The 60,948-nt window shown below is 36.0% G+C and overlaps 12 protein-coding genes, 1 long non-coding RNA gene and 1 other non-coding gene across 21 annotated transcripts in view; 5 read left to right on the top strand and 9 right to left on the bottom strand.

The window, feature by feature from the left end:
• Positions 1-227: 227 nt before the first annotated feature.
• LOC147276054 (phosphoglycolate phosphatase) lies at positions 228-5,474 on the bottom strand. Of its 2 annotated transcripts, none has more exons than XM_086255393.1 (8): positions 5,201-5,474; positions 4,486-4,800; positions 4,006-4,228; positions 3,329-3,472; positions 3,115-3,239; positions 2,245-2,449; positions 1,520-1,773; positions 228-577 (listed from the first exon to the last, which is right to left on the bottom strand). In XM_086255393.1, exons 1-8 carry the CDS (start codon positions 5,314-5,316, stop codon positions 409-411), a joined length of 1,551 nt encoding a protein of 516 aa, XP_086111519.1. In that variant the 5' UTR covers positions 5,317-5,474; the 3' UTR covers positions 228-408. The 2 variants fall into 2 exon arrangements, with proteins under 2 accessions (XP_086111519.1, XP_086111518.1); XM_086255392.1 differs by having other exon boundaries at positions 4,486-4,803; positions 5,201-5,410.
• Positions 5,475-6,581: 1,107 nt separating this feature from the next.
• Positions 6,582-6,666, top strand: TRNAM-CAU (transfer RNA methionine (anticodon CAU)). The gene is given in 2 exon segments: positions 6,582-6,619; positions 6,631-6,666. It is a non-coding gene; the product is annotated as a tRNA-Met (tRNA).
• A 162-nt stretch (positions 6,667-6,828) lies between these two features.
• On the top strand, positions 6,829-10,608 carry NSN1 (GTP-binding family protein). The gene is made up of 9 exons (XM_086254807.1): positions 6,829-6,968; positions 7,089-7,330; positions 7,655-7,757; positions 7,880-8,053; positions 8,525-8,742; positions 8,880-9,144; positions 9,365-9,544; positions 9,694-9,905; positions 10,026-10,608. The coding sequence occupies exons 1-9, from the start codon at positions 6,950-6,952 to the stop codon at positions 10,416-10,418; spliced, it is 1,806 nt and encodes a 601-aa protein (XP_086110933.1). The 5' UTR covers positions 6,829-6,949; the 3' UTR covers positions 10,419-10,608.
• Positions 10,609-10,745: 137 nt separating this feature from the next.
• LOC147276051 (uncharacterized protein At4g13200, chloroplastic) lies at positions 10,746-12,963 on the bottom strand. Its single transcript, XM_086254808.1, has 3 exons — positions 12,613-12,963; positions 11,912-12,066; positions 10,746-11,208 (listed from the first exon to the last, which is right to left on the bottom strand). The coding sequence occupies exons 1-3, from the start codon at positions 12,842-12,844 to the stop codon at positions 10,948-10,950; spliced, it is 648 nt and encodes a 215-aa protein (XP_086110934.1). The 5' UTR covers positions 12,845-12,963; the 3' UTR covers positions 10,746-10,947.
• Positions 12,964-17,985: 5,022 nt separating this feature from the next.
• LOC147276050 (beta-glucosidase 18-like) lies at positions 17,986-18,908 on the top strand. The gene is made up of 5 exons (XM_086253884.1): positions 17,986-18,202; positions 18,299-18,365; positions 18,488-18,546; positions 18,654-18,729; positions 18,865-18,908. The coding sequence occupies exons 1-5, from the start codon at positions 18,050-18,052 to the stop codon at positions 18,906-18,908; spliced, it is 399 nt and encodes a 132-aa protein (XP_086110010.1). The 5' UTR covers positions 17,986-18,049.
• Positions 18,909-20,461: 1,553 nt separating this feature from the next.
• Positions 20,462-23,871, bottom strand: LOC147276049 (uncharacterized). The gene is made up of 3 exons (XR_015124022.1): positions 23,710-23,871; positions 23,510-23,573; positions 20,462-20,594 (listed from the first exon to the last, which is right to left on the bottom strand). It is a non-coding gene; the product is annotated as an uncharacterized LOC147276049 (long non-coding RNA).
• Positions 23,872-26,014: 2,143 nt separating this feature from the next.
• LOC147276048 (vesicle-associated membrane protein 722) lies at positions 26,015-28,794 on the top strand. Its single transcript, XM_086253475.1, has 5 exons — positions 26,015-26,373; positions 27,490-27,631; positions 27,725-27,845; positions 28,041-28,103; positions 28,393-28,794. Exons 1-5 carry the CDS (start codon positions 26,184-26,186, stop codon positions 28,534-28,536), a joined length of 660 nt encoding a protein of 219 aa, XP_086109601.1. The 5' UTR covers positions 26,015-26,183; the 3' UTR covers positions 28,537-28,794.
• Positions 28,795-28,959: 165 nt separating this feature from the next.
• On the bottom strand, positions 28,960-31,061 carry PANC (pantoate-beta-alanine ligase). Of its 2 annotated transcripts, none has more exons than XM_086254265.1 (4): positions 30,425-31,061; positions 29,752-29,865; positions 29,423-29,612; positions 28,960-29,249 (listed from the first exon to the last, which is right to left on the bottom strand). In XM_086254265.1, the coding sequence occupies exons 1-4, from the start codon at positions 31,007-31,009 to the stop codon at positions 28,984-28,986; spliced, it is 1,155 nt and encodes a 384-aa protein (XP_086110391.1). In that variant the 5' UTR covers positions 31,010-31,061; the 3' UTR covers positions 28,960-28,983. The 2 variants fall into 2 exon arrangements, with proteins under 2 accessions (XP_086110391.1, XP_086110392.1); XM_086254266.1 differs by having other exon boundaries at positions 29,481-29,612.
• An 839-nt stretch (positions 31,062-31,900) lies between these two features.
• ATSDI1 (Tetratricopeptide repeat (TPR)-like superfamily protein) lies at positions 31,901-35,797 on the bottom strand. The gene is made up of 3 exons (XM_086254302.1): positions 35,481-35,797; positions 32,956-33,324; positions 31,901-32,527 (listed from the first exon to the last, which is right to left on the bottom strand). The coding sequence occupies exons 1-3, from the start codon at positions 35,616-35,618 to the stop codon at positions 32,126-32,128; spliced, it is 909 nt and encodes a 302-aa protein (XP_086110428.1). The 5' UTR covers positions 35,619-35,797; the 3' UTR covers positions 31,901-32,125.
• A 2,273-nt stretch (positions 35,798-38,070) lies between these two features.
• Positions 38,071-42,246, bottom strand: LOC147276045 (Alba DNA/RNA-binding protein). Of its 2 annotated transcripts, none has more exons than XM_086254248.1 (8): positions 41,986-42,246; positions 40,443-40,523; positions 40,265-40,353; positions 40,020-40,094; positions 39,781-39,884; positions 39,543-39,686; positions 39,339-39,405; positions 38,071-38,888 (listed from the first exon to the last, which is right to left on the bottom strand). In XM_086254248.1, the coding sequence occupies exons 1-8, from the start codon at positions 42,106-42,108 to the stop codon at positions 38,396-38,398; spliced, it is 1,176 nt and encodes a 391-aa protein (XP_086110374.1). In that variant the 5' UTR covers positions 42,109-42,246; the 3' UTR covers positions 38,071-38,395. The 2 variants fall into 2 exon arrangements, with proteins under 2 accessions (XP_086110374.1, XP_086110372.1); XM_086254246.1 differs by having other exon boundaries at positions 38,071-38,916; positions 39,343-39,405.
• Positions 42,247-48,986: 6,740 nt separating this feature from the next.
• Positions 48,987-50,489, top strand: LOC147276044 (putative F-box protein At1g65770). The gene is made up of 2 exons (XM_086254077.1): positions 48,987-49,997; positions 50,148-50,489. Exons 1-2 carry the CDS (start codon positions 48,987-48,989, stop codon positions 50,487-50,489), a joined length of 1,353 nt encoding a protein of 450 aa, XP_086110203.1.
• A 271-nt stretch (positions 50,490-50,760) lies between these two features.
• On the bottom strand, positions 50,761-53,777 carry LOC147276043 (Galactose oxidase/kelch repeat superfamily protein). 3 transcript variants are annotated; one of them, XM_086254663.1, is made up of 2 exons: positions 52,406-53,777; positions 50,761-51,225 (listed from the first exon to the last, which is right to left on the bottom strand). In XM_086254663.1, the coding sequence occupies exon 1, from the start codon at positions 53,598-53,600 to the stop codon at positions 52,425-52,427; it is 1,176 nt and encodes a 391-aa protein (XP_086110789.1). In that variant the 5' UTR covers positions 53,601-53,777; the 3' UTR covers positions 50,761-51,225; positions 52,406-52,424. The 3 variants fall into 3 exon arrangements, with proteins under 3 accessions (XP_086110789.1, XP_086110787.1, XP_086110788.1); XM_086254661.1 differs by having other exon boundaries at positions 50,761-51,385; positions 52,406-53,776; XM_086254662.1 differs by having other exon boundaries at positions 50,763-51,152; positions 52,406-53,775.
• A 1,537-nt stretch (positions 53,778-55,314) lies between these two features.
• Positions 55,315-57,428, bottom strand: LOC147276042 (uncharacterized). Of its 2 annotated transcripts, none has more exons than XM_086254664.1 (5): positions 57,152-57,428; positions 56,970-57,057; positions 56,375-56,871; positions 55,697-55,955; positions 55,315-55,597 (listed from the first exon to the last, which is right to left on the bottom strand). In XM_086254664.1, exons 1-5 carry the CDS (start codon positions 57,155-57,157, stop codon positions 55,578-55,580), a joined length of 870 nt encoding a protein of 289 aa, XP_086110790.1. In that variant the 5' UTR covers positions 57,158-57,428; the 3' UTR covers positions 55,315-55,577. The 2 variants fall into 2 exon arrangements, with proteins under 2 accessions (XP_086110790.1, XP_086110791.1); XM_086254665.1 differs by having other exon boundaries at positions 56,970-57,054.
• Positions 57,429-59,214: 1,786 nt separating this feature from the next.
• LOC147276041 (cellulose synthase, putative (DUF1644)) overlaps positions 59,215-60,948 on the bottom strand; it is a 3,767-nt gene continuing 2,033 nt past the window's right edge. Inside the window, exons 3-4 of one of the 2 annotated variants that reach the window (XM_086255326.1) lie at positions 59,745-60,944; positions 59,215-59,642 (exon numbers count right to left, since the gene is read on the bottom strand). In XM_086255326.1, coding sequence (XP_086111452.1) covers positions 59,762-60,934 — 1,173 coding nt within the window. In that variant the 5' untranslated portion in view covers positions 60,935-60,944 and the 3' untranslated portion in view covers positions 59,215-59,642; positions 59,745-59,761. Of the gene's footprint in view, positions 60,945-60,948 lie in introns of both variants that reach the window. The other variant, XM_086255325.1, reaches the window with a different exon arrangement.

Below are 60,948 nucleotides of genomic sequence, written 5' to 3'. Positions count from 1 at the left end.
CCAACCAAAAAAGAAAAAACGAAGAAAACATAACCACACAAGGACACAACAAAGAATATGGGGGGGAGAAGGTAAAGAACAAAACCTTCTATTAAATGGACATAAGGGAATTTCACATTGTTATTCCAGATTGGCCAAATGAAATTTCCCATGTTCCAATACATACTTAAAGCATGCATGAAATCATTTTAAAATCTCCCATATAATTTGCACAATGGAAAACAATATGTTGTCAGCATTGATGCTAACATTAAATTTATTGTGAACCTCATATTGTTAACCAATGGGTAGGGGTGCCTCAAGTGGCCCAAACAAAACTGAATATTTCAATCTGAGATATTCTAATTTACATTCTTCTAATCAACTCTGCATATAAAAAAATGATGAAAGTCTTCATACACCCGTCTATCACTTCCATCGCAAAGACTGCCTAATTCCAGTATAAATGAGTCCTAGTGACCTCCCAATCAGGTCAACAAGAAAAAATGAGAGAGCTTTGCTGACTTTGTCAACTACTGCTCTAATCAATGGCATACTAATGTCAGATAGCTCAAGGAGTAGGCTGAAATAATACCTCCTGCAATTAAAAAATTAGTGATGGATGAGAAGGCAACTCATATTATGTGAGTGCATAACAAACCACGAAAGATCAAATACTTTTTGGATAAGATGGAAAAACAGAATGGCACTACGGACAAGCAGCTTTGGCTCATGCTCCAGCTTCAGAGGAAGAAAAGTTTCATGGATGAAATGAATTAATGTGTAAAAAGAAACATATATGACAAGTGATTTGAAATTTATTTGTTTATCTATTTATCATGTCTCTTCTAGTCTAAAAGTCCACCCCTGTCAGTTTAATACGAGATGCTTTTGATTTTCTATATAGATAGGGGAATATATAAGCTGGGATCACCTGTGGTTTCCAAGGTCACTGAAAAAACACAGTTTGAGTTCAACACCAATAGGGAAACACAAAATGAATGTGCTGCCTCAAGTGGTCAAAACCATATATTCCAATAATTCATGATCATCAATCCTATAATACCAAGTTTATTAAGTCACTGGCCTTCCCCAAGCACCTGGTAGAACCAACTCAAGTGCACTATTATGGTTCTACTTTATACATGATCAACCCTTTTCAAATAGCACCTCTTCACCTAAAGAATTTCCTAATGCTCGTTTCTAATAAGTTTTTCTGTCCATTCCATCCATTTTCTATGCCATAAGATGGTTAAGTATTTGGTTGTTCCCTAATATACTGATGAGGGGAGTACAGATCAACCACCTATTTCTAGCCTCATGGAAGCAAGCCAGCTCAAAAGTTCTCTCTCATGGGGAAAGAATACAGATCAATATTATCTAATTGCCATCACTCTTAACAGGTGAAAAATGACAGATAGGTGCAATAATTTCTTCCGTATTAAATTATTCCAAGAGTAATTAGCCAACAGGGTAATGGCCAAAGTTATTTGGAATCCACGAAAGGATGAGAAAAATGAGGCAAAGGGAAAGGGCGTACCACCCTGTAAGGGCCCTTAATTCCTTTGTTCGCTTTACAGGCATAGAGAAGCAGCTTATGGCAACCTGATGTAACGTTGACGACACAGTTTCAGATTTTTTCTGAGTAAGCCTCTTCCACCAACTATAATTTTCAGTCCAGCTATTGTCTAATTTCTCGATTAGTTGGCTCTGAAATGTCCATAAGTCAAATCGATCCTCATACATTGATGCAACTGCCTCCACATTTTGATACAACCATTGGTACAAAGCCACCTGATAAGAACGGCATGTCTTGGTGAAAATTGGGAACTTTTTTCTTTTCCAAAAGTTCAAACATCAAACTAAACTATAATACAATGTGTAAACCAACTCACTCCCTACCTACAAACCACATCTACACCATATAGGCTATTCAAGGAAGTCAAGTACACCAGCCAATAATTTCCTCATTTGTGACCAAATGATATTTAGAATAAAGTTCCAGAAAAGCAGATGTTAAGAATGAAAATGTGATGCCTTGGTACAAGCTCAATAGCGTAGCATACAAGAAACTAAAAAAGACAAACGAGAATCCAACTTGGTTTGATGATATAGCAATCAGTCGATCTCTTAATTAAACATTAGGGGGTGGGGTTGAGAGTGAGTGAGAGCAGATCAAAATGGGGAAAAAAACCAAATATGCCTGCTATGCTTAAGAGTCTATGATCACACTGGTAACCCTACAGAAGAAATTGTCAATCGTACCTCATTTCGTAATCGTTGAAGTGCCCGTGTTGACAAAGTGCACAGTGCAAAAGACAGGCTATCCATTTCATCTGAGAAATCACTGTCAACAGAAATAAGCTCCAAATATATGCTTACTATCCCATCTGCTAAAGTTATCACCAAATCTTCCAGTATGGAAACTCCATGTGTCATAAAGAGGCTACTGTCATAACAGCAACCCTCTCTGACAAGACAAATAAAGGTACAACAATAAGTGTCCCAATCAAGGTAAAACACAGAGTAATTACAAATTGCAATGTATCAAAAAGCTGTGATGTTAATCTAGAATCTAACATAAAATGCACTTAATAAGATTAATTTATTCTCGATATGCAACAGAAATATGAAAAATCATTAACTATTCATCACCAGTAAGTACCATCATGGTAATTATAGCACATGATGACATTAAATAAAGTATGATAGTAAACTACACATCATAGACAATTTCAAGTTTAACAATACCTCCATTCCATTAATAAAGTGACAACATAATCAACCTTATGTCATAACTAATTACTTTTTCTTCACCAATGAGTCTTATCCTTTTTCTTGAATTGCTTTAGTAGAAGTTCTTGAAGCCATATTATGACTCATGTATTTAAATCCCAAAACTTTTGTATTCAAATATGCCAAAACTAGTAAATTGTTGGTGCTTGCTTCCATTGACTGAAGCTAAGAAAATCATATCTTGCAAAGCTGTAGAATCTAGATTTGCGGAAGAATTCTGAAATGCCAAGATAAGAATTCAAACATTGTCATATTTGCAAACATGGCAGAAGCCTGATGATTAGTTGACCAGTTGTGAACAACAAAGCCAAGATAATAGACAATCATAACTGAACTTACCTGAGAGAACCAAAACTGAGAAAGCACATTAATTCTGCATAAAGATCCGCCTTGCCTGAGTTCTTGATGTTCTGTAAAACAGTGTTGTCTCCATTTAACTTTTCATCCATCAGCAAAACAAGTGCCTGACCAGAATGGATTGCAGAATAAGAGAATTTTATCTAAATGTGCTTGCAGCAAAAATATAGAGGGAAACATAATTAATCCAAAATACCTTGTTAGGCTTGCTGTTTAAAACATGAAGTTCCGTTTCTAGCCAGTTCATGCATACAGGCTGACAGGACTTTCGTATAACAGCAGAAAAATCCGTCAAGCAATCATCCAAGTTAGAAGTTTCAGAATTTGTGATATTATTGACCTATAAAACAAATATTAGAGAAATATTATCAGCACATTAAAATATAACTCAAGAAACTCAAAACTATCTAATCCTAATATGTTTGTTATCAGCATCCACTATGGACATATATGAAAATAGCTCCTTTATAGAAGGTTTTCCTTGAAGAAACAAAAAATATCAGATAATTATGTTTACTATTTGCAACCAATATGGACATGTATGAAAATAGCTCCTTTATAGACGCATCTGTTTGACTTAGTTAGATCACATGCAAAGAAAATATATATATATATATATAAAGGAAATTAGCATAACTTTGTATCAATCAATTATTATGAATAAAAGAGGAAAAGCAAAGAATTCTTATTTATCTTGCAAGTACATGAAAAAATGAAAAAGAAGAAAACTTTTTTCCCAATAGCACTTTCAAAACTGAAACAGGGCTTGTTCAATTAAGTGAAATGCAATATTTTTCTTAGAAAAGAAAGAGGATAAAAAAAAATTATAGCAAAGTAACCAAAGCAAAGCATGACAGAGGAGGTAGTACTTACCTCTTCCTCAATTCGTTGAAATGATGCCCAAAGCAATCTTAATCTTGGACCGTCAGCAACAGCATTCAAACTTAAAGGTCGCTTTGTACTATTTCCTTCATGTTCAAGGACCCTGTTTCCCAAATTACCTCCACGTTCAAAAGCTTCAAGAGAATCTAAAAGTTTCCTTTTCACTGCATCCAAGGCATAACCTGAATTTGCTGAGTCATCCTTCTTTGTTTCACTGCAATTACAGAAAATACACATCAACTAACTAAAAAAAAAAGCATCTTTAAATAAGAAAATTTATCATCCATTTGGAAAAAACACAGCTCAATGCCAATAGCTTTCGGGCTTGATGGCACTAATCCCCATTGAGAATAAGGCTGGAGGGTGAAATCCAGGGGTAAATCTCCAATGGGCACTCATGTCATTTACCCAGAAATAATTTAAGAAGGACACAGAATTCAACCTTCAAACTTTTGACATGCTTACCCTTACCTACCAGAAGCGGTTGAGGTTTCAGGAACCACATTGTCATTGGAGATATCCTTTCGAAAAGTTGGACTAGAGTTGTGACCAGGAATTACTCCAGCCATATATGTGAGAAATACACTGGCCATCAGAAGCACTTGATCAACAACAGGTACCCAATCAGAGGCTGTTGCGCCATCAGAGCCTACTAAAGACCCCAAGCAAGTACATTTCAAGGAATCCTCCCCAATAAAAGGACTAACTTTAAAATTTGAGAAGCCAGGAGCAGTGAGCTTCTGCATTGGAAATAGAACAGCCTTGCAGCTTACATAGGTATGCTTCCTACTATTAGGAAAAATAATAGAAGGGTGAGATTCATAATATGAAACATAACCCATGAAGTGCTAACCCACAATTGATGCTGATAAAATTTGTATACTTTTTTTCTAGATGATATTAGTTGCAGGGTTAAATCTACCTTAGTTACTCAACAATCAAATACATGGGAAGGTGCATTGTAAGAATCCCATTTCCACCTAACTGTGGAGTCGAATCACTAGTAAGACATAACTTTCCCACTATAAACGTTTATAAAGAAATATGAGATTATCTTGATAATCAAGATAAGTGTCAGCCCATAAACCATTAATTTTACTTGGTGCATTAACCTTCTCATCAAAAAACATAATGCAAATTGCTATAAGCATAACTAAAAAGAAGCAAGTAAGCACAAGTAGTAAACCTTTGGACTATCTTGAAACGTGAGTTCCGGGGTGATAAGCCTTTTTCTCTTACGAAACTTCTCTGCATTTGCAGCTTCATACATAATGGTGAAGCCAAATATTCTGCCATTAGCATAAAATTCTGGCTCCTCAGTCAGCACATTATATGCATCAACTTGCAGCTACCACATCAAAATGAACAAAAGAATCACTTTGCAAACTCCAAAGAATGAACTAATTAAGAATGCAGTAACTAACAAACCAACTACCATTTGTTCACAAAACAAACAGATGTATAAACATAAACTCCAGGACAGGGTCAACTGTAATTTAGTGAGAATCAACATGAGTGCATAAAGTATATGAATGAGAATCAACATGAGAGCATAGAGTATATGAATCCACCTGGAGAAATTAAATGGAGCAATGTGATAATTAGGGTTAGGATTTGGGGATTTGGGAGTTTTTTTTTTGGCCAAGGGGGATTTGAGAGTTGAAGACGGTGAATATGAGAAAGGAATAAGAGGTTGGATATTTTATTAACGGCTCAAATTTTGAGGGAACCAACCGAAACAAATGTACAGTCCATCACTGATTGGTCGATGCCTGGTTGCCTTACACTTCCCTTTCTTTCTCTTCCTTTTGGTTTTTTTTTTTTTGTTTGGTTATTTTTTCCGCCAAGCTTAGCTCCTTTTGTATTTTATTATCCGACTCTGCTCTGACTGCACATAAAAATGCGTGGGATCTAACTCCGCTATCATCCTTCACCCAAACGCTTTTAAGTGATGTTTGGTTAGGGGAATAGTATGGTGTGTACGACGGATTGGGATTGGGAATGGGAAGTGGATCAAATGAGAATTTAAATTGTGAGAATAAAAAAGAGTTATTTTCTATACTGTCTGAGATTTATTATATTTTTATATATATTATTGAGATTTTAAAAATTACACATACATCTTCTCTTAAGATTTTAAAACGGTTGCATATAACCGTCTGAAAAAAAAAAAATTATGCCACAATAGAAAAAGATGTCCAAATAAGAATGTTAGAAGAGTGCAAATAGGTGGTGCGAACTTGTCAAAAGGAAGAGAAAAAAATGAGTAGAGGAGTCAATATTTTATAAATAGTAAAAGTATTATAAACATGCAATGTATGTGTAGTGTAAAATGTGTAATGAAAGTTATGCTAACATCATAACAAAGAGTGTGTAAGAGAGAAGGTGGGTGGATACAAATTACCATATTAATATCTTTCATGAATCTATAATTAATAATATTTTAAATAAAAGAGTTATATGGAAAACAATTTTTGTTTTTATTATTTTGCTTAATTATGATTTGTTTTGGATGATTGTGATTTGCTAAGGTCAAATAGAGTAAAATTTCAACTGAAATCAACAACGGGGTGGTGGCGCAGTTGGCTAGCGCGTAGGTCTCATAGCTTCTGAGTGATCCTGAGGTCGAGAGTTCGAGCCTCTCTCACCCCATATTTTTTGCTCTTTAATCTAACTCTAAGCAGATTGGGCTGGGCCTCTCTCTCCACATCGGTTTTCAACTCTCGACATTTCTTTTTGGGCCACCAGACCCATTCAAAGCTTTTGGGTTGGGCCAAAACTTCCCAAATTCTCCAACCACTCTGCAGCGACCCAACTAGATAAACCCTAAACTGCAGCAGAGGTCGTCTTCTTTCTCTTTTCCGCAAAACCCTTTTCCCCTCTCTCAGTTCCTCTCAATATCTGGTAGTCAATATCAGAATAGTCAGAAGCGAAAATGGTGAAGAGGAGCAAAAGTAAGCGAAACCCTCCTTCCCCAAATTCACTGCAATTTTTCTTATTTAGTTAGTTTTTTTTATTTTTTTTATTTCTGCTTTTGTTTTTGGAATTAATTGGGAACAATTAATGGTTGGCAGAGAGCAAGAGTAAGAGAGTAACATTGAAGAAGAAGTACAAGGTCATAAAGAAGGTGAAGGATCACCACAAGAAGAAGGCCAAGGAGGCCAAAAAGCTCGGCTTCCAGCGCAAGAAGGTTGAGAAGGACCCAGGTATCCCTAATGACTGGCCCTTCAAGGAGCAGGAGCTCAAGGCTCTCGAAGCTCGTCGTGCTCGCGCCATCGAAGAATTGGAGCAAAAGAAAGCTGCCCGCAAAGAAAGGGTATTGCTTCAGTTCTTTTATTAAGCATTATTCTTAGTTTCTTTCTGCAAGTGTTTTAATAAAAAATAAAAATTGGGTTATGGTTAGTTTTATGTATTGGTGGGTGACAATTATAACAGAACCATGACATGGTTTTCATAGTCACTTGAACAGTTGTATACGATTTACAAGTTTGTGCATGTTCAAGTTCTTACTTATGGTGTTGTTGGTCATATTTGTTTAGCCCATTTCCCACTTTCACCATTTATATGCAACTGCTTACCTGCTTTTAGTACACCATTTTAGTTTTTGTATTGGTAATAAAACATTTTTATGCTTATTCAGGCGCAGAAGAGGAAGTTGGGTTTGACAGAGGATGATGATTCCTTGGATGAAGTAGCAGAGGAAAAGAGTACTGATGATTTCTCTGGATTTGGGAAGAATCGGGGTACGTTTTTACTTGATGTTTTTTGGAAGATGTGTTATTGGTGGCTGTTAGTTCAGCTTGAACTTAGCACTACCTTTTCTATATTTTCATTAGATTTTTATTATGATTTTCCCTCCATACAGATACCTCGGATAGGGCTTTCTACAAGGAGTTGGTTAAAGTTATTGAAGCATCAGATGTCATTTTGGAGGTTCTTGATGCTCGAGATCCCCTGGGTACCCGATGTATTGATATGGAAAAGATGGTGATGAAATCGGGTCCTAATAAGCATCTGGTGTTACTTCTAAACAAAATTGGTAATGTGTTATGGGCTCTCTCTCTCCCTCTCTCTCACTATATATTTTGTCTTCTTGTGCAAGTGTGTGTTTATGTCTCTGTGCAAGCTCGTGATTTCATATAAAACTATATGTGCACTTGGGGATATATTTGCATGACTTAAGCTGTAGAAATTATGAGAAAGATAGCATTTGGTAATTCTTTTAGCAAAATTATTCTACAAAGTCGACTGGATGCCTAACACAAGTGTATAGAAAGTGAAAGTAGGAGAAAGTAGGAGAAAGCAGGAGTTTTTTAAGTGTCGTGTGCTTTCAACATATAACCCACCTTCCTTTATCACGTAACTAATTGTTCTTTGAATTATAAAAGTTAATTTTGAGTTTGCTCTTTATGATGTCTCCACTATCTATTTACATTTATTTTGTTCTTTCAAATATTTTCTTGTATCTACATTTTTGCCTTTATTAATTATAATGGTTCTTGAATCTCAGATCTTGTCCCTCGAGAAGCTGTTGAGAAGTGGCTCACTTATCTTAGGGAAGAGTTACCAGCTGTTGCCTTCAAGTGCAGCACCCAAGAGCAGAGGTCAAACTTAGGGTGGAAATCCTCCTCGAAGAAATCAAAACCAAGCACCCTTCTTCAAACAAGTGACTGTCTTGGAGCTGAAACTCTTCTTAAATTGCTGAAGAACTATTCAAGAAGCCATGAGGTACTTATTGCATTTGCTTCGTAAGGATTGCGATACATCTCTATCTACAATGAAGGTTTTCATTACTTTATTTGATTACAAGTTTGAAAATCCATCACACTATTCCTGGTATAAATGTGAGCCTGTGTCTTTGGCAGATCAAGAAGTCAATTACAGTGGGTGTGATTGGCCTACCTAATGTTGGTAAGAGTAGTCTCATTAATAGTTTGAAGAGATGCCGTGTTGTCAATGTTGGGGCTACTCCAGGATTAACAAAATCGCTGCAAGAAGTTCAGTTGGATAACAATGTGAAATTGTTGGACTGCCCTGGTGTTGTAATGCTTAGATCTAAAGAGAATGATGCCTCTGTAGCTCTTCGAAATTGCAAAAGAATTGAGAAGTTAGAGGATCCAATTGGTCCAGGTATTTACCCATTCTCCCATTCTGCATTTTAGCTCGTTAATCTGCTAGAGTGCCTTCTGGTGCATATTGCAACCCTGTAGGTTTCTTTTGGTGGTGCAGGCATGGATTGAACTGTTATAGAAAGCTTAATTGATGCTGTTATATCTGAAACTTATTTCGCCATGCAATGCTTTTGGAATTTAGTTAACAAAATTTACTCACTTTGCCCTTTGTTGAACAGTAAAGGAAATTTTGAAGCTTTGCCCAGCCAGACTGTTGGTAACTCTTTACAAGCTCCCAAGCTTTGATTCAGTTGACGACTTCCTGCAGAAGGTGGCTACTGTTAGGGGTAAGCTAAAAAAGGGTGGTGTCGTTGATATCGGAGCTGCAGCAAGAATTGTTCTGCATGACTGGAATGAGGGTACGTATTTTTATGTCTTCTTTCATATAGATATCAAGGACATGAAACACTGGGAAAAATAATCTGTAAAGAAAGGAAATGCTGAAAGAGTTAGAAGTTGATGCTAAATAATCAAAAAAAGTTGATGCTAAATATTCAGTGTGTTTCAGGTAAAATTCCATACTACACTATGCCCCCAGTTAGAAATCAAGAAGAACCATCAGAGGCAAAAATTGTTTCAGAGCTGGGCAAGGAGCTTAACGTTGATGAAGTATACAATGGAGAATCTTCATTCATAGGAAGCCTCAAGTCTGTTGATGATTTCCATCCTGTTGAAGTTCCTCCCAGTTGCCCACTCAATTTTGATGAAGACATTGAAGAGGTTTGTGATATATATTTTTAAGTCTTTATAGGACGCCAAGTGATTTCAACTTTGATTTAAAGCCATGTGGAGGATTATTAATTTTGAATGTAATCTGGTTTTACTTTTGTCATGCATCAGGCTGATGCGGTAGAAGGACCATCAGGTGAAGGTGATGCAAGTCCTAAAGATATGGCTGTTGAAGATGATGACCAGTCCATGGCATGTGAAGAAGATGATGTAGGCAAGACCAAGGAAAAGAAAGCCCCTACTACTAGCAAGCAAAATGAGAAATTGTATGCAGCTGAAGGTATGCTCAATACAAAGTTGAAGAAAGCAGAGAAGAAGAAAAGGAAAAAGGCCAAATCAACCTCAGTGGACGCTATGGACGATGACTATGACTTTAAAGTGGATTACAGCAAGAAGCGATCTGCCATGGATGTTAGTGATAGGAATGGGGGAAAGGATGACGAGGTTCAAATCATTGGAAAGGTGCCTATGTCTGGTATTGGATTTGATGAACCGGAGGAATAGCTGTGACCATAAAATGGAACTGTATTTTCAGAGGGGCTTCAAGATGCATACCAAGTTCAGTCTTGAGGTCGCCTGCTTTTTGTTCCTTTTAAAAATTATGTATGACTGTATGATTACAACTGGTGTTCAGAGTTCTTCGTACGGACAAGAATTACATCTGCCTATTAATCAAAGCTTAATTCAATTTCAATTGTTTTTTGTGCCGTCTCATGAGTCATGATTAATCAAAACATTTGATAGGGGTACAACAATGTCCAAGTTAATCCAAACTCGCATAGTACCATAAGGTTAATAGGTCATTCTTAGTTAACTAAAGGGACCATAAAGACAACAATAATGAGCAGGGGAAATCTATATATGTTATGTTTCATAAGTCATATAACACAAGTTTCTAGAAGGGCTACAAATAATCTGACATAAGTGAATTTGACTTCCCATATGCCTCAAAAGGCTACAATAACTTATCATCAAATTGATAAGGAGATGGATGGAACGTGTAAGATATACTACTAACAAACGGAGATGGATGTTAATCATCATTTGGCACCCCTAAAACTGTGTCTTGGTTGGTAGGATCTTGTTCATCCTTAGTTGTTGAGAGAGCTGGCTCAGACAATGAGGGTTTACTCACAGGAGTGACAGTATTTGTGGTGGTTGAAGTTACCGGAGCAACGCCATTGGTGACTGGTGTTGTATTTTTCTTAGTAGATTTGGAAATGAGTCCTTGTGCCTCCATGGCCTCACGTGCTGCTTTCTCTTTCGCCCTTTTGGCTCTTTGCAGTACATCTTCCTGCATAGATAAATAAAGCATATGCATCTTTAGCACTAACAGGTGAAAGGAACAGTCCATCATGGCAACTAACATCCATTATGATCGATGCAGTCGTTTAAGTCAATCCCCCCAAATAATTAGCACTATACAGTCCACACCAAATCTAGAACAACCAATAAGAGAATTATGTAGCTGATTCTAATTCACTGAAATCTGGTGAATTTTCTGAATGATCTGCTATAATTAAAGTGATTTAGAAATTGTGTAGCTGATTCTATACTATTCACTGTAATCTGATGAATTTGCTGAATGATCGCTATAATTAAAGTGATTTAGAAATTGTGTAGTGCATAGACAACAAAAGGATCTAAACTTGATTTCACTTTTAGCTTCAACCTCTCAAATTTGAAACATGGTCAAAGAATTTATTTTCAGTTAAAGAAGTAGGACAACAAATTTGTAAAGCAGAACTGGAACTAAAAGAAGTGGACTTGGCTCAGATGGGTGCTAAAAGCAATTGACTGTATGGAAAAGAATAATACCAGTATGCAAGTTCTTCTCATTAGTATAAACACAGTACACATGCTTGACAAAGTTATAAAGTTTGAAAAACAAGCTTAAAGGAAATCTTCCACAATGGTTGACCAAGGTTGAAGCCAGCAGTTTAGAAGAAGAAAGAATTCATGAATAAATTCCAACAACACCAACTTGAACTGCTTACCTGAAACTCCTCTACTTGCTTTTGTTGCTCAGCTTGAAGCCTACCAATTGTACTCAAAAACTCGCCTACAGAGGACTCAATACGCTCATTCAGGGCTTCTGCTAGAGCTTTCCCCAAGAAAAAGGCATCCAAAACACTCCTGCTATCACCATCACCTGCAATATTCAGTTCCTCAATTGTTTGCAATTTCCAATCCAAAACTATCCATTTCTCCATAAACAATGACATTATGGAACAGGTAAATAAACTTTTTCTTTTTTTCAATCCAACTTAACTTGCAGATAAAGAGAGTGTATTTACAAACCAACCTCACTACAAAAGTTCCAGTTATATGAATGAAAGGTAACAACTTTAGATCATAGATATCAATACTTTTCTCTCAAATAAAATCTTCTTCAGGATAAAGAAGAAAATGAAGTCAATTGAATGCGCAGCTCAAAACAACCAATCCCTTAACAGCAAATTATCAATCATCAACGAATCCCAGTCATAAATTCCATGAAATCTTAACACATACTGAACCAAATTAACACATCACAGAATTAACAAACCAGCCCAAATTAACACATCATTTTTCTTCATTTAAAGAAGAACCCACTTCATATAATACAACAAGGCACCGCTATAAGATTCTTTTCCAACACAACCACAAAATTTACATACAAAAAGCTAAGAGTTTGAGGACATAGAGGTGACAATACCCGAGCCAGGTCCGCCAGGTCCGGTGCTACTATTGCAGTGCACTCTGCTTCTCCGAGACCCCTTTGTTCCATACAATCCAATCCCTTTGAGCTTGAGATCTGAAGAGCATAGCGTGTGAACACTAACAGAGCTGGTCGCATAGCAATTGCAGTTGGCTTTGGGCTTAGATAGCAGAGAAGAAGAAGAAGAAAAAGTCTGTGGGGAAGCTGAAGCTAAAACCCCACTAATCATTTTGACTTTGATCCTTGATTCTGACAACTTTCTCTTTGTTTTTCTGCTTTTTCTTGTTGTCAATCCAACGGAATAAAAATCTTTGGGGTTCGCAGCCGTCGTAGTACGTTTGGGCTTGGGTCCACCCAATTTACTCTCCAGTGGGTCGAATCTGAGTTCATATCAATGAGGTGGGACTAAGTTGCACAAAACAAGGCCCAACATTGGGGTCCACCATGGCCCACATAAACAAGTGCCGTTGAAGGGAGGTGAAATTTTATGGTGATCTAGTTGTATACTTGTATGCACCTTGTCCCACACTTGACTGAACATCAGCAAAATGCTATCAAAACTCTTGCTTCTTCGGCTTCATGATGATTTGACAATACTACAAATCTAGTTGTGTTTTTTTTACTGAAAATTGTATGCATCAATTATCAAGTGTACTCATTGGATATATAGTATATGTTTCACGAGATAAGAGAGATAAAAACAAATGCATACACTCGTTGATAGAATTTTTTTTTTTAATATTTTATAATAAATTAGTAAATTAAAAAAAGATAGATGAAGTAGACGCATACCATCTAGTTACAATATCATAAGAAGTTATATTGAAACTAACTGCAAATGCATACATTTTTATTTTAAATCTTCACTAAACATAAAAACATTCAAATTTGCTTCATATGTAAGGATTCCAAATTTCATTTTAAGACCTTGTATTTAAGATGAGAGAGTGAACCATAAATATTAACCTAAATAAACTATGTCCGATAAGTTGAGGTTGTTTCCTCCATAATTAACCAAAGTTTCACTAAAGTTAAACTTTTTTAAGTTAGCAAAAAAAAAAAAAAAGATAAAAGTGTTGGACTAAACAACATTATCCACCAAACATGTCATTACCATTAACTTCAAGGGATTGGATTAAGGCATTAAGCAATCCAAACAACATTCATGAATTGTTGGAAAAATGTGAAATGCTAATCGATAATATAAATAGAAACAAAAATGGTGGTATACTACGTACGGAAGTTCTAACTCATTGACAATGATATAAATTATTTAATGTCACTATTTGTGATAAGTAGCTGGATTGCTCACGCACCATCAGATTTTAGCCATTGTTAATAGTGCACGATAAATTAATGTTATTTTGTTTTTGTTTTTGTTTTTTGGCCACAAATTAATGTTATTTTGTTAAGTACGAGCACTACAACAAAAAACCCTTTCCATGACGTTTGAAAAACGCCATGGAAGGTTTTTCATGGCGGTTTCCAAACGCCACGAACCACGTCGTAGATACCGGTGCCATGGAAAGGGTGGCCCTACTACGGCACCGGAAAAACGCTATCTAAAATAGTTTCCATGACGTTGAACAATTGTCATCCTTCCACACCTTTTATGGCGTTTGATTCGTGTCATGTAAATGCTTTCTATGGCGTTAATTAATTGTCATTGAAAATGATTAACTTTTGATGATTTTCAGTACATGTCATCTAAAAAATTTACATGGCATGGCTTCAACGCCATTGAAAGGGTACAATTTATATGGCGTTTCAACAGTGTCATGCAAAACCTTTCCATGGCGTTATCTCAATGTCATTGAAAATGGCTAACTTTAGATGACTTTCAGTACATGTCATCTAAAGAATTTACATGGCATGGCTTCAACGCCATTGAAAGGGTACAATTTATATGGCGTTTGAGAAATGTCATGCAAAACCTTTCCATGGCGTTATCTCAATGTCATTGAAAATGGCTAACTTTAGATGACTTTCAGTAGCTGTCATCTAATTGTGTTTACATAGCATGATTCAAACGCCATTGAAAGGGTTGGGCCTACAACGACATCTGAAATATGCCATGTTAAAGCGTTTCAATGACGTTTGTTAAATGTCATGAAAGCCTTTCTATGGCATTGTTTACATTGCCATTGAAAAAGTTTAACATTAGATGACCTATATCATCTAATTCTGCCATATTTGAAATGCCATTGCTTTTGGTGACTTTAAAGGGATGCCATGAAGTGGCCAAAAAAAAAAAAAGGGATGCCATAGAATATTGGGTGTATTTGAAAAAAATAATTAATAATAATACTAATCAATTTTTATCAAATGCATGTATTATAGCAATCTAAAGCTAAACCAATAATGAAATGTCAACAAAATAAGAATTTCCAGTAAAGGCAACCAATCTAAAGCTACACCAATCTAAAGCAATCTAATACCAAATTAGAATTTACATTAAAGGCAACCAAATTGTTCAAGGTTTTCTACCATTACAACAAAATTAAGGATAATTATATAGTAATGAAATTCTAATACATATAATGAAATGTCATTTAATAATATTGACATTGTTTCTAGCTAGTACATACACCACTAGAAACTTAAAATACTGTCTCAAAATGCACATATATATAAATCCTCAAAAGCCAACCTATTAGTGGTAATTTGAGTGAGGATGATTATGTCCAAAAAGTAGCATTGCTTGTGATGGTCATTCCTAATTCCACTCTTTGCTTCTTGATCTGCAGTGACAATGATAACAACAAGTGTGAGCAAATAGGCTTTTGGATGAAAAAAAATCATGCAAACAAGTCACTGGCCATATGTATGTATGAAAAGCTAAATATATCCCCAGTTGATATAAACTCTGATCAAACTCAAGGCAATGCTTTAATTAATCAAAGCTAGCAAATTATACAAGGATGTTGCAGAGGACAGAAATGATGAGGTTGAAATCTGCCAGCAAAATAGATAAATTTGGGACTTCCCAAGCCTACTTTCTTTTCTCAATTCTCAATCACATATAAATTTGGGACTTTGCTTCTTTGTACATATCTGCCTTGTGATGAGAAACACATCCACCTTGTCCAAACATACATTGCATGGAATATGAATAAATCAAGGAATTGAATTATTCCCCAATACCAAAATTCCCAGTTCAAAGCTAGAGGTAGGAAAAGTAAAGGAACAAAATTTATATGCTGGGTGCAAAAGAATGTATAAAATAGAATCATAACTAATAGCTGAAATATGTACATGCAATCACGATGCACATGTGGATAACCGACAATTTGAAATAAAAACATAATAATTTTTTAATGAAAAATACTGTATTTTTTTTCCTTTTTATGAAACAATATTGGGAAGGGAGAAGATAAACAACATAGAATAGCTAGTTTCTTCTTATTTTAATTTTTCGTGCTGAAGGACTAACTACTTGTTTAGCTCTTATTTTTTTGAATAAACTTTTTACCTCTTATTAAAGAACAAGAGTACTTTCACAGCAGAATTGAGAAGGTAGTTGAGCAATTATTGAATTATAGTACAGGTGCATGAACCTATATATCCACTTAGTTTTTGGTACATTAACCTTTATATCGACTTTGCAATCAAGAAGAAATTAAGGTGCACTATCAAATATCAATCAATTAGACACCCTGAATTCGTGGGATAGAATATTAATTATATGTGTTGGATGACATATTAGAACTTCCCCTAGGCTTTGTCCATATGAGAGAAGCATGAAATATGAATGAGAGAATATGATGTAAACTAATTATCCATGAGAGAACATGATGATGACTCTTAAGTTTACTGAGCAATTTGATTTATATACTAATTATAAACTAGGGCAAGATCACTTGCATTCCACGCTCTCTAAGTGCAGAAAAATTATAAAGTAAACGATTCAAAAGTTAGTTTACACACCAAATTATATTAAATAAACTCACTTAATATTTTCAAATATTAAAAAGGTCCACTTAATGATAAATAAATTCACCTTAAAAAAAAGACACTCAAATTGACCAAAAAAATGGCACCAAGTGCACATGAGGCGTTGTACAGTGACAAATTAGTCCTTTTGCCCTTAAGGCTCACAAACTTGGGACTTAAGGCTCACAAATTAATCCCCTACTTTCTTTTCTCAATTCTCAATCACATATAAATTTGGGACTTAAGGCTCAGCCCTTTTGCAGCTAATACACTAGTGATGGGCAAACTTGGAGATGAACACCAAAGTAGTCCAAGTCCTACTAAACATTACAATTTTTTTCCTTGAAAACAGTAATGACTAGGGTGTGTGTGTATGTGTGTGTGTGTGTATACCCGTTTGTGGGGAATGTGCATAATTATGATTTGAGCAAAATCAGACCAGAGTACCAGACCCATCTCAAATAATAAAACTTGTATTGGTCAGAAATTAATAGTTTATTTCAATCCTTAACTCATTAGAAAACATACACACCAAAAAAAGCCATAAATTGATTCAAACACCACAATTTTGATTTCTAATTTGAGTTCTGTTTCGCTTTCGTAACTCAGATGTTCAAAAAAGGACAATCAGAATGTATTTCTAACAAATATTTCCAGTTACTCCTAGGCTTTATCTGACTTGTAAAGGAAATCCTAAGCTTAATTGAGTTTTTTAACAGGTACCCTCTATATTTTGATGCATAGGGAATCACCAAACTGAAGGTATTCATGTAATAAATGTCTATTAATTTGTTATTTTTTCCAAGCAAGAAGAATTGTCAAGAAATTTAGGAAATGCAATAACCTACATTAATAGACAGATTTTTTTTTTTCTCCAATATATGTCCACATGAATATATATGCTTCCCTAGCACCTTGTACAAAATGAAATATTTGGTCATGATCAAGATGCATGTTTTCCCTGATCATAAAGTCCCAGGATGATATTAAACTCTTATGGCCATTATATTTCTCCTATCCAGACAAGATATCATTTAATTAATGTTTTGTCATAACAAGCTAGGGATATATATATTTTCTAGTTGGGTTTATTTTCATAGAGCATATGAGACATTCTAAAGGACTGAAAATTAAATAACCTCACCTAAAAAATAAGGGTTTTATTTAATAATATAAAGAAAGCAGCCTGCAGTTGCCTCACAGTCACAAAAAGCACAAATTTTTGTCCTCTCCTTTTGTTTTTTGTTTTCTTCCTTTTTACTATTTAATTTGACAAAGGAATTTTCCTTTTTACTAAACTATGTAATGTAGATAATTGATTAATTTTTATCTGTTTTTTAGGTTTCACCCACGAGTCCAAGACTAAGCTACTACCTACCTGTTGTCCCAAAATGCAGTAGACCACTTGACATGCATAATTCCAGCTATACCCAAAACTAGTCAATATTATATATACACCAACTTAATATCATAAACCGCAAAACTTGAAACCAATTACAATATGAAATTCCAGCCCTGTTTCTTGTCCTGCTCTGTTATCTTCCTAATTTCCACTGCTTATTTAGCTCAAAGTCTCAAGCAAGATGAAGAAGAAATTCAAAGGTCTCAGTTCCCAGATGGCTTCTTCTTTGGAGCAAGCACTTCATCTTATCAGGCACTTCTTCTTCTTCTTCCTCTTCTTCTTCTTCTTAAATTCTTTCTTTGCTGAAACTATATCAACTTAACTTTCATACAAATTCAATTTTGTAAGGTTGAAGGGGCTTATCTTGAAGATGGGAAGAGCCTAAGCAACTGGGATGTTTATAGTCACATTCCAGGTAATTCAATAACCAAATTCTAATTAATCTTAATTACTACCATTCTGCTCAGTTGGACTGCTAATTGCAAAGTACAGGTCTTAATTAACTAAATTAATGTCTACATTTATAAAATACTTCAGGAAAAATAGTGGATAATGAGACTGGAGACTTTGCAGACGACCATTACCATCGCTACTTGGTATTCATTTGATACTTATGATCTTTAATTACAATTAAAATCAGAAGACTAAATGTATACTAGATATGCTAATTACATTTAGTTTTTTGGGACTTGTGTATATATAGGAAGACATTGAGCTGATGCATTCCCTAGGGATAAATGCATACAGGTTCTCCATTTCATGGGCTAGAATTCTACCTGGTAAGTAAGTGTGTTGTTTTATATTACCTTATTAATTAATTGGTTTCTGGGTTAATCTCTTTTCTTTTTTTGTTGCTTGGTTATGTTAATCTGGGCTATTTACAACTTTAATATGATGATTTGTTGAACCAACAGATGGGATGCTCGGAAAAGTCAATCCAAGTGGGATTGGAAGCTGAATTTTATAGAAAGTTGATGACCACACCCTCAAACCTTTTCCACTTGTTAATTAGTGTCCTTAGCAACTACTTCTAAATCTACAATCACATCATTCATGTTGTACCTTAACAGCAAGAAAATTAAACATTGACAATATAAGGACATACGAGCATATCAGGATTCCTTGCATACTCTTTAGCATTTTTAATGAAGATTGTTAACCCTTCTTGGTACTCCCGACTAATGCTACAAAGAAAGAAAAAAATACATATATTACTATCCACTCTAAATAAGTCCCTAACTATCTATGGGAAAAGTTAGATATTTTAAGAAACCTGGGAAAAGTTGTCCAGCTCTTATCCATCCTTAATAAGCTTTTTTAATCTAAGAACATATGATTTACACAAATTAAAGTTTCATACCTTAACTACATCCAGTGCAGAACATATTCAAAAGCAATCCATCTCACATCTATTTACCACAACTATGATCTAATAAAATAAGTTTCATACCTTCCTGATTGTTTTCATGTTTCACCTTTGACAGCAATGTAACCTCCCTTCGAAATTTTTCCTTGCGTTAAGACTAAACAGCTGATGTTCTGGTTGGCAGTATAATTTTTACAGCAACAAGCTTGGATTTGTACCTACAAACATAATGGAAAGCTTCAGCAGTCTTAAATCCATAACATAAAATTCCTCAATTACAACACTTGGATTTATGAATATTATGTATACACACACTAATAAGAAATAAAATTATGATCCACACTCAGATTTGTACCAGATACATTAGAAGGCGAAGAACAAGAAAACTGAAAGAATTAGAAACCAAAAACGAATTGAGATTTTATTTCTTATTATTTAGCTTTCCAAAATTACGGACATCATTATGTATGTCAATAATACCAACTTCTTAAAGGCGTTCTGCAGATAATGCTCTATCAAGTTTAGAGTGCTAGACAGTTCTCATATAATGATGTATAGCTTGAGCTGTTTGTCCAGTTTCTCCAAATATACTTTACTTGCTATCATTATAATGCCAAAAGCTCCATAAATGGTTACATTATCAGTACCTTAGGAAGTTAAAAGAGAAGAATTATTACTCCAAGGCAAGATTATCCCAAAACAGCATAATATTAAATACTTGCTGGCCAATTTGCAGAAGCTAACACAGGGCATTGAATACCAATTTAGGAACAGATGTACGTGTATAGTGACTGGGAGGTGTTCATTTCCTTGTGTCAAAATTTCATGTCACCTTGATAAATAGAATAAATATATTTCTTAAAACAAAAGGTTAATTTTCGTAAGGGTATTCTTCTAATCACCGAAACTAAGGGACGGAGGAACCAAAATAGTATATCATAACAGACAAGTATAAACAGTTCAAGTCCTTTACAAAAGGAGAAAATACCTACTAGAGCTAGAGTGACCGTTCCTTAATTTCGAGTTAGCAGCAAACAACGGGAACGGTCACTCTAGCTCTAGTAGGTACTAAGGTTTCCCGAGATATGATGAGAAATATATATGCATATAGTTAGACAAATGCAAGTATCAGGGAATAAGTTTCATACCTTCACGATGTTTTCATGTTTCACCTTTGACAGCAATGTAACCTCCTGAAATTTTTCCTTGCGTTCAGGATAAACAGCTGATGTTCTGGTTGGCTATATAATTTTAACAGCAACAGGCTTGGATTTGTACCTAGAAACATAATGGAAAGCTTCAGCAATCTTAAATCCATAACATAAAATTCCTCAATTGTAGCACTCATATGTAGTATTTGCTTATCAATTTTTTCTTTCTTTACTTGAATTATAATCCTTGACTGTTTCTAATTTAATGGTCTTTTACATTTGGTTGTTTCAGCTTTGTTTATCTAAAATACAATCTAATCTTGTACTCGATTTTTTCAAAAATAAACCAAGTAATTTGTAGAACTGCATTGATTTGGTGGCCATGTCTCTATGAGTATAGGATAATTGCAATCATGTATCATCAATGACAAGCATGTAAATACTTTTCTCCAAATAATATGAAAAGGCCATTCTGAGACTAGGCGTCCCTCAAACCAGTCTTCTAAATAGGTTCTGTCATTCTGAGACTCTAGCGTTCTTAATTTATTGCTATTCAAAGTAAATCTCATTTTTCTTTACGCCATACCCCTGGAGAGATCAGGAGATGTTAGATAACCTGCCCTTTTTCATATTGAAAACTAAGTAATTCAAACATTTCTAGTTTGAGGACTAGAGATATAGCAAGCAAAATGGAACTGAAGTACTGAACATTTCTGGTTATAAGTTACCATTTTTGTTATATGGTTCATGGCATCAGTAGCCATCAAATGGCTACTGATGCCATATGACTGATTACATTTTTTTTTTTTTTCAGGTTGGTACAGGTGTAACAAATGCATTGATTAATGCACGAAAAGCTTTCGATAAATCTTTTGCTGGTGAAGCAGAGGATGTTCCCATATTATCAACTAGTGTAGCCTATGGAGTTTATATGGCAGTTTCTAGCAATCTGAGGTACAGGGGCCTTCCAAATTTAAGTATTCTATTTATTCTTTATTCTTTAGTAAAAGGCCAACAGATTCTCTTGTAAATATTGTATTTCCTGAGAGAATAGAATGCTACAAGTCTTAATGCCTCATGTTGGCATCTAATCTTCACATATTCTACAGAAAAATAAGGTGGGGGAAGAGAAAAAATAAAATACCAAACTTACGTAAGACTAGCTGCTAAATGATGTTTTTCAGAAAAATAAGGAAGCCTTGCCTATTGGACAATCACAATTAAAACTGCACCTATATTATTGAAATAATTTATCTCTCCTATGCTAACAAATGAATGAACTCCAAAATACAGAATGTTCATGTCTCACTTTGGAGCATTCACAATTGCAATTAAAACTGAACCTATATAAATGAAAGTTGTCTATGCTAACAAATGAATATCCAGAATGTACATTATGTCCCATTTCTCTCAATAACAATTATCATCAATGCTATTGCTTTTAGATGTCTTCTCGTAGAATATATATATAGACTGTAATCCCAACCATTATAACATATTGATAAAAGACCACCTCCACTCACACATGAATTTGTACAACAACTTTGCATATATATGTAACAAAATAGCAGAACAAATTGTCTCAGATTCTTTAGTCCAAAGAATATACAATTTGACAAACAATAGACTGCTAATCTACTTGCTCGGCATTGAAAGACAAACACAAAGCAAAGAACATTGTTGTTGTCAAATAAGTTAGAGTTGTAAGAGAAATGTATAATTGCAGACACATTAACTCAAATAATGCACAGCTTAGGTTCACCAATAATGAGAACTAGAGCTTCAAGATGAAATTGAACGTAAATGGGGCACTAAAATTGAGATTTGGCACCCAATCCCTCTTATAATAATTCTTTAAGCACATTTTTGAAGAGCCTCCATATTGTATTACTTCTATGCATTCCTTTATGTTTTCTTTAGATGATCAAAACTTTTTTAAATGTTCAAACTTTTTTTGTCAATCATTTATTTTTGTAAACTGTGCCAGTTTTTCCAGCCCAAAGGGAACAACAGTATTTTCCCAACTGATTTTACGTGTTTATTGATAGGCTCTGAGCCAAGGCTCTCAAGCAGGATTTGGTGCTGGAATACAGGGACAATATGCACCTACAATTGCAGGAGGACAACCACGACCAACTGGCATGGCTCCACAACCACTACCACTTGGAGGGGCGCATGATATGCATGGATATGCTATTGATGATGAAGAAATGTTGAAGCTCCGAGCGGAGAGAGGTGGAAGGGTAGGAGGGTGGAGTGTAGAGATTAGCAGGAAGAGGGCACTTGAAGAAGCCTTCAGTAGCATTTGGATTTGTTAGGACCTTAGTTTTCTTAATGTCTGTAATGTAATGCATGGTCTTTCATGTAAGAGCATCAGCAGATATTTATTTATTTTTTAAAATTATAAAAATAATATTTTTGAATATGAGTTTTGGTATAAGTTACCAATGAGAATCCAGATATTTATGCATCAATACAAATTATTTATTAATTCTACAATGATCTCATTTTAGAGTTCTAAAAACTAATTATGGGTTTTGGATGCTGATGCATGTTACACTCTAATTCTGGTCATTCAATGATATCAACTCAGCTTTCAAATTTAGGTCATTCAATTTGGTCAGTCAATTTAAGGGTTGAAAAAATGAAACACAGTCCAACGCAACAAGAACAGGGGTAGGACCGTTATAAACTCGTAAAAAATATTCACCGACCAATAAACTTGTGAAGACATAAAATCCTAAAGGCGCGTACTTTCATCCACTGCTTCAAACTCCATTATCTCCAACTCCCACATCCAAAGGTATGCCATAATCCTCTACTACACCCGCACTCTCTCTCTCTTATATACCTAACAGTTCTTGAACTGAAATTACACTTCTTCAGCACCGAGGCTTACAAATTCCACCAACCCCCATTAAAACCCATAAATCATCAAAACCTTCAAAAAGGTTTATCACAACAAAAACCCAGATTCCCAAAACCAATACAACTCAAAGACCAGAGCAAAACAAAGCCAAAAACTCAACCAAACAAACCAACCTTGACTTAAACGACGTCGTCGTAGATGGTCCCGCACTGCTTCTGGACGCAATATCAGGAAATGCTTCGATGCCGACATTGTTTTACAATCAGAAATCAGAAAACATTTAGAAATTAGAAATCAAATGCGTTCAGGAAAAAAAAATCCCAAATTTCAGGGATTCCAACACCATTCACCATTCACAGGTTTCAAAGCTTACCGTGAGAGTTTCAGAGAAACAGTGAAGATGAAATTGTCTGAGAAACAACTTGGCTCCTCTTCATTCTCTACAGGGTTCCAACCATTTCTTCAACATATGTGACAACGAGTGGGGCAGAGATATATTCCAGAGATAGAACACAGGAATAAGAGGCAAGCTCGCAGAGAGGATAGAGATTTAGTGTGTGGAGAAAGTGGAGATTCAGACAGAAACAATAACCCAGACACCGAGAGTGGAGGTTAGTGTGTGGCTGAGTCTGGTGGTAGGTGAGGCTCGTTTTTCCGCGAAAATTTTCTATCCCGCCCGTTGGAGGCAAATATTTTGGGCTGAAATTTTTTTTAATTCGCCAGATTTTTCATAGCGTTGAAAAAGTGTCCTAGAATTCAAGTTTATGACATTTCTATGTTGTCATGGTTTAGTCGAAGTATCCATGACGTTGGAAAAACGCCATCCCATTTTTAAATTTTTATGGCACAATATTCATGTCATTGTTTCATTATTTAATGACATTTTTATTTGATTGTCATAGTTAACGATCTATATACTGTATTCCATGGCGTTTTATTTTAAAACGCCATAATAGTGTCTTTTCATGACATTGATTTTTAAAACGCCATTAATAAAATGTCATGAAAAGTCAAATTTGTTGTAGTGGAGAGAATGGACAGATTATACTCAGGAAATGTGGGTTGGCTAAGTTCTTGAGGATCATGTTGTGTAAGTGCAGGTGTGCAACCTCTGGCACCAGTTAACTTTTTGGCTTATTTACACCATTGTCTCATGTAAGATACACTTTTTTTTACTTTGTTCCCTGAAACTTAAATTCTCTCAATTTGCCACCTGAACTTCACACAATTATTGCAAAAGACCCTATGCCGTCAACTCTGTCAATTTTTCCGTTAAAATAGCTGATGTGGCAACTATATGGCATGAGTGAGACCCTTTTTTAGTTATATAAAATTCATGTGGACAAAAAAATAATAAAAAATAATTTTAAACTAAAAAGTAATAAGATCCATGTCAATTTTTTATAATTTTTTTTGTCCACATGGATCTTACATAACTAGAAAAGGGTATCACTCATGCCATATAGGTGTCACGTCAACTTTTTTAATAGAAAAATTGACAGAGTTAATGGCATAGGGTCTTTTGCAATAACTGTGTGAAGTTAAGGTGGCAAACTGAGAGAATTTAAGTTTCAGGGGGCAAAGTGAAAAAAAGTGTATCTTACAAGGGGCAATGGTGTGAATAAGCCTAACTTTTTTAATAACATATAAAAATATGTGTACTACTTGTGAAACAATTAAACAAACAAAACAAGAGCTCATGTAACCAGCCACATTCGGTATTTTCAATTCATATTAGGCATGACTCGCATGATATTTGTCCTTGTTTTGTTAATTTAGGAAAGAGGATAGTAAGAATCAAATTTTAATCATAATGTAGAATAAGTACTTTCCAACTATTATAGTTTTAAACATTGAATGGAGCATGTTTTACTTCCATGTTTCTTTTTTTGTATAAAAAATAAAAGAATAAGTTGTTTTATTTTTTCGTTTGTACTAAGGTTAAGTTGAAATTAATGAATAAATGGTGGGTATTCATGTGCCTCGCTAGAGAAATTAGTTCATAGGTCAGATGGCTCCATTGATATGCACCATAGTTGGTGGAATATCCTAGGGTCTCAACCTCCCTTCATTCTTAAAAATAAAAGTACTTAATTGGGCAATAATCATCATCTATGATGCATCAAGGGGAACCGCAAGTTTGAATGCTCTATCCATTGCATAGGGTGGTTCATATTATTCACTCAAAGAAGTTGGTAGTTGCTAGCAAAGTGATGGTGACATACTTTAGCTCATAAAAATTATGTGCGATATTAAAAAATGATCAATTGTAGAATTAAAGCCTAACTAATAGAGTATCGAAGTTTTGTTCACGTTGTTAAAATCATCTGTTCTAAATTCCCGGGTTAGTAGAGCTTGATCCAAAAATGGATGGATAATAAAAAAATAAGAAAACAAACAATTGAACTCAAAATTTTGCTTCACAAAGTTTATTTTCAACGCTGAGCAAAAAAGAAAAAAGTTGGGGAGGTCGTTTGAATGAGTTTCTTCTTTCTAGAGGGCCTTTCTGCGCGTCTCCTTGACTTTTGTTGAAGAGTGTACGTGTATTCAAATGTTTCAAAAATTCAAAATTAGACTGCAGCCGGAACTGCGTGGCATTTTCGTTATTTCTATTGAATTCAGAGGGTAGTTAAACAACCTCACAAACATAGACCATCCTCGCTACCTAGCTTCTCATCTAAGCAAAAACAAAAACAAAAACAAGACCCCCCCATCTCTCTCTCTCTAACAATAAAACCACCGTACCTTTGATTTTCTCTCTGCAACAAAACCCTCAAACCCTCCGCCCTCTCTCTCTCTACAGTCTCTCTCTCTCTCTCTCAGGGTTAGGGTTGGGGTATCGAATCGATGGGGCAGCAATCGTTGATCTACAGCTTCGTGGCGCGTGGGACGGTGATTCTCGCAGAGTTCACGGAATTCACTGGAAACTTCACCAGCATAGCTTCGCAGTGCCTCCAGAAGCTTCCGGCCACCAACAACAAGTTCACTTACAACTGCGACGGCCACACCTTCAACTACCTCGTCGATAATGGCTTCAGTAACTCTCTCTCTCTCCGATCTCTTCTGAATACTATTTCGTTGATTTTTTTTTTAGATTTTTGCTCCGATCCACGGCTCGATCGGGTTTTTGATCTCCCTCTTTTGCTTGATTTGAATGGTTTTAGTGGTTTCTATGTTTAGTCGTGCTATTTTGGGAGGATCATTCATTTTTAGTTTTCGATTGGTATAGATTTTCAAGCTCTTAATTGCTTATGCGTTTTTGCGGCTTTTGTGATCACCTAGTAGGCCGTTTGGTAGATGAGAAAATGTTTGGAATAAAGAAAGAAAATGAAAGAAAATAAAACTCCGACTTTTGTGCATTTCTTTAATAAACTGAGATAAGTGATTGAGTCAAGGTCTGCTCAAAGAAAAGTTTTTTTTTTAAAAAGTAAAATAAACTCCATATCCTGTTATTTTTAGCTTAAATGCGTGTTGAATTGATTCCTGACATGAGAAGAAAATGAAATGAACTATTGAATTTTGTTAAGCATGTTAATTTTAAATTTTAATGACGGTTGAGTGGGGCTCTTATTTTCTTTGGTTGCAGTTAGTAAAAATTATTTACCCAAGTACATGTTCTCCCTCGATTTCCTGCAAATTTTTCTGCAGCCAAATGAGCATAGTTTCACAATTTATCGGTAGACTTGGGTCCTTATCTCTTTCTTTTCTTTTTGACCCCTTTTGATTTAGTGTTATGTGATTACCATCTGAAGGATTACTACTAGTTGATTGCTCGCTACCAAGTTAAGCTTACAAAAACAGAATTAGTCATTTAGTGAAGTTGATCAGAAATTGTCACTTTAAGAAGCCTGTGGAAATGGGATGCGACAATACTTAATCTTTGTCAGAAATGGTTCTCTCAAATGATTGCCTGCACTTGAACCTTAAGTTTATGAAGCTAAGGAAAAGAACTACATAAAATTACTGGTCAAAGACAGTTTTTGGGTTTGATAATTAATTACAATGATATATGTTAACTTAAAAAATTAGATCGCAAGAAATGCATAATTAGATAATAGGATTCCGTTTTAATTATTTCTGTTTTGCCCATCTCTTTGAACTCTGCTACAATTATGTCTGTGGTTGAACTAACTTCACCCTTTGAATGCTACAGCATACTGTGTAGTTGCTGTTGAGGCCATTGGTCGACAAATTCCTATTGCCTTCCTTGAGCGAGTCAAGGAGGATTTTACCAATAGATATGGTGGAGGAAAAGCTGCAACAGCAGTTGCAAATAGTCTGAACAAGGAATTCGGGTAACTGTTTTTATCTTTTCATTCATTAAGTAGAAGGTTTCATTCCTTTGCTATGAAGTATTCTAATGCCAGAATTTTGTGGCAATAATATAGGTCCAAACTGAAGGAGCATATGCAATATTGTGTGGATCATCCTGAAGAGATCAGCAAACTTGCTAAAGTGAAAGCTCAAGTCTCAGAAGTCAAAGGAGTTATGATGGAAAATATTGAAAAGGTAAGGCCTTGTTATGACCGCTTGTGATTGTCTATTGGGTCTACAAAACATAGCCATCTTTAGTTAGCTTGCTCTCTATTTCTTGTAGTCAATTATTTTTGGTTGGGGTTGATATTTCTTTCCATAGATAATAACAATTTAGAAATTAGGATGAATATGGTGCTACGTCATCTAATTGCTGATGTTCCTTTGCAGGTTCTCGATCGTGGGGAAAAGATAGAACTTCTTGTGGACAAAACAGAGAACCTTCGCTCGCAGGTCAGGAATTGATTTCATTTTGTTACCACTGCAATGCTACAAAAAAGAATTGCGTATCTTGAAAACTAACTTAGAATTGACTTGTACATATCTTGAAAACTAAAATGCATATATATTGAACTATGGGCTAGTGCAATATTTCAGATGTCAGTAGCCAATTTAATTACTTATACAGAAACTGAACCTTATGGGGTGGGCTGAAGCTTTTCTTTCCATTGGTTTAATTATCTTTATCTTTGTGTGAATCATGCAATCTGTTTTTAGTTTGCTGATTGATGTGGTGTTGCAGGCACAAGATTTCAGGCAGCAGGGAACCCAGATGAGGAGGAAGATGTGGTTTCAGAACATGAAGATCAAGCTGATAGTTTTGGGAATCTTAATCGCCTTGATTCTCATCATTGTTCTATCTGTTTGCAATGGCTTCAAATGCTGATGGATCCTCATGACTCGTCAGGAATTGGGTGGAATTCCTCCTGCTGTTTTCTTCAACGGTCTACACACACTTATTTTTGGTCACAAATTCCACTTTCTGCTATTATTTGTATTGTAAGACGGTGTTTGTATAGTTTTTATTCGTGAATTCTTTCTATAATAGTCTTTTGGATGTGTGAATGGTTTTTGATTCCTTTTGTTCTCTGGAACTTACATTGTAGCACGTTTATGGTTGGAAGCAATGGGATTTATCAGACCACTGTGATTGATCTTAAATTTTCTATTGAGTTCTCCAAAATCCCAGAAATAGGTGTAGGGGAACGACTAGATCACAAGCAACTTATTTCTCAACTGCAAACTCTTAAAAATCTCATCCCAAAAAACAAAACAAACAAAAAAACCTGAAAATGATAAAAAATGAATAAATAAATCGGTGGAGTCCTGCTCTTTACTGAAATCTTATAGCATTGATTTGGAAAATTGAAAATATGAGGGAAATGTCCCTTGAAAGTAATGCATCAAGATGGTTTTTGCCAAAGAGAAAAAAATTAAAAAAAGTCAAACTTCTAGGCATTCTAAGAGGTAAGAACGCATGATTCATATGTTGATCTCCATGTTGTCTATCAGTCTGACCTTTCCAAACCACGCAGCAACACAGAACACAACAGGACTTCTGATATCTTCTACTGCCTCTAAACTTTCTTGGTCCACAATCTGCCAGCAAAATGCACAAGCAATTAGAACATTGTCAACTAACCTTTGTTTTTTCTTTTTTATCGATTCCACCTATGAGAAGTTATACTTTCTAATTCTAATTTGCTGTCCAGACTACTGTATAGAATACCATATATCAAGTACTTTGAAAAGTCAAAATAAGTATCAATTACTTTGTTGTTCCCTCTTAGAATCCAAAACAGTAAGACAAGGAAGTTCTTCCATGCTCACCTCAGCATAATCAACTCTTCCATCAGCTTCACTTATTGCTTGGATGACCAAGTCTCTCAACTCTTTACAATTAATTTGACCCTTTTCTGCAGCAAATCGAGCTCTTGACAATGACTTGTTTATTGACAGTGCCTGCCCATCACAAGAAAGAAGAAATCTATAACTGTGCACAAGAAATTGTATCGGAAAAGAAATAGGATAAATGCATATGAGACCCACATGCTCAAAGACTCAAAGTTCAACTAACAAGATTAACTAACATGTACAATACCTTTTCCCTTTCTGCAGGTGAGAGGCGCACATTGCGTGAACTCATTGCGAGGCCATCATTTTCACGCACTATATCCGTACCTATCACTCTAATGGAAAAATCAAGATCTCGAACCTGTACAAATTCAAAGAGAATAATAATCAATAAGCAGCACTGCATGACTTCCTAGTTCCTACAAATGTAGCTTACATCGTTTCATCAATATCTTGTGAAAACTTTAAGGTGATGGCCAAGTGAATTTAACCAAGCAAGGAACTGGTCTTAACTCTTAAACCCAAACCCCAAATTCATTCACCTAATCTCAGAACTGAACCTGCAATAAACACCAATTCAATGACAACAAGCCCCCAACTCCAAATGAATGTAACATTGGCAATCTGTTTCTCTTGCTAAAAAAATGAGTGCACTAAACATTCTTGAACTGGAAAAACATACCAAATCAATACACTCTTCCATTATAACCATGACTAAGACCAAAATTGGGTTGAAATTATCAAGTGTACTAACTACAACAGCAATGACAAATCAATTTCCCAATAAAAACATTCTTAGTTATCCAAAGAGCAACATTAGATTGAAGGTGCTTTCCTCTCTTAATCATGTGCAGTATTTTCTTCCTATTTCACTTTCCATAACCAAAGCAGGGGGCTCTAGAACTCTACAAGGAACTTACCATCCGCTGAATAATCCGCCATTGCTGATAATCCTTCTTCCCAAACACAGCGATATCAGGCTCCACTACATTAAACAACTTGGTGACAATAGTGGCAACCCCTCTAAAGAAGACGGGCCTACTCTTCCCACACATACCCTTTTCCAACCTCTCAACCCTGACCCATGTCTCATGCCCCAAACCCCTCTCTTCCACACAAGAAACCACCTTCACAGCTTCTCTACCCTCTACCCCACCATTACTCACACATGGGTCTGTGCTCGTTCCATAGTCATAGAAATTGTGAGGGTTGAAAACAACATCAACACCACCAGGAACCGCCATGAGCTTTCGGATATCGCCATGGAAATCAGATGGGTATGTGGAAAGGTCCTCGGAGGGAGAGAACTGACCTGGGTTCACATAGATCGACACCGCTATGAGGTCAGCGTGGTTGCGAGCTTCTCTGATGAGTGATATGTGGCCCTCATGGAGAAAACCCATGGTGGGTACTAAGCCAATGGTCTTGCCTTGGGATCTCATGGCCCTTGACCACTTCCTCATTTCGTCCTTGTCTCTAATTATCTCTGGCTCTTTAGCTGCCATTGAAAACTGGCTTTTAGGATTCTTGAGGGAAAGGGATTGAGGTTAGTGATGAAATTGCTCGGTTTTATATCCTTTTTTTGGGCTCGGTTTTATATGCAATATTAAATATGAGGTGGCTGCATATTTGGCGGGTAGGTTGGGTCGCGCCTTCCTACGCTGACCGATAAAGATATTCTTTTTTGTCATTGCATCCAAATTTTGGTCTAATTTTGCCAAAACATTCGGGTGCGTATTTGTTAGGTCTTTCTTGGTATATGATGCATTTTTCATTCACGCATGTGTTTATACTGATTTTATAGTTGATGATATCAAAGAGAGAATGTTTATTTCATTATTCCCACTTTGAATTCACTTATTGAACATCAACATTTATAATCTCACTAACTACTTAAAATTAGTTTAAATTTAAGATTAAGATTTAAATAGGTATAAGATTCGATTTCTTCACATATAACCAAAATAATTTGATCACACTTAACATTTAATTTATATGGTGAATATAGATGGATTAATGAGTTAAAGTAAAAGGTTCATTTTCCTCTCATGTAACAAAATAATTTAATCCTAAGTATCCAAACAATTCAATGACAATGTATCCTTTTTATTAGGTGCGAAACCAGTGAGGATTATAATCAAGCTCTCATCATAAATGCGAAGGTAATTGCTCTGTTGCTCATACCACCAAAGTTATAACTTGTCATGAAATAAGATATATTTAACTAGATGTTGGTGGTGGATAGGATAGAAATAAAATAAGTCATATCACTCAAGTTGTAAGCCGCCACCAAAATAAACAATATTCAACAAGATGAATTGACATATGGGGATGCCATTAAAAAACACAATGTTCTATTGGGATGACTAGCACTGATAGATGATAGATCAAGTTAATTAAATACCAAATGGAACCAATAAATTGTTGGTTCACAAACTGCCTTTCTATTGCCAACTTAAAAACATTATTATTATGTACAAGGGGCTTATTTTAATTTACCCAAACATGCTCTCACAACAACTTCTTTGTGTGTTCTTTTTTTTTTTTTTTTACCCTAACACACTAACACAACTATATATCAACAAGAGAAACACAATAAGAAAAAATTGGAAAGAAAAATATTAGCATGCCACTTGATCTCTAAATTCAGAGATTTCTTCAAAGATGGGAAGCCTCTTGGATCTAAATGGGCCCCATTCACTCATCAACTGCTCTAGCCCTTTGACAAAATCATCATCTAGGCCCAATAAGTCCAATGACTCGGGTACAGAATGCATGGACCTCAGCTCCATAAGCAATTCATGGGCCCTTTTCCTTGACTTACTCTCATCAGAGCCCGGAAGTCTACTTTGCAACACCTCTTCAAGAACCAAACTTGCATGTTCATAACGGCCCTGTTTGATCAGGCAGAGGCCCAAGTTACAGGCCTTATTCGAGTCGGAGTCGATCATTTGGGCTTTTTGATACACTACCTCTGCCATCATGAAGTTTCCCTTCTGCATGTAGGCCCAGCCCAAATTTCCCTGCGATTCACAGTGATACAACATATTATATACCATACCATATATTTGACCACATATCACTTATAGAGTAAGTAGGATTTAGAGTTGAGTTTTGGAGTAAGGGTTAAAGATTTGAAGGTGGGTTGGCAAGAAATTTCTTTGGGTAGAGGATGTGACTCAAAGGGGCAACAAATGAATTTGGGGTTGGCTGAAATGTGATGGGCTGTCAAATTTACATAGAAGAAAAAAAAGTTTTGATTGGGCCATTTCAGGTTACAACCTTGGCAAGATTGCTTTGCCCCGGTAGATAGTCTAGTAAGTAGTAATATAAGATGTTTGTGTTGGTAGTCTCAATCTGGATCACACATTCATAGAAGAACCAACCTAGTTAATGGCCTAAATTGATAGTCAGACATCAATAATCAATGGAGTGAGAGTAAGATAAGTACCAGTAATCTAGAGGTCTCTTGCTTAACAGAAACCTGGAACTTCTTTCCATGAGAGCGTGCAGTCTTAGTGGGTCTTCCATTGAAGGCTGCTCCTTGGTATATCAACCTGAGCTTCCTCTTGAGCAAGTCTATCTGCTCCTCAATTTTCCCACATTTCTTGTACAAGTCAATGAGGACATTGTCAAGTGAATCTTGGGCTTGTTTAGAGCAAAGCCCTCTGAAAGACTTCACAGCTTCAATGGCTTCTTCAGTTCTGTCTAGTTGCTTCATCACCACAGCCATGTCCTTCAGGGCACTGTCTACTCTATCTCCTGCATTTATGGCCTTCCAAAACAGAACTATTGCAGCCTCTGGATCCTTTTCAACTAGCTGAAATATGATACAAAACTGGGTTAGATCATAAGGTAAAAAGAAAAGGATGTTTTGCTCCCTAAAACATATTTGCATTATTCTTAGAGTACAAATAACATTATGAGTATTGAGTAATGACAATATTATTTGCATTCACTCAAATACAAATAAGAAAGTGCAACTGCTCGATCTTATTCTTAACAAAGAATTTTGGTTTGTTAGTACCAGAAATGCTGAAGACTAAATTTGGGCGAATATAAACGGTATATTATTTGTAACATACGATTTTGTGTTTATACATGCTCACTTTTCTTATGTTTATAATAAATAAAAATTCTTATTAAAGAAATAAAAGTTTATAACTAGTAATAAGAAAATCGAATCATTGCTGCTGCCAGTATATTTCAATATATTCCATATAAAGGGATTCTGAAAGGACTAGACGAATATATGTCCAACTAGCTAGTATGTGAAAGAAAATATTTGGGCATTAAGCCCCGTTCGTAACAAAAAAAAAAAAAAAAGAAGAAGAAGAAATTATTAGAATATGCTTCCCATTGGTCATTGTTGAAGTTGCTCAAAAGGCAGGCAAAAGCAAATACTTTTCTCTCTATGAAGGAACATTGTGTGGCATATATAATGCATCAATAATGCATATGTGTAGCAAAGATGATGAATATATTATTAATAATGATGATTTAAGAGCTGTCATCCTAGTTGTTAGTACTTCTGGCAAAAGAAAAGATCGAGTTCAAACTCATGGGAAGATTTGCATGCATATCTAAGATATTATATATTTTAATTAATTAGAACAATTTATATTAGCTCTCATTTAAATTGATTCAAAGTTCTAAATTCTATGAACCGACATGTTAAGATTTAAACAATTTCATGTAATTAAATAACTATCTGATTTAACTAAATTTTGTAATTAATTAATTATATATAGCTAAAATAAGTTCACAATTGCATTGTTTGCATGGATGAAGAGACATGTATATATTGCAATCATGTACCACCCAATTTAACTATATTTGAGATCCCATGTACATCTGTGGAAGACATTGAGATCTGACTTGCCAGTCATCCATTATAACTAATTAATTATATATAAAAGATATTGTATTGAAATATCATATACAAATAAATTAATTAATAAAAACCAACAATCAAAAGGAGGCCCATTAATGGCAAGGTAGGCAATAAATCAGTTTTAATTTGGGAAAAGAAAAAGTCGGCTTGAAGTACGTTATAATCTCATCTTGGAGTCCTATGGTTTCTGTACAACAACAAAACCCCCCCAAGTTCTTACTAAAAAAAAAACCCCCTAAGTCAACTATTCATCAATCAAATAATACTGATCATCATGCATGTTTGACACATACATCTTCCATAACCCAAATAATATAGAGAATTTGCTGGAGAAATCTCATGCTTAAGTACTTTTATAATATGTTTATGGGAGGCTGAGATATATATAAAGCTAGCTTCCAATACTTTTGTGATATAATTAATTAAATTGGGAAAATTAAAGAAATTATATTTAAAGCATGAAATTAAGAAAATTGATGATTAATTTGGTTAAAACAATCTCCATGGCAATTGGAAGAAGTTGATGAGTAATGCCAAAAGGCACACAAAACAAAGATGAAGAGATCTAGTGTTGGCTTGTAGCTTTAATTAGTGATTGAAATCATTTACCCATACACCTAATGTCAGAGTTCGAATCACATTCTCTTTTGGCCTCTCTTGTAACCAAAAACATGGAAAGATATAGAATGAGAGAGAATTATTGTATGCATATATATGTACCATATATATAAAGCTTAAAGATATATATTGGCCAAAAAAAAAAAAAGCTTAAAAATGGAGCTGGCTAGATGATTGCTTTCAACCAATGTCTTGCTCTTCCTTTTAGTGAGAGAGAGAGAGAGAGAGAGAGAGAGAGAGAGAGAGAGAGAGAGAGAGAGAATGGAATGTGCAGCTAACAAACTAAACACATCTAATTAATTGGAATCAACAAGAAGCTTGCAATGAATCATTACTGCTGTCTCTCATCATTTTGATCTAGCTACCATGCAAAAAGATGATGTAAATAAAGTTATTGATACCCTAATGAACTAATTAAGCCTAAAAAACAAAGAGTAGTGAAAGAGATAGAGCTGTGTACCAACCTGAGCATGTTTGGCTCTAACATAAGGAGTATCGCCAGAAGGAACCTTGTGAATCACATGATAAAGTTCTTCTTTCTTAACCCCTTTTGTGCTGTTGCAGCTGCTGCTCTTGGAACTCATCATATTCAAGCCTTCCATATATTCCCTCTTCTTTCTTTCTTTCTTTCTTAATTTCCCCAAAAACAAGTAGCTAATTAACTACTCTTTAATTGCTGTAATAGCAATAATAATTAAAACAGAAGAAAAAAATAATATAGGTAATTAGGATGGAGAGCAAGGTGGTCTACTCCCAAGAAAAGAAAAGCGAGAAACTGAGAAACAAGTCCAATATATACAAGCAAGCTAATTATATATAGAGGGACCATCATCATGTATATAATTAAGATGAGCATGAACAATGTTCACTTTTAAGTCTAAATTCATTTTTGTATGCTTCTGCTTACTCAACAGCCAATCAACTCCCCTGACGTGTCGGTTGGGACACGTGTCACCCGCCAGTTCAACGTTTGTGGGATTCCTTTCGCTCCTAGTATTATTGGGATATCCCACGACCTTTTCGTTTATGGTACATCATCATCTATAATATAAATTCATATTGGCACCATAGGGCCACAGGCTTGTCGCTATTAGTCAAATTTTATCATTGTTATTCCATTTCCTTCCTTTCGCTTTGGGATAATGTAAATTTTTTTCAAAGGGTTATTAGTCAAATGATTCCAACATGCATGTTACTCAAACTGATCACCATTGGTCCTCATGCTTAATTAATTTTCCAATTTTCTGAAGTTTCTTGCTAGGTGGGGTGGTTCCACTACTTATCCTATCTGATCAACACAATGTCCTATCTCTCAATTTTCAGGTGAAATTAGGAATTAAAAATCGATTCATTCTTCATTTATTTATATGTATGTATCAAATAGGGATAGAGAAAATGAAGGTCCATCACATTTGCAAAAAAATGAGTTTATAAATTTGTATTCCTTTTAAGTTGGTGACAATGAGTATTCGATAAAATAACTCAAAGAGATTGAGATGACTTAGACCCTAAATTAAGAAATGAAAGAGGTGTGTTATGTAAAAAGGAAAAAAAGAAAACAGAGACAAAGAGTTTACACGTCAGTTTGTAGTTTGTACGGATGAACCTGACCTTTAAAGGAGCCGGATGCAATTAGAACAACAAAACGAAAAAGTATGAGCACTAAATAGCAACTCTATTTATAAAAAACAAAAAAAGTTGTGAAAATAATAAATAAAAGAAAGAAAGTTAACCTTGGTATGAGACGTACTAGTTGTAAATTAAGTAAGCAAGTAATGGCCTGGGTCAGAAATTGTTTGATGTATGACAAAAGATGAACCTGGACATGTTCATGGACCAGTCAATTAGCTAGGAGAAATTAATACTTCCAAACAAGTTCACACCAGATACAGACACAAACACACTGCCCTACTGTCTACATATGACCCTGTCTAAACTTAATTCATTGTTTGTTTCCAGTTTCAATTGGTTGGCTAGCTACCTCCATCCTTCTATAATTCATCTACAAACTAGTTAGTTATACTAAACATGGAAGTACAGAAGTAGTAAATCTAAATGGTTGTTTAACGAATGTGTGTTACAAAATACAGAAATTAAGTACATGTAATGTAATTTCTGTAAGTTGTAGCTAACTCCTACGGTCCTACCTACTAGTCTAGTCATAAATCATAATTTATAAGACCAAACCGTAAGAATTAATATATGATTGTTTTAAGTTTTAACACACTAAATTACAAAAACATTATGAAATGTCTTTTCTTCCATCAATTTAATAGACTATTTGTAATTTAAAATGAGGTGTGTATTATGTAATGTAATCCCTACCATGTGTTTGTTTTACGTATTTTCTGAATACACATGATTGATACACACGAGTTTGTCTCCACTCTCCACTCAAGTGAACCCAATAGGTATTCATGGTTGATTTTGGTCACATGACCTGCGCGTGAGGAAGTTTAGGTGAAACTAAAGTCCAAAGTCCAAAATTCAATATTATATGTAATTTAAAAAGAGGGGATTCGAACTTGAGACATTTTCGACATTTTAAAACTAAACCACGACCTGATTGATAACTCTTCAAACCCTTGGAGTCACACACAATAGATGCTATCAATGTGCAATATTATGGGGAAGCTGGGGAACATGTCTACAATTAGGTATTGGGACAAAACTAACACCAGCAAGAAGTCACTAGAGTAGTTGTAGTTGACTTCAATAATTAGAACAAATTTTCAATTTCTACCAGATAGCAATGTGCTGTATTGTACAGTATTACTATTTACACAATTTCCAAATCCCAACAGACCAACAGGAAGAGAGAGACGGCAAAGGAAGAAAAGCAAATTGAAATATAGTATGAATTGGTTAGCATATCGCCAAACCCTCGACTCTAAGGATTGGTCTATGCCCTGCTACTTTCAAGTTTCAACCCAATCATCTCTGGTCATGTCACTTCTAGGCTTATGCCTGCTCACATCACATTTTACTTTTTTTTTTCTCATCTCCGTTTGTATACGATATATGATTATATGACATGGCATGAGTAGTAGAACATTGATTTTAAAGAAATGAAGATATATTGCAACGAAGCTCTACATACAATATTGGCAACAATAAATGTGAAATGAATTACAGCAAAATACTGAAACCGACCATTTTTCACTGGCTAAAATGCAACCAAACCTGCCCCACATCCACCACATTCTTATAATGCAAGAGCAAAACATCAAAATAGAAACACTGTTTAACAACGCCAAATATTGTAAGCCACATTTCACGCTATTCAAACAGTATTCTGATCAAACTCACGCTCACACGGGCCAAAGGCAAGCAAGCATGTAGCTGAAGCAAAAAATTATCACCAACTTTAGATTAGAGATTATGCCTGGTTCCCACCACCCCTTGACCGACCACCCATCCTTCCTCGCCCACGCCCATACCCTCCTCTGCCCCCTCCACCTCTGCCTCTTTCACCACCAGTACCTCTTTCATAACCTCCACCCCTTTCATAACTACCACCCCTTTCATAACCAGACCCTCTTTCATAACCAGAACCAGACCCTCTTTCATAACCACGACCGGCACCTCTTTCATAACCACCACCACCAGCACCTCTTTCATAACCACCACCAGCACCTCTTTCATTACCATTACCAGCACCCCTCTCATAACCACCACCGGCACCTCTTTCATAACCACCACCAGCACCTCTTTCATTACCATTACCAGCACCCCTCTCATAACCATTACCAGCACCTCTTTCATAACCAGCACCAGCACCTCTTTCATAACCAGCACCACCAGCACCTCTTTCATAACCAGCACCAGAAACTCTTTCATAACCAGCACCACCAGCACCTCTTTCATAACCAGCACCAGCACCTCTTTCATAACCATTACCTATAAGAATAGAAAATGCTTGAAATGATTAGCCCATAACTGCATATGCATCCAGACACACATCCAGATTTATGGAAAGAACATGCATGAAACAATTCATATCTTAAGTACACAATTTTTTTTCTATTGTCAATGGATAGGTGTAAGCTACGCAATAGGGGGATCCCTCTCCCTACTGTAACTTGGGCTCAAACCAAGGACTTAAAACTTCTCATCTTTGAAGATGAAGAATATGCCACCAGATCAACCATTAAATGGATACTATTGAATGAACATGTGCACACAACACACAAAAACGCAATGTTCCAGTACTTATTATAATAGAGTACTATGTCAACCCTCAAATGAGTCTAATTTGGCAGGTCCCACACCAATGCCGCACATAATATATTTTGCTTGTTTAGGCACATTAGAAAGTAAACTTACCACGATAGCCATAACCCCTACCACGTCCACCACCTCTTCCCCGATTTGAATACCCACCATTATCTATCAAAAAAGAAGTGCAAGTCAATAACAGGTTTGACATTAATATAAAATATAGGCACTTCCTAAAACCATGATTAAAAAGAACTTAAATCCCCAATGAATACCATAAAGAAATTATTTGAATTAATTTACTATACCTTGATAGTTCCCGTATCCACCTTGATAGTTCCCATATCCACCTTGATAGTTATTGTACCCGCCTTGATAATTGCCATACCCTCCACCCCTGCCCCAATTCCGCCCTCTCCCTCTACCACGTCCCCGTCCTCGGCCATATGACTCTATGAATCAAATGATTGAAACATGTTAAAAATTAGAAAAAGAAGACAATGCTTCAAAACAAGGTGCCAATTGATAAGTTGTCATCAGCAACACCTTCATTGACAGAATTGTACGGAACACGTGCTTGTCTTGGTTGTTGCTGCTGTTGGTAATTGGGCTGTGGCTTTGATTGTTCCGCAGGATTTGGAGCTTGATACCTATGGAAATTCAATATGCAAAACAGATTAATGTTAGAAGAAGCAGAAAAAGAGAGGGAAAAACTTTCCATCAGCTCAATTTTTATGCATATATAGCAGAATTTTTATGAGATCCCAAAATATTTTAGAACTTACCCAGGAGAGTTTGTGTTCAGCTCCTTAGTCGACAATGTGATTGAAATCATTGAGACATGGCGAGTCATCTCCACACTGCAACATATATTATAACATGCATGTTGATTCAGCAGAACAAAAATTCACAAACATGTGCACAGAAGCACCCAAATTCTAATTAAGTCATCTCCTCACTGCAGGAATTCATCTTCACAAAATATATCTATGCATACAAAAAGTGGACAGGGAAATTTTATGACACTTACGGTACAAGACCCTCTTCAATAGGTTCCCATACATCAGTTATGCTTACAGAACTAATGGCAGTATCTTGATGCAACCTGGGAATCCTCTTCTGTTATAAGACACAAATGGCTGGTTAGTTATGCATTGGAGAGAGAAGGGGGTTATGGTAGGGAAGGAAAGATGTTTCAAGATAATGACCTTTATAATTTCAGCAATGGCCACTGTCTTGCTGATTGCCTGCCCCATTGCTTTCAAGACGATCTCCTTCACATGTTTATCCTAAGAAAAATGGTCATAAACCATAACAAATCAGCTCATTACTTTAGATGAATGGATAAAGGAATAACCATCACCGCACATACAAATCCAGAATCAATATCATATGTAATGACAATCGGTATATGACATTATGACCGTGGGGAGAAACTATGACAAAATAAAAAGAAAAGGAGATATAAGAGAGAGAGAGAGAGAGAGAGAGAGAGAGAGAGAGCGAGAGTCCTAAGAATTCCCCGAACATAACAAAGAGAAAAGAAGAACAGATACAGCAAAGATACATAATAAAAAGAAAATAAAGCTTGATAGATACATGTATCTCAAGCACAAAAAGGTATGAATTCATGCCCATCCTCAGAATAAACAAAGTTACTGAGTTAACACGCTTTTTAACTTAACCATTGTTCTTACCATGCCAATCCTATGGCAAAGAGACAATACAAAATAAATGCTGCCCGAGAATCAGAGAAAAATACAGAACCCCTAAAAGGCTGACACCTGGATTGAATGAAAGATTCAACCAAATATGGACCTTAGTAAGATTAAGGACTTACTGTGACTGAAAATATTTGACTGGCTTCTTGATAGATGTTGACAATTAAATTTAAGAAGAAATACCCTTTACAGATGGAGGAAAGCAAAAAGAGCCCATCAAGGAAAGAAAAATCATATCCCTACCAAAAGGGCCCGGGGAAATGTGATGTGTTGAAGAGGATTGGTATCAGCAACAGAGACCATACAAACAATAAGATATGAGAAAGGGGTTCACTCATATCTTTTGCAACCAGATGTTTAGAACATTGTTGTAACTTGTAAATGCCTCCATTGAAATTGCTCATCTACATAGGTCTATATCTCAAATGGCATAACATATCAAGCAAACAAGTCTTTGTTACAGATTCTCAAAGTCTAGTATAGTATTGCTTGGTTAGTAATTTGATTCTTGCCACAAACATGCAAATTAAGACTAATCACCTCCTTATTACATGTTTTGTTGTTATCTTTAATATTGTTTGATGTAAATAGCTGAACATTGGCATGCTTAATGCACCAAAACAGTGCCAATTTACAGTCAAGTCTGGAACACTCATGAAGGACCTTTGTCATAATTACCATAAACCAGGGCCATCATTGCAAAAGCAAACTATATCATCCATGGGACCTCAACCATAACAATAACCAGGAAAACCCTAAAACAGAGACACAAATTATCACCAGAATATGGTTTGCAATATGTAAAACCATGACCCAGAAAAAGGAACACAATAATAAAATCAGTGAAAAAAGTAAAGTTAGAAACAAAAACAACACAATAAACCAAACAGAGACGAAGCCATTACAAAAAAAAAAAAAAAAAAGGACATGCAAGACTACAAAGAAAACAAGCAAACAACAACAATAAACAATGAATCTAACCATCAAAAAGTAGAAACGGCACAGAAGATCAAAGAGAATGGGGATAAACCTGAAGCAGAGTGGTGGCGTAGGTGATGTAGTTTCTGATAGCACCTTGGGTAGTAATACGGATCTCATTCTCGCTGATGGGCAATTCGGGCTTCGGCTTCTCGACCCTCTGGTACCTGTCCATGGCTTCTGGCTTGTGGATTTTGGATTTGGGAGACAGACAGAGAGAGAAGGTAGTAGCGTGAATGTGAATGAGAGAAAACCCTAAAACCCTAGCGGAGAAGAAGACGAGAGACCGCGAGCGAAGTGAGAGAGAGAGAGTGAGCCGGTTAAAAAAGAAGAGGCTAAAACCTCAAGCCCAGGCCCTTTAATGGCCTTTTATGTAAAAGCTTTTGCTCCAAACCCATTGGATGTGCGTTTTTTTTTTTTTTTTGAAAAATTCCTTTTTTGTGCAACAGAATAAATTGACAGAAGCCACAGACTGTTTGCTCGATCGCTCCGTTTCAGAACAACCAACGGTCAGGATTAAATTCCCTACGTGTCCTCGCTCCTCTTATCATTCTAATTGGGTGACTGGGTCCAGTATTTTCATTGGCTCTTTGTTCACTGCTCAAAAAATCAAATAAATGCAAATAATTATATTTTGGTCAAATGGTAAATGCAAAGGATATAATAAATTATGTATATAAATATTAAAAAAGGTGTTGTAGCATATTTTAAAAGAGTATTTTTTTTGTTGTGGTTTGATATGTGACATTTGAAAACTATGACATATGTTTTGTTACTTCTAGTGTTGACAAGAGTTTACTTTAAACACATGTTTTGAAAAGTAAATTTTGTGACTAATGCGCTAATCAATCTTTATTATTCATTTCATTCCTTGTCAATCATGTTTAGAAACATTCATTCTTCTTTTTATTACACATGTTTTGAAAAGTAAATTTTGTGATTGACACTTTAACCATTCTTGATTATTCGTTTCGTTTTCTCGTCAATCATATATGGAAACATTCATTCTTCTTTTTGTTATACATGTTTTGAAAAGTAAATTTTGTGACTAATACGATGACCAATTTTGATTATTCATTTCGTTCCTTGTTAATCGTGTTTGGAAACATTCATTTTTCTTTTTGTTACATATGTTTTAAAAAGTAAATTTTGTAACTGACACGCTGACCAATCTTAATTATTCGTTTCCTCGCCAATTGTGTTTGGAAACATTCATTCTTATTTTTGCTACACATGTTTTGAAAAGTAAAATTTGTGACTGACACGCTGACTAATCTTGATTATTCGTTTCGTTTCCTCGTTAATCGTGTTTGAAAACATTCATTTGATCTTCTTTATGTTTTGAAAAGTAAATTTTATGACTAACATGCTGGCCAATCTCGATTATTCGTTTTGTTTCCTCGTCAATCATGTTTGGAAACATTCATTCTTCTTTTTGCTGTATCGACTTTCAACTTTGACAAATAAAGACTTTATTATAAGTGTCAATTTGTTGTGTAGTTCTACTTTCTTTTTAAAAAATAGAAAAATAAAAAGTTTTCACCAATAGTTTTTCCTTATTGAAGTTTAATTAGAGAAAGTTATTGATGACTTTATAATTTATACATACTTAACATAGAGAGATTGTTATTTGGTAAAGAATAAAGTGTTATTATTGGAATTTGTAACTCTAGTGGTAGAGGTGTACATGGCGGTCCGTTTAAAAGCAGCTCATTCATGTTTCGTGCCGGAATCGTGCCCAAGTGATGTACAACTATGCACAACTATAAAGAATTGATTATGGCTAAACACTTATGTAGTATTTTCATCTTAATACAATGCTGGAGTATGAAACTGATCGATTGAATTAATTTTACAAGTAGCCTAATGTACTACAAACTCAAATGATTGATTTTAAGAAAAGGTCCAAAATTTAAGTGCAATGTAAATTGATCAAGGCTCAAAATCATGTTGATGCTCAATTATGTAATGCTCTAAACATCCAAGTAAAAAGGCTGTGTTTTCGATTTATACAAATTTTCATAATTCATGGAAAGTAGTTTCAATGTTTCTGGTTGATCACATCACACATAACGTAGACAACAAAAGTCCTTAACTTGATCTGTGAGCTATATCAAAGACCATTAACTGCATCCCCTCTTTATACAGTGCTTCCCACTTTAAACTGTCAATTTTGGCATGGCTTATATAATATTTGAGAAATTATTACAACTAAAGAGCTGAAAGCAAAATAAAATTAAGCATTAAACGAAAAACGTAAATAGAAGCAAACGGGAAACATAGTGCAGTAACTAAACCCAGGAAATTTTTAATCCTAGTTAGAGTAGGATATAGTTGTACCAATTTGTTATATATATAATAAGGAATGTGGACCAAGTGTCATTATATAGTGCTTGGTGGTGAGTTGCATATATAATCAAACATGAAGATTCAGATCCTATGCATCGGTTACCTTGCGATTGTTACTCTATACGTACCATTACTTCAATCCTTCCAATCCAAGAGAGGTAGCAAGAAAAAGCAAAACATAGACAGAAACAATGGGTGCAGCTAGCAACTGGCAGACACCACGTACCGATCACAATGTCATAAGGATGATTTTACATCGCCTGAATTTAGGTGATCGAATACGCTTAAGCCTTGTATGCCAAACTTGGCAGTCAGTTGCTATGCGAAAAAACATCATAGTGAATTAGTGATTCACAACTTCCATGGTTAGTAGTGTCTGATCATGATTATTTCTCAAATTTCAATAACTACTTAAGCTTTGCCAGTCTCTCTGAAGGCAAAGTTTGCAAGTTGACGCTCCCTAAGTCGTTCCTTGATAATTTCAGTTCGTAGCTGGAAATTTTTTAAATGTTTTTACCTTTGATGTATTTCAAATTTTACCTAGTGACATCCTAAGTCATGTTTTGACACTTCTAAAGTCATAAGCAAGAGTTTCTCAAGTCGTTCCTTAAGACATCATAAGTCGCTCTTTGAGAATTTCATTATGTAGATCGAGACATTTTAAATTTTTATACCTTTGTTGCATTTCAAATTATAACTAGTGACATCTCAAGTCATGTTATGACAATTCTAAAGTCATACCCTTGAGTTTCTTAATTCGTTCCTTAGGACATATCAAGTCGTTCTTTAAGGAATCCCAAGTCGTTCTTTAAGGAATCTCAAGTCGTTCTTTAAGAATTTCAGTTCGTATCTCGAGGCATTTTAAATGTTTATACCCTTGATACATTTCAAATTATAAGTAGTGACATCCTAATTCATGTTTTGACACTTCAAAAGTCATACCCTAGAGCTTCTCAAGTCGTTCCTAAGGGTATCTAAAGTCGTTCCTTAAGTCATCTCAAGGCGTTCTTTGAGAATTTCAGTTTGTAGCTTGAGACATTTTAAATTTTTATACCCTTGATGCATTTCAAATTATACCTAGTGACATACCAAGTCATGTTTTGACACTTCTAAAGTCATACCCTAGAGTTTCTTAAGTCGTGGCTTTGGGCATCTCAAGTCGTTCTTTAAGGCATCCCAACTTGTTCCTTGAGAATTTCATTTCGTAGCTTAAGTCATTTTAAATGTTTATACCCTTGGTGCATTTCAAATAGTATGTAGTGATATCCAAAGTCATGTTTTGACACTTCTAAACTCATACCCTAGAGTTTCTCAAGTCATTCTTTAGGGAATCTCAAGTCGTTCCTTGAGAATTTCAGTTCATAGCTCGAGGCATTTTAAATGTTTAAATCCTTGATGCATTTCAAATTGTACCTAATGACATTCCAAATCATATTTTGACACTTCTAAAGTTATATCCTAGAGTTAATTTCACAAGTCATGCCTTAGGGTATCCAAAATCATTACTTTAGGTATCCCAAATCGTTCATTTGAGAATCTCAAATCGTTACTTGAGAATTTTAAATGTTTATACCCACGATGCATTTCAAATTGTATATAATGACATCCCAAGTGATGTTTTGACACTTCTAAAGTCATACCTCAAGAGTTTCTCAAGTCGTTCCTTAGGGCATCTCAAGTTGTTCCTTACAGTATCCTAAGTCGTCTCTTAAGAATTTTATTTCATAACTAAAGGTATTTTAATTATTTATACCTTTGATACATTTCAAATTGTACCTAGTGACATCTCAAGTCATGTTTTGACACTTCTAAAGTCATACCCTAGAGTTTGTCAAGTTGTGCCTTAGGGCATCTCAAGTCGTTCCTCAAGACATCTCAAGTTGTTCATTGATAATTTCAGTTCGTAGCTGGAAAATTTTTAAATGTTTTTACCTTTGATGCATTTCAAATTTTACCTAGTGACATCACAAGTCATGTTTTGATACTTCTAAAGTCATAACCAAGAGTTTCTCAAGTCATTAAAATACACTTATGCAATAAAGGCTAAAAACTCATAGCAGGAGTAAAACAAAAATCTTCGGCAAAAATTTATGACAACTTCTATGAATTTTAGTTTTAGTTTTTTGTTTTACTCCTGCTATGAGTTTTTAGCCTTTATTGCATAAGTGTATTTTTAGACATCTCAAGTCGTTCTTTGAGAATTTCATTATATAGCTCGAGGCATTTTAAATGTTTATACCTTTGGTGCATTTCAAATTATACCTAGTGACATCTCAAGTCATGTTTTGACAATTCTAAAGTCATACCCTCGAGTTTCTTAATTCTTTCCTCAGGGCATCTCAAGTAGTTTCTTAAAGAATTTCAAGTCGTTCCTTGAGAATTTCAATTTGTACCTCGGAGCATTTTAAATATACCCTTGATGCATTTCAAATTGTAAATAGTGACATCATAAGTCATATTTTGACACTTCAAGAGTCATACTCTAGAGTTTCTCAAGTCGTTCATTATAGCATCTCAAGTCATTCCTTTGAGTATCCTAAGTCGTTCATTGAGAATTTCAATTCGTAACTCGAGGCATTTTAAATGTTTATACCGTTGATGCATTTTAAATTGTACCTAGTGACATCTCAAGTCATGTTTTGACACTTCTAAAGTCATACACAAGAGTTTCTCAAGTCGTTCCTTAGTGCATCTCAAGTCGTTCCTTAGAGAATCCAAACTCGTTCCCTAAGAATTTCATTTCGAAGCTCGAGACATTTTAAATATATATACCCTTGGTGCATTTCAAATTGTACATAGTGACATCTCAAGTCATGTTTTGACACTTCTAAAGTCATATCCTAGAGTTTCTCAAGTCGTTCCTTAGGGCATCTTAAGTCGTTCCTTGAGAATTTCAGTTTGTAACTTGAGACATTTTAAATGTTTATACCCTTGATGCATTTCAAATTATATCTAGTGACATACCAAGTCATGTTTTGACACTTCTAAAGTCATACCCTGGAGTTTCTCAAGTCGTTCCTTGAGAATTTTAAATGTACGTTTATACCCTTGATGTATTTCCAATTGTAACTAGTAACATCTTAAGTCATGTTTTGACACTTCTAAAGTCATACCCTAGAGTTTGTCTAGTCGTGCCTTAGGGCATCTCAAGTCGTTCTTTGATAATTTCAGTTTGTAGTTGGAAATTTTTTAAATGTTTTTACCTTTGATGCATTTCAAATTTTACCTAGTGACATCCTAAGTCATGTTTTGACACTTCTAAAGTCATAACCAAGAGTTTGTCAAGCCATTCCTTAAGACATCTCAAGTCGTTCTTTGAGAATTTCATTATGTAGCTTGAGACATTTTAAATGTTTATACCTTTGGTGCATTTCAAATTACACCTAGTAACATCTTAGGTCATGTTTTGATAATTCTAAAGTCATAACCTCGAGTTTCTTAATTCGTTCCTCAAGGTATCTTAAGTCGTTTCTTAGGGAATCTCAAGTCGTTCCTTGAGAATTTCAGTTCGTACCTTGAGGCATTTTAAATGTTTATACCCTTGATGCATTTCAAATTATAAGTAGTGACATCGCAAGTCATGTTTTGACACTTCAAAAGTCATACCCTAGAATTTCTCAAGTCGTTCCTTTGGGCATCCCAAGTTGTTCCTTGAGAATTTCAATTCGTAACTCGAGGCATTTTAATGTATATACGCTTGGTGCATTTCAAATTGTATATAGTGACATCCCAAGTCGTAACTTGAGAATTTTAATTCGTAACTTGAGAATTTCAAGTCGTTCTTTTGGGCATTTTAAATGTTTATACCGTTGATGCATTTTAAATTGTACCTAGTGACATTCCAAGTCATGTTTTGACACTTCTAAAGTCATACCCCAAGAGTTTCTAATTAAAGTCGTTCCTTAGAGAATCTCAAGTCTTTCCTTGAGAATTTCATTTCGTAGATCGATACATTTTAAATGTATATACCCTTGTTGTATTTCAAATTGTACCTAGTGACATCTCAAGTCATGTTTTGACACTTCTAAAGTCATACCCTAGAGTTTCTCAAGTCTTTTCTTAGGGCATCTTAAGTCGTTCCTTAGGTCATCTCAAGCCGTTTCTTGAGAATTTCAGTTTGTAATTCGAGACATTTTAAATGTTTATACCCTTGATGCATTTCAAATTATACCTAGTGACATACCAAGTTATTTTTGCCACTTCTAAAATCATAACCAAGAGTATAGGTGAAAAAATTAAGTGACATACTATAGTATAGGGTATAAGTGAAAAAATTAAGTGAGCAAGCAGGCACATACTATACTCAATTTATAAACTTTTACTTTTTATTAATTTTTTGAGGAATTATAAACTTTTTATTTTAAGAATACAAAATAAAAACAGCTGAAAGTAAAATAAAAACATTGAAAAAAGAAAAAAAGAAAAGGAAAGAGAAGCAAACGGGAAACAAGTACAAAAACCAGGAATTTTTAATTCTACTTGGACACGGAATGCCTAATCTTAATTAGAGTAGGATAACTAGACCAAGTTGTTATATATAATATCCCAACTTATTAGCATTATTGATATAATAATGAATGTAAAGCATGATCGGTCCTATCGGCATCATCATATTGCTAGCTAGTTTCTTTATTCTTTCTTCTTTCTGATGGATCATCAACTGTAATATTATGACTTGATTTTCAGTTGCATATATAATCAAAGATGAAGATTCAGATTGTTTGCATCGGTTGCCTTGTGGCTGTGACTCTATACCGCTGCTTCAATCCATTACAATCCAAGAGAGGCAGCAAAAGAAAGGATAACATAGACAGAAACAATGGGCGCAGTAACTGGCAGACACCACCTCTCGATATCATGGATATGATTATACAGCGCCTGAATTTAAGTGATCGAATACGCTTAAGCCTTGTCTGTAAGTCTTGGCAGTCAGTTGCTATGCGAAGAGACATCCATAGTGCTCCACAAATTCCATGGTTTGTAGTCTCTGATCATCATCAACTCTCAAATTGCAATAACTACTTAAGTTTTTCCAGCCTCTCCGAGGGCAGAGTTGGCAAGTTGAAGCTGCCAAAGGCAGTTCAGGGAGGGTGGTTTCAAGGGTGTTCTAAAGGTTGGTTGATAATGGTCCAGGAAAAAGGACTCAACTCCGAAATCTTTCTATTCAATCCAATTTCAGGAGTCCAACTCCAACTTCCATCCTTGAGAACAATTCCAAGTTTCCATGAGTCTGTAAAAACCACAGATTGGGAACGTCTTGGTGCCTATAAGTTTTGTCATCAAGTTGAATTATCTACCTCAGATATTAATTCAGAACATTGTATGGTAGCAGCAATTTTTGGTCATGGATTAAGTTTGTGTAGACCTGGAGACAAAACATGGAGTACCTTCCCGGTATTAGATGATCAAGATCAGGAGCAACGAATTTCTGACATTTTGTTTTCTTCTTCTGGTACACTATACGCCTTGGCCTTTGTTAACGAGGTTAGTGATGATATGAACGGCATCGTTGCAACAGCTCACCACATAAACTTTGGAGATAATGCATTGCAATTGAAGTTGATCTTTAGCAAACTAGATAGCTGGAGCGATAATAATGTGAGAGTTGAACTTCATGGTGACTATGAAATTGAGTTTAATGTGTTTTACGTCACATATTTGTTAGAATCAACAACCAGCAATGAAGTCTTGGTAATCCAGCAACTGTATGATCAATTTTGGAAGATACAAAATCACAATGGCAATGATGGCAATGAGGAAGGCAACAATGTGGAAGGTAATATCAATGAAGATGGAGGAGAAGCTGGTAATGGCCATGAATTTGGCAACAATATTAATAATATTAATCTTGATGAATTTGCAGACATGCAGTCTGACACTTCATACTCGAGGACAAGTGGTTTTAAAGTATTCAAGGTTGATCCAGAGACTGGAAGCTTTCTAATTCCGGTACACAATTTAGGGGAGGAAATATTGTTTTTGTCAGACTCTAATGCCTTCTCCCTCCCAACCAGTGATTTCAAAGAGTTACAAGGAAGTTGCATTTATTTTGCAAACAATAGTTTTACTGGTCTCCGATGTACAAAGCCATATATATGTCGTGAGATTGGCATATTTTACTTTGATACCGGAAGAATTGAGCGATGCTTCCCAAGTGCCATTCTGTCAATGCGGTCTAAACTCGCTTGGTTGTCTCCAAATTTATAGTAGACATACATATATAGATCAAGAATAATATATTTGCTTTAAGAATTCTTGTTGCATATTATTAAGAGTACTTTTATTACTTGTATTATTGTCCTAGTCAATTTTCATAATTTACAACTTTGATTGGATCATTTAGTCTAGTAAATGGCAGCTAGTATCTCTTTATAATCACACTTAACCACTTGAAACGAAACATATCCTACGTTTGTGAGGCAGTTTATCAAATGATGAATGATGAAACTGACTTGATTGTACGAGAAGCCTATTTAGTACAAACTCAAATAATTTCATTGAACCCAAATACATTATAGTTTACAAAACGTCTACCAAATATCAGGGTTATCTGATATATTACTGCATCCAAATTGCATCAGATCATTCACATCAGATAATAACACAATGATAACAGTACTTATTATACAAATGCTAAACAAATCAAGCAGAAGAATATACAAGGTGGAAGTCATTAAACGAGACAAGAATGTAGATTGCGTAGGCTAATGTCCTGCCATGAATCAATTTGCTCGTCTGCTATATGACAGCTTCTTAAACCTTTGTCTAAACAAAGGACGGCTAGGTGCTATAAAACTGTGATCATCTACACATTAATAAAATGTGATCTTTTCCAGATATTTGAATCTTGCAATGTTGTCATCTGCATTGCTGTCAAACAAGGTGTGGACAATGAAATGTTAATACCATTGGAAGACCCATTAGCATCCATTTGCTATTCCACCTGAATTCAGAGACATGCATTTACTTTGTTTGCTTGTGAATGCACATGCACTTAATGGGGGAAAAGGACTGCATAAACACCAAGTGTCTTGGTACCCCCTTAAAACTGGGGAGGTCATACGCCATTCAACAGTTAGATATGCTCTACATGATTCAAAGGCCTGAAATCTCCACAAATATTATTGGATTACATGTCCAGATCAATAACCAAAAGTTATATATCCTATGGAGCACAGACGTGTGGCAAATTAAGAAAGAAAAAGACAGACAAATGGACTTATTATTATTGCAACCATAATAATACAAGCAGTATGCACAAACACACATAGGGTATATGCCTATATGGTAGAAAACCTGAGAATCTCAGCTCATTAAACTATCCACTGGACAATCCCATTCAAGAAGTCCAAAATTTAACGGCAAGTAAATTGATCAAGGCTCAAAATCATGTTGATGCTCAATTATGTAATGCTCTAAACATCCAAGTAAAAGGGCTGTGTTTTCTATACAATTTTCATAATTCATGAAAAGTAGATTCAATTTTGCTGGTTGACATGACACATAACGTAGCCAACAAAAGTTCCAACCTGATCTGTGAACCATATCGAGTACTATTAACTGCATATCCTGTTTACAGTGCTTCCCACTTTAAACTGCCCTTAATTTTGGCGTGCATGAAATTAAGTCACACAGTGTAGGGGCAAGTGAGCCCAAACTTATTAGCTTTTAAGTAAGCCGTCACAAAGACTGTGATTGAGATTTGGGTGTATATGGAATTATGGATTATGAGATTTAGGTTTGTGAATGAGTAAACACTGGTTTTTCCAATTACTTGAATCTTTCTTCTAATGTTTTCTATCAAATCAGTTACCAATCTTTGGTGAAACTATACCATATTTGCACAAACTCAACATGATGCCTAAGTTTTCTAGTACTCTCAAGCCTCAATCACATTGATCTTCTCTAAATTTGGCATAAAAGCTCTTGTTAACTGAATACACATTTATTCAGATATCACAGAGACTCGTAGCTTCACCAAATGCTACTTAACAAATTAATCAAACACACCAAAAGCAACCTTACAAACAGCAATTGCAAACCCAAAAAACTTTAAGACAATGCCAATATCTCAATAACGCAAGCAAAGAAAGATATAAAAGAAGAGGGTCATCCATTCATACCAGGAAACCAAGGAAGAAATCAGTCAGTCAACATAGGCTGCACAGGACCAACGTCTCCTCCCTCTTCACTCTGAAGAATATTACAGAGCGAGACCGTCGAACAAAAGCTAATAACTTTGTGAAACTTATTAACAGGTGAAGGCAATTGGGGTACTCTCCTCCAGCTACACCTTCCAGACCCATTGCTAATCTCGCAGACGCAAGCTGGGTACTTCTTATGGTACTCCTCGTTAAACACGTATATGAGATTACCCAAGCCCACACATTTCAAGCTCGCAAATTTATCATCTTCATCACCATCAAACAAGCTATACAACAAGTCCTGAGGCATTATAGCAATCTCACTGAACTCCATGGTCGCCTCCTCAATCTTCCACAAATTGAAGGAGGACCCAAGTGGCCCATTGCAGATTCCGGCCAAAACAAGCCGGTCCCGGCACGCAATCAAGAACGAGAAGACGACCCCAGGTGGCCTAAGCGTCTGGACCTCGCTCCAAACATGGGTGTGGAGATCAAATGAGGAAATGAAGCAGGAGTAGATTCCGAACACGTAGAATCTACCTTTGAACAAGGCCGAGGACAAGGACTGGGAGGAGTTACCGGATCGAAAATCGGCCGGGAGAGGAGGGCAGAGCTGCCACGAATCCGAATGGGGATTGTATATCTCCGCAGCCAAACGGTCCTCGATGTCCACGAGATTGCCGATGAATCGGACCCCACCAACCACGATGAAGCTGGGGAGATTCGAATTACTTAACCCACAAGTCCCAGAATCAAAAACGCCGACAAGGGGGTTGATGCGCGAGAAGCGGAGAGGGGAGGTGGAGTGCCATGAACGCTTGAGAATGCGAGAGTAGGTGAAGTAGGGGGCGGTGACGAGGAAGAAGCCATCGACGCCGAGAAAGCACGAAGAGGAGGAGGAGATTGGGTGGGATGGGAAGGTGGGTGTGGGGAGACGGAACCAGAGGTTGGAGAGAGGGTCGAAGGCGAAGGACTGGTTGTTTTTGGAGGAGGTGTTGTGGATGCCGTAGAGGAAGAACCAGGGGTGGTGGGAATGGGTGGCGGAGAAGGTGGAGGAGGAGATGATGGATTGCCAGAGCTTGCAGACGGTGGAGGCTCGGATGAGGGTTGGGATGGGGAGGTAGGAGAAGATCAGCTCGGTCAGGTCTGAGCTCAGGTGGGTGAATGAGGTCATGGTTTTTGGGGATTTGCAGAGGCAGAGAGAGAGAGAGAGATGAAGGTAGGAGGAGATGAGTTAGAGAGAGAGATGATAGGGAGGTTGTTGGAGTTTGACTTTGACACCCACCGAGTATGTGGCTTTTATTGTTGTTTATAGCCTTTTCGAGGTATCAATGGGAGGAAACAGACGTTTCCCTCCACAACACAACCTCCACTACACTCTTTCTTCAACGTTCTCATGTTTTCCGGTCCAAACAAAAAAAAACTTTCACATGCTTTTGGTTCGATAAGGGCCCGTTTGTAGTAATACACAATTTTAATATAAAACTAGCAAATCATACATCTTAGGTTAATTTGAAATTTTTTACACCCATAGGATTGGCTAGAACATTTTTACTTGACAATTTGAATCATAATCATTTTTTGATAAAGTGTCATGTGGGCAATTGGTTTAATCATTTTGCAATCAAACATGTTAATTAAATAATTACATGACTTAGTTACATGTGTGTTTGATTTGATTGTTAAAAAAGCATACGGTTGGGATGGAATTCAAACAATTTTTGAATGAGTGGCAATTGTACATGTGCATGTCGTATGCAAACACGTCACTTATATATATTTCCCTTTTTCAAGGTAATAGACATTTCTCTCTTACTCAACATACTCAACAAACACAAGCAAACTTAAACAATGCTTTCTGTGTGACTAATGAGTGCCTTGCTCCAATTTTGGGGTGAAACATCAAATTGAATTCTTAATTCTTATTCGACTTGAGCACAAATTGAGTTCAAATTACTCGAATTGAACAGTTTGATCACCACGTATATATTATAAACTCAACTAAAGATAATTTCTTAAAATTTTAAAATCAATTGAGAATGTAACATGTCACATAATATTACAATTAGATTTAACGTATATGTATTGTGCTGTGTATTAGAAAAAAAATAAAAAAATAAAAAGTTTATATCTCAAAGCATATATAGGAGCTTAAAAAGTAGTTGAGAAAAGTTGGTTGACCGGTAGAATCTTACACTGCGTACACGAGTGTAGTATATTTTAGTGAGTGTCGGTCTCCCATTATGTAGCATTCCACGTACTTTGTGGTCCACGCATTGCCTATCTTTTTGTACCTCTGTGACTTCTTCCCTCATTACAGATGGGTCTGGGTTTGGAACCTGACCTGGTCCCGTCAGCATTTCTAACGGGGTTATTGACGGAGTTGACGGAATCGGGTAACGTGGGAAACGGCATAAAAGTTCAGGGGGTTATATGAAACAAATTAAGTTCAGGGGGTAAAGTGAGAAAACACCTAAAAGTCAAGGGGCAAATGTGCTAATAAGCCTAAATTTTTTATCGCCACTATTAAAGAACAAACTTGGAAATTTATGATCAGATCAAACTTTTTTGGGTGTAGTTAGCAACACTCCTGAAGTTTTGTATTCAATAGCCCGATTACTCAGGTGTCGGCCCAAATCAACACTACAACCTGTGGCCCAAAACAAATCTTAAGTTGGAAGAGGCTCATATGATCCTCATCATGATAAATTCTATAATCAGACAATATGATATGATACATTGATATGTGTTTCAGTTTCAAGGATGACGTGTTAGACTGATTTGGAAATCAGTTTTCATTAATTTTGGGCAACGCTTCAAATGCAGATATTGAGGCCAAAAATGAGGTTACTCAAACTAACACCCCCAAATATGATGCCAATTTGGAATATTGTGTGAGGTCCACTCCACATATATCATCATTCATCAATATATGCTCAATTAGTAGTATATACATACATAGAGGACTGTGGGTTAAATTATGATAGGCCACATTCATTAAGAAGGCACATATAAGATCCTTGCATTGAATTTTACATTTAAATCCCTTAATCTCTCACAAAATTTAAAATCTTCATTCCATAATTATGATACAATCACTAGGCAGTTGATCAATGCAACCCTTGAAGAATAGTTCTTAGACTTTCCTTCTTCATAGCTCTAGCACCACAACTGTCCAAAAAAAAAGAATTCTGGGTTAGTTGAATAGAGGCCTAGCAAGTTAAATTTTTTATTAAAAAAAAAAAAAAAAAAAAGTTGAGCAAGTCTTACATTCTGAGTCTGTGGTGATCCAACTCCCTTTCCTGGGTTGCCAGTGATCTGGGTCTTCAAACTTTGTCGAGTTCAAAGATTGAATGCTCATAATTTGATCATTCTTCATTGAAGATGCCACTGAAAGTGCTGAATAGGCAGAGGAGGTGGTGGAGCAGCCCTCCACATCCCATCTGAAGCTGATCTTAGGTGAGTCATTGCTGAGTGCATCATCATCTGGTACTGCTTTCAGAGTTCCACGATTTCGAAATTGCATAACCTGAATGGATGAACATCATTATTTTAAGCTCACAATCAAGCGACTAGGAAATAATGTTAGGATTATGAACCTCTCTATCTAGATCTAATACTTCTAATTTTCTGTATAATTAAATCCCAGTTAAAAACCTTGTAAGTTTCTTTGATTTATACCTAGAGTTTATGATTCACATTTACTACATTTTCTAGTCAAGCTTAAGTTTTTCGGGTCCAGTAGTTGCATGTCTAACAACAACATATGGCTGCAAAACCAGTACTATGGTGGACCTGTTTCTCTCATATTCAAGATCAATATCCCAAGTAAAAACTGTCCATCCAATACAAAATATCTAAATCTATGTGAAAAAAGACTAGTAATGATTCATTTTCCTACTTCAACAACAATTGGCAATAGTTCATATGAGAAGAAAACAAAAATACCTTTCGAGCAATGAATTTTCCTGCTCCCTTCTCTGATTTTGCAGCAGCAGCCCATCTCAGTAGCTCCTTCATTCTTGATATGGTTTTGGCTTTGTCCCCCTTAAGCCTTTCTTTCTTCTCTGATGTGCCACATTGCTCATTTGTGTTAGTTGTGGTTGATAACGTTGAGTCGCTTACTGGTAAGACCTTACTGCCTACAATATTAGCCGAATCCACCTTGTTACTAATGTCTAGACCTCGAGCAACATCTTCTTTCTTCATGATCTTCATGGACTGAATCCTACTCTTCCTTTGCTGCCTTCTATTTAAGCCACCAAGTCTCTTTAATTGAAGAGTGCTATAAAAGCAAGCCTTTGTCACATACCTTGGAAATAGAAAGGCAAACAGCTTGAACTTCCTACCACCTAGTTTGCTTTCTTCACTTCTTTTTGATTTCCAATAAACACCAGCACCGCCACGCTTAATCACAATTATGTAATTTGGTTTAGCTTCTTGATCTGAAATGAACATGAAGTACACAAATTAGTTAGTTAAGACTCAAAAAATAGGCTAACGTAATTGTTTGGGAAATGGGATGTGAAAAATTTTCTGTTACCATTTGTTGTTTCTTTCTTGTTGGTAGGACCAGAATTTTCCTCCTTTGCTTGTCCTTGTGTAGCTTTAAAGAGCCATTGAAGAATCTGCTATATTATAAGTCACCATGAGAGACATCAGTTTTGATGGGAATATATGCAAGACATAATGCATTTGTTTGACTACCAAATTACACTGTTTTACCTGCATGGCTATGCTTGTGTCTAGAGCCTCTTTATATAGTGCAGTGATTGTGAAGAGTGATAAGCAGATGACTGTTTTGGTCAAATGGACAGCACAGAGAGATCTATCTATGCTGTCTGCATGCTCAAGATTCCTGTCTAGACTTTGAAAACTTTAGAAGGAGAAGACAAAGGAAAATGAAGTCAATCTAAGAAAGATGGTGATCAGACAACTAAGCAATGAGTAGGGAAGGATTGGCTTGTGATGGCTTGGGATTCCTTGTAACATGGGACAAATATATAAGATGATAGTGTGGTGGGTGTTGAGGAAAAGATTTGATTTAACTAAGAACCAGGATGTGTTTAGCCCTGGTGTCATTTCTATTAACCATACACTTGTAAGTTTATGGTTCATCAATCCCATTGGTCCCCACTGTTAAGGGCCTACAGATTTACAAGTCCAAGATCTACTTGGGTGTGATAATTACTGTTCTACCATACTCTAGTGATTTCTGGAAATGGTTGTAAATATATCGGTTATGGTAAGTTGTCCTGTTTAAGGTACCATTCACCAGCAAAAAAGGTATGTGATTCTGGCAAGCAGGACCAATTATTGCACCACCAAGAATAACATAATAATTTGTGAGCTAGAATACAGGCCCTTGCACAGTGACTGCCAAGCAGGAAGACACAAAAAGGGATTATATACTCAGTTTCATATTTAAACATTAAATGAGATGGAAGAGCCATGTTCCCTAACAGACTAGAAATGCAGATTTATAAAAATTGCTACCAAAGAAGAAAAAGGTCATCACTATTTTGGCCAAATGGGCAGAATAAGTTTTGAGATAGAATATAAATGGCTACATTTCCAGGCAATTCTCTCTCTGTCTCACTCTCCTCACACATAATGTGTCTGTGTTGTGTGTGTGTGTCAGTCAAACCTAATATTGAATATATACCATGTTGGTTGAGCATGTGGGGAAGGAGATATTTTAGGCCTGGGCTATATATGTGCTGACCACATGGGGATGAGTAGAGAGCATATGCAGATATGCTCTGGTAAGATGCACACAACGATATTTTAATTACTTGGTGACTAGGTGTAAAAACCAAAGTAGAGGCCAAGTTTGTCGAGCGAGCATTTGTCTGTGTCTGAGCTTCTCTGCCCTCTCAATTTCATTGGGTTTTGATAGTACTATTGTAGCTCCCTTAATTTGTGGCAGCAACTGCATATGCAATTCCACTGATCTCGGCCGTTGAATTATAAATTCAACGAGTGAGATTGTGCTTGATGCACAGTTCAACATGAAAGGGTGATGTGTCTCATGCTCCTCAAAGCTTTAGATTTTATTTTAAATGCCCAGCTGATGAGTACTGTTTGATTGTGTAAGCTATCTACCTATCCAATCCCCCCATTAAGGAAGGAATAAGTTGCTCTCACCACCAAACCTGTCCCTATATTCTCATTCATATGCCGCTTGGGTCTCTTGGTTGTAATCCTATCCACGTTCTGTCGTTCTCTCTCTCAGGCTCAGGCACACACTTCAGAATGTTAAGCAACACAAACACAACCTCTTGTTTACTCGGGTCATTCATGTCCCACAGGCAAGTAGCCCGAGGCATATGCTTGGCTTGTAATGTTGCTGCGAGTTATGAAAGGAGCGATGATTCCAGGATTGTTATTTGACCATTCAAGCGTGCATTGGCGTTTCAATTGTCACAGCCAAAGTCTGCAACTCACAGTACTTGAAAATATCTGAAATCTTAGATAATTATCACTTATAGTGGTACTGTTGAAAGGGTCCACGACCAAGTCAACATAAATCCTTCACCACTCAGCCAATAGTTAATTGTTATCACATGAATGATCATGGTTGCCCCAAGTATGCTTGTTATCGTCTTCAAAAAAATTTCTCAGAAACTATTTATACATGTCCAGAATATATTAAGGCCGTACATTTTTCCCTTGCTCTGTTTTCAATAGCCACACTCAGGTTAATAAGTTCCAGAGTAGAAGATTATTTAAATGAGAATCAATGTTTAACATTTTACTTACAAGCCAAAGTCAAAACATTCACCATCTTATCCAAAATGCTATGAGAGGAACAAAATATTCCAAACACAAATTTCATTGCTACATGAACCATTTTAAATTTTAAAACAAACAATTGCTAAAAAGATTACATACATACATACAGATGAACTGAATTGTTATCAACTACTAATTTATGCCATACAAGTCCAGAATAGGAATCACAATGCATCAACTTCGTCTCCACTGAAAATGAGATAATTAACTCGTAGTGGTCAGGCTGTAACTAATTGAAAGAGAGTTCTTCGGCTCATTTCCTCTCCCCGATGTGAAGAGAACATTGGCCCAACAGAACCCCCCCTTCAAGTCCAGAATAGCAATCATCTCACGATCATTTTGAACACTGTTCCAAGTTCCAACAAGTTGATGGGGTTCTTAGCCGCAGAAGATCTTGTCTAAAAGGCAGTTTCTGCAGTTACTGGAACAATAATGGCGAAGACACCAATGGGGTCAGCCAAAGGCAATCTCATATACAATTCCAGTACATATCAACTTTTTGTGAAGAAACTGGAAATTTTACCAGATAAAAAGACATCTTCATGGTCGATCTTCATCTGACCTTGACCGTGTCAAGCGCCGACGCCTTCTAGGGATTGGAGATACATCTTCATCTCTGCCATTAAATATATGCAAGTCATCCTCCTCCTCCTCCTCATCTTCATCATCATCCTGAAGACCCAACAGATTCTCACCCCAAAGAAACCGGCGCTCAGGTAAAGCTCCTGCTGATCGCCGATGTCTTGTCCAAGCCCTTGATCGAGCCCTCGGTTCCCCAGCATGATCAATTGAGCCTATCATCTGAAACAAAAATAGGGTTGTCCACCAAGGCCCATTAGCTTCATCCCCGCCACTTCCCCTTCCACCTGCTAGCCTATCTCCATTTTCAATAACATAGTCCCCAACCACAACAGCACCTGGAATGGCTGAATGAATAGCACTGACAACATCACCAAACTCACTCTGGTGCTCAAGGTTTCGCCAGGCTCGTTCTCTAGATGGGTCAATGTCGGAGGGTCGAGTGGTTGGGTGAACTCTCCTGGCATGCCGGCGCAACTCCTGGTAGCTACCCAAAAATGAGCATGATTCTCTAGAGCAACTTCGCTTCTTTAGGTTAAGATACTTTCTGGTCTCTTCCACAACCTCCCAGCCAAGAACAGCTCCCCGGCACAGAGGACATTTCAAGATCAATTTTGACTCAGATGAATTCTCTGCATCCAGCTCATCATGATCAACCCTTTCCTGAAAAGACTCAGAATCAGCCACTTCCACAACACCTTCTCTTTGTGTTTCTAAAGGCCTATTTAAATCTTGAATTCCATTGCGTTGTCGTGGTCCAGGTAAATTAACAGATATTACAGTATTGCTTTCAATCAGGTTGTGACTTTCATTAGCTTCATTCAAGTCTGTTCTCAAACCCATGTTCAGATCAGAAGTATTACGAGAACCATTAGGGTTTAAAGGTAAAGAACTGGCTACAGTAGGACTGTTTCTAGTATTTTCCCTCAACTTTTTAAAACGGTCCAGACAATTTGAATGCCTATAACTTGTATCACAAATGTAAGATCTGCAACCCTTATCATGCGAGCTGCAAAGGAGCAGAACGGCATTATGTGGATGGTCCATGCAGATAGGGCATGAAACCTCATCCAGTTCTTTGTAAAGAGCACGGTTATCTGAATCAGTATCAATTCTTCGTTTCACACCAGCCATCTTGCATACACTGT

The sequence above is a fragment of the Dryas octopetala genome, chromosome 8, assembly GCF_963921425.1.
Source record: "Dryas octopetala chromosome 8, drDryOcto1.1, whole genome shotgun sequence".
Classification (NCBI taxonomy): Eukaryota; Viridiplantae; Streptophyta; class Magnoliopsida; order Rosales; family Rosaceae; genus Dryas; species Dryas octopetala.
This window is presented reverse-complemented; position numbering and strand designations above follow the sequence as displayed.

What these genes read in the sequence shown, in the direction of transcription:
- LOC147276054 (XM_086255392.1), bottom strand. Translation starts at nt 5,316, where the DNA reads ATGCTAATGGCAGAATATTTGGCTTCACCATTATGTATGAAGCTGCAA. An exon ending in TTCAACGATTACGAAATGAG is followed by an intron (nt 1,774 to 2,244) that starts GTACGATTGACA and finishes CGTTCTTATCAG; the next exon opens with GTGGCTTTGTACCAATGGTT. An exon ending in TTAAGGGCCCTTACAGGGTG is followed by an intron (nt 578 to 1,519) that starts GTACGCCCTTTC and finishes TTTTAATTGCAG; the next exon opens with GAGGTATTATTTCAGCCTAC.
- NSN1 (XM_086254807.1), top strand. An exon ending in ACTATTCAAGAAGCCATGAG is followed by an intron (nt 8,743 to 8,879) that starts GTACTTATTGCA and finishes TGTCTTTGGCAG; the next exon opens with ATCAAGAAGTCAATTACAGT. An exon ending in AGAGGATCCAATTGGTCCAG is followed by an intron (nt 9,145 to 9,364) that starts GTATTTACCCAT and finishes TTTGTTGAACAG; the next exon opens with TAAAGGAAATTTTGAAGCTT.
- LOC147276051 (XM_086254808.1), bottom strand. Translation starts at nt 12,844, where the DNA reads ATGATTAGTGGGGTTTTAGCTTCAGCTTCCCCACAGACTTTTTCTTCT. An exon ending in ACCTGGCGGACCTGGCTCGG is followed by an intron (nt 12,067 to 12,612) that starts GTATTGTCACCT and finishes TGAATATTGCAG; the next exon opens with GTGATGGTGATAGCAGGAGT. An exon ending in AGCAAGTAGAGGAGTTTCAG is followed by an intron (nt 11,209 to 11,911) that starts GTAAGCAGTTCA and finishes TTATCTATGCAG; the next exon opens with GAAGATGTACTGCAAAGAGC.
- LOC147276050 (XM_086253884.1), top strand. Translation starts at nt 18,050, where the DNA reads ATGAAATTCCAGCCCTGTTTCTTGTCCTGCTCTGTTATCTTCCTAATT. An exon ending in TGTTTATAGTCACATTCCAG is followed by an intron (nt 18,366 to 18,487) that starts GTAATTCAATAA and finishes AAAATACTTCAG; the next exon opens with GAAAAATAGTGGATAATGAG. An exon ending in ACCATTACCATCGCTACTTG is followed by an intron (nt 18,547 to 18,653) that starts GTATTCATTTGA and finishes GTGTATATATAG; the next exon opens with GAAGACATTGAGCTGATGCA.
- LOC147276048 (XM_086253475.1), top strand. Translation starts at nt 26,184, where the DNA reads ATGGGGCAGCAATCGTTGATCTACAGCTTCGTGGCGCGTGGGACGGTG. An exon ending in AGTCTGAACAAGGAATTCGG is followed by an intron (nt 27,632 to 27,724) that starts GTAACTGTTTTT and finishes GCAATAATATAG; the next exon opens with GTCCAAACTGAAGGAGCATA. An exon ending in TGATGGAAAATATTGAAAAG is followed by an intron (nt 27,846 to 28,040) that starts GTAAGGCCTTGT and finishes GTTCCTTTGCAG; the next exon opens with GTTCTCGATCGTGGGGAAAA.
- PANC (XM_086254265.1), bottom strand. Translation starts at nt 31,009, where the DNA reads ATGGCAGCTAAAGAGCCAGAGATAATTAGAGACAAGGACGAAATGAGG. An exon ending in GGCGGATTATTCAGCGGATG is followed by an intron (nt 29,866 to 30,424) that starts GTAAGTTCCTTG and finishes GAATTTGTACAG; the next exon opens with GTTCGAGATCTTGATTTTTC. An exon ending in CACCTGCAGAAAGGGAAAAG is followed by an intron (nt 29,613 to 29,751) that starts GTATTGTACATG and finishes TGTGATGGGCAG; the next exon opens with GCACTGTCAATAAACAAGTC.
- ATSDI1 (XM_086254302.1), bottom strand. Translation starts at nt 35,618, where the DNA reads ATGGAAGGCTTGAATATGATGAGTTCCAAGAGCAGCAGCTGCAACAGC. An exon ending in TTAGAGCCAAACATGCTCAG is followed by an intron (nt 33,325 to 35,480) that starts GTTGGTACACAG and finishes ATCATATTTCAG; the next exon opens with CTAGTTGAAAAGGATCCAGA. An exon ending in AAGAGACCTCTAGATTACTG is followed by an intron (nt 32,528 to 32,955) that starts GTACTTATCTTA and finishes TGTGAATCGCAG; the next exon opens with GGAAATTTGGGCTGGGCCTA.
- LOC147276045 (XM_086254246.1), bottom strand. Translation starts at nt 42,108, where the DNA reads ATGGACAGGTACCAGAGGGTCGAGAAGCCGAAGCCCGAATTGCCCATC. An exon ending in ACGCCACCACTCTGCTTCAG is followed by an intron (nt 40,524 to 41,985) that starts GTTTATCCCCAT and finishes CATTTTTCTTAG; the next exon opens with GATAAACATGTGAAGGAGAT. An exon ending in GTACAATTCTGTCAATGAAG is followed by an intron (nt 39,687 to 39,780) that starts GTGTTGCTGATG and finishes TTTGATTCATAG; the next exon opens with AGTCATATGGCCGAGGACGG.
- LOC147276044 (XM_086254077.1), top strand. Translation starts at nt 48,987, where the DNA reads ATGAAGATTCAGATTGTTTGCATCGGTTGCCTTGTGGCTGTGACTCTA. An exon ending in TCCAGCAACTGTATGATCAA is followed by an intron (nt 49,998 to 50,147) that starts TTTTGGAAGATA and finishes GAATTTGCAGAC; the next exon opens with ATGCAGTCTGACACTTCATA.
- LOC147276043 (XM_086254663.1), bottom strand. Translation starts at nt 53,600, where the DNA reads ATGACCTCATTCACCCACCTGAGCTCAGACCTGACCGAGCTGATCTTC.
- LOC147276042 (XM_086254664.1), bottom strand. An exon ending in CAAGAAAGAAACAACAAATG is followed by an intron (nt 56,872 to 56,969) that starts GTAACAGAAAAT and finishes TGTTCATTTCAG; the next exon opens with ATCAAGAAGCTAAACCAAAT. An exon ending in GATCACCACAGACTCAGAAT is followed by an intron (nt 55,598 to 55,696) that starts GTAAGACTTGCT and finishes TTTTTTGGACAG; the next exon opens with TTGTGGTGCTAGAGCTATGA.